This window comes from Quercus lobata, chromosome 11 (genome assembly GCF_001633185.2).
Source record: "Quercus lobata isolate SW786 chromosome 11, ValleyOak3.0 Primary Assembly, whole genome shotgun sequence".
Classification (NCBI taxonomy): Eukaryota; Viridiplantae; Streptophyta; class Magnoliopsida; order Fagales; family Fagaceae; genus Quercus; species Quercus lobata.
Window position 1 is genome coordinate 8692617 of NC_044914.1, and position 72089 is coordinate 8764705.

Here is a 72089-nt window from a genome sequence, read left to right on the forward strand (position 1 = left end):
TTTCTAAAAATATTAGTGATATTTTTAAAAATAATTATTTATAATGGATTATGTTCAAGTTACACTTACACCACTCAATAATTTTTTTTTTGGGAGAAAGGAATGAATCCACTTTTATTAAGATAATAATCAACTTTAAGTCGTAACATCAACATACACCAAATAGGAAATGTCTGGCGGAATAGATTCCATCCAAACGGACAAAGGGGAAGACTTTCTTGCTCTCCTAGCTAAAGCATGAGCTACTCCGTTGCTCTGCCGCCTCACGTGAGAGAAAGAACAGAATTGAAAACAACCCATTAATGACAAGCAGTCTTTAACAATGTGCCCAATACTGGACCTGTTTGGGCAGCCCCCTGTTAGAGCCTTTACAACAATCTCTAAATCTCCTTCAAAAATGACCCTATACAATCCCAATTCCTCCATGAAGATCATAGCCCTCCTAGCTGCCATCGCCTCAAGAATCTCCACCGTTTGAGGCATGAGGAGCTTCTTTGCTAAGGACGCCATCACCTATCCCAGTTCATTACGCACTACGACACCGATTCCTGCTGCTTCTTCCTCCGCAAAGTATGCCCTGTCGTGGTTTGCTTTGTACATATCGGGTTCCGGTGGTGACCATCGTTGTGGCTGTGGTTGTAATCTCATTGGCATGTTCTTGGGTTTTGCCTGAAATTCTTTTAAAATAGCTTCTGCTGCGTCAACTATCTTCTCAGGCGGTAAACATTGCTCCTTAAAGTGGCATTTATTTCTTCTGCACCAAACAAACCATGCAATCACTGTGAACAGTTCTATATCTTCCTCATACTGTTTTACAGCGGACACTAGATCACTGAAGGAGCCCAAATGCATCTGAGCTTGTCTTACTCTATTAAATCCACGACCCCAGCAACACTGAATTTGGTCACATTCCCATAGTGCATGCAAAGCGGTTTCTCTGTTCAAGCTGCAGCTGTTGCACACAGGAGAGTTTACCACATTGCGTCGATGGAGGTTCGCCAAGGTTGGTAAGGACTCGGTACAAGCTCGCCAACAGAAGTTTTTTTATTTTATTTGGGATCCTCATCTTCCAAATTCCTTTCCAAAAACTTCTCAAATTGCTGCTGTTTGACCCCGAAGCTTCTCCTCTGTTTTCTAGCTCTTCCAACAACTGATAGCCCGTCTTTACCAAGTAATTTTCGTCCCTAGTTCGTGGCCACACTAAGCAGTCCCTCATCACCGATTTACATAGTGGAATGGCTTTTATTTGCTGAGCCATAAAAGGTGCAACTTTGAAGTCAATCAGCTCCCCATTCCACTCCATTGTGGTCTGATTAATGAGTGAGGAAACGGTAGAATCATCCTCAGAGCTTGGTATGCGTGGTATAGCTCCATTCGGGAAGCATCTAGGAATCCATTTGTCATGGAACACCCGAATCTGCGTGCCATCTCCAACTCTCCACATCATTCCTTTTTCAATAATATGCCTAGCTTTAAGCAAGCTTTGCCAAGCAAAGGAGCCCGTGGAGCATTTTGCTTCAAAAACCGATCTTGAGGGGAAATACTTGGTGCTGAAAACCTTGTACAGTAGGGACTCCTTTTCAATAATTTTTTTTATTGGTTATAAATTTTAACAAATCTATTGTTGGATTAGATTTTCTTTTTATACTCTACATTCTTGCAGATTTTCAAGATAATTTAAGATGAATAACTATATATGTTATTTTCCATAAAAAAACCACATCATCAATCTATTTATAATAGTGTACACCTGTCATCTTTATTGTTTATTTTGAATTGAAGTTAGGAATCAAGAATTGACGTTATGGATGTTGATAATAAGTGGTGCAACATGCTCTTACAACAGCTAATAAAATATAAACAACACCTATGCCTAAAAACTCTTACTGTATTTTAACGATCTAGTGCATTTATAGTGGGGTGTACTTTCTGTACATGAGTGGGAAAGCTCATCATTTTATAACGCAAACGTTAAGAAAAACAACAAAAGTTGGATTACACGAGTAGCCGTTTTTACATGCACCCATTCAAAGGCACTCCGGATACTTCTCTTCCCATGCACACACATGCAAATATAAAGCAATACTAAATACGTACATAATTTTTTATTTATTTATTTTTTTTTTTAGGATAGTTGATTTGATAAGTTTTAATTGGTTCTGGTTTAGGCTCACTATTGTCATCATTTTTTTTTTTATCCACCACTAACAATTTGCCATATTAACAATTGTAAAATATTTAATGAAATTTTTTGGTTCCATAAACTTTCTCATGAATTAATAAAGACTTTGTCAACCACAAACCCCCCTTTAATCTATCCCTTGTAAACAGCCTTTCTTATTTACTATTCTAAGCTAGTACCTCCTCTCTCTCTCTCTCTCCAATGCCATCAAACTTCCACCATTCTTGCATCTTTCATGTTACCTCAAAAGAACCCATTATCAATTTGCAGCGCAGCCCACTCTAATGGGCGTGCACGCCGCCCCGATAATGCGTGCACGTCCTTACTACACGAAAGCACGTAATAATTTGCGATCATTGCTTGTTACCATTTTCATGTTTTTGCACGTCGTTATTCATGTTGTTTCTGGGGCTTCAGAATCAGAAACCCTCATCAAGTTCAAGGGGTTCCTTGAAAACAATGAAGCATTAACCAGTTGGAGGTCAGGCACAACCCCATGCTCTGGGAATGTACCAAATTGGGTTGGTGTTCATTGCTTGCAAGGAAAAGTTTGGGGCTTAAAACTAGAGAATATGGGACTAAAAGGTGTCATTAATGTGGAATCGCTCATGTCATTGCCATATTTGAGGACCTTAAGCTTCATGAATAATCACTTTGATGGTCCATTGCCGGATTTGAAGAAACTCCCTGCATTAAAGTCAGTGTATTTGTCACACAATAATTTTTCAGGAGCTATTCCAAGTGATGCATTTTTTAATATGCTGTGGTTGAAGAAATTGTATTTGGCGCACAATAAATTTACGGGTACTATTCCTATATCATTATCACCATTGCCAAAGCTTTTGGAATTGAGGCTTGAGTATAACCAATTTGAAGGCCAAATACCCGATCTTCGTCAAGGACAGTCTTTGCAATCTTTCAATGTATCATACAACAATTTGGAAGGTTTAATACCAGGATGTTTTGCCATGGTAGATTCGAGCTGCTTCTTGGGTGAGTCAAATTCTTAATTATGATCATATATGTTTTCATAACAATCTGTTTCTTAAATAGTTAAATTAATCGGGTTAATTATTCTTTAATTCACCAATAGTTTGAATTAAATTTAATTTACATGTGGTTTAAAAGTAATTTACTTACTCAATGTTACTTTTTTTTGTTGATATTTTTTTCAGTTCCAAATTGTTAAAAATTTACTTGTTTAAATTTTGTGCCTTGACAGGAAAGCCCAAAAAGCACAATAATAGCCTCTCATTGTAATATGGATACATTCAACTTATAACAAAAAAAGAAAATACCATTAAATTGGATGAGTCAAGTGCAATTTTTTTTTTGGGATAAATCTCTTAGGGTTTAAAATGTTATGACTAAAAGTGCAAGCGTACGCCAAAACCCTCTCTATTTTACAGTGATTTGCGAGTCCATTAAGTGCAACCATTTTTCTTAGATAGATTTTTGAGAAGAATTAAGTGCAACTTAAAACACATATTAGCAATTCAAAGTTGGCCAAAACTATAGGTAGAAAATTTTAATTTTACCTAAAAATAGTATCAGTCAGTCTTTTTAATTAGAATATGACTATTTTCAACAAATTCAAGGCACAAATTATTATTAACATGTGACTTTAGGCATTTGTTAAGAAAGCATCAATTGAGTCCCATTTGTATTGAATAGTAGCAAAATGACAAAAGTTATAATTTAAAATATGGACTTTTTTTTTGCAAGTGACTTGATTGTCTATAAAAGTAACTTGACTGCTATAAATTTTCCATTCTTAAGACATTCATTAACTGGATCTATTACCAATTTCAGTTGATCAAGCACATGATTCTCATATTTCTGAGTTTAAGTTATGCAAACTTAATTTTAATTTATCATTTCAAATTAAAGATAGTTTCCATTAGACTTAGCCGATATGAATCATATGATACATTAGTTTGGTAGCATGCACGACTCTACTTATGATAAAATTATCTTATGAAGCAGTTATGTGATGAAATCATCGTCTAACAACATGTGGAACCCACAAATACTGTGAGAGGTTAGTCTTATGAGTAGTCTATACTCTATAGCAGTGATTCTCTACCTTCCTAAGGTATAGATCTTGGATCGCTAGCTTTGTCTGAAGTTTATCATTATCCTCTGATCGAATACAACCAACCATATATACAAATGCACCCAAAGATACATACATACATACATATATATATATATATAGATATGTTATATCAAGAAATATTTTCACGTATATATTTATGGTACTTTGTTCAATATACCGAGCAGGCAACGAGGGTCTATGTGGAGGTCCTTTAAGAAAATGTGGCAAAACCTCGAAGGGGAGTATCATTGTGGTTGTCATAGTTGTGGGGCTGGCAATAGGCGCCATTGGTGCGGTGATCTTCATCCTTAGCTGCCGGAGCAAACCAGTTTCATCAGTAGAGGCTCCCTCATCAAAATCAGGTTCCGAAAAGAAAACAGGTATTAAAGAGTCAGAACAAGCTACGTATGGTTCACCAGATCCCTCTGGAAGCAGCAACAAGAAGTTTGAGAGTACACTGAAGCTGACCTTTGTCAGGGATGATAGGGAGATGTTTCATTTGCAAGACTTGCTTAGAGCCTCAGCTGAGATATTGGGAAGTGGATACTTTGGGTCTTCTTATAAGGCAGGTTTGGTGACTGGATCAGTGATGGTTGTGAAGAGGTTCAAGCAAATGAACAATGTTGGGAAAGAAGAGTTTCAAGAGCATATGAGAAAACTAGGGAGCTTCTCACACCCTAATCTGCTTCCTCTGGTTGCATACTACTATAGGAAGGAAGAGAAGCTCTTGGTATATGACTATGTTGCGAAGGGTAGCTTGGCTGATCATATTCATGGTACTTTCCTCTTTATTATACTTTAATTTTGTCACCCAACTCTCTTACTCACTTACTCCACTGCAACTTCTAGTTCAAAACTCATTCATACAAACATGGTCTTATTTCTTATTGGTTAAAAATAAGTTAGGGTAGTTGTAATGTCCTCATTTCGTTTAAAATACAACAATGTCCATTTTTGTAATGAGTATTTTACCTCATTCCTTATTATTTCCAATCAAATTAATGGATTTTTTTTTTTTTTAAATTATAAATTTTTTGTTCAAACCCACCTATTGATGACCTTAATTCTCTCCAATAACAAACATATTACATGTATAATGATGACCATTCACATCGTTTATGTGATGTGTATGTGACATGTTTGTTATTGAATGTATAATATGGTCATCGATCAACGTGTGGATTCAAAAAAAATTTTCAAAAAGAAAAAAGAAGAAGAAGAATTTTTCATTAATTTAATGAAAAATTCTAATGGAAAGGGTAAAGTGATCATTACCAAAATATAAGGAGGATATTGCAACACTTCTACACTACAGCAGTTAAGTGCAATAAATTATGTATCCTCGTACTAATTCAAAATAATAACCCCATGTATATGATTGAATTTGGTACCATTATCTTTTTTTTTTTTATAAATCCATTATGCATGAGGAATTCTGTGTCTTGCAACAACTCCTGAACTTGCCTAAATAATTTTCTGCCATTTACATTCTTTCAGGACATAAAGCTCTAGGCCAACTAAGCCTTGATTGGCCAACCCGGTTAAAGATTGTCAAAGGCATTGCCAAGGGCCTTCAGTATCTCTACACTGAGCTTCCCAGCCTAATCGTTCCCCATGGCCACCTAAAGTCCCCAAATGTTCTTCTCAATGAATACTGGGAGCCCCTTCTCACTGACTATGGTCTAGTCCCTGTGGTGAACCAAGAGCATGCCCAACAGCTCATGGTGGTTTACAAGTCTCCAGAGTACTCACAACTGGGAAGAATAACAAAGAAGACTGATGTATGGAGCTTTGGAATATTGATATTAGAGATTTTAACAGGGAAGATCCCTTCCAACTTTCTACAAAAGTGTAAGGGAAGTGAGGAGGAATTGGCAAGTTGGGTCAATTCAATTGTTCCTGAAGAATGGACAGAGGAAGTGTTTGACAAGGAGATGCGACCAATTTGGGGTAGTGAGGGAGAGATGCTGAAGCTTTTGAAGATTGGATTGGATTGTTGTGAAGGGGATGTGGAGAAGAGGTGTGATTGGAAGGAGGTTGTTGAAAGGATTGAAAAGCTGAGAGAGCAGGATGGTGATGATGATTTTTCCTACACTTCATGAATGAGGCAGACATTGATGAACCTTGAAGAGGATTGTTTGGTTGGTTCAACTTCTCCATGGATTGTTAAGTGCAAAAGTCCTTAGTCTCTCATGAAATATTGATTTCTTGGAAAGTTATATAGATTAGAAGGTGGAATGGTTTAGTGTAAAAATCCCTTACTATAGGGGGTGGAAGTTACTTGTGATAGGGTTTGTTAATGCACTTACAGCATGGTTTTGAAGTAGAATGGGAAGGCTGTCATTTTAAAAAAAAAAATTTTCTTTTAAATAATTCAATTATTACAACAAGTAGTGGTAGTGCAATTTGAACCCTGAATCTTGTCATATATGGGAGACTAGATAATATAGTTATGTGAATACTCTTCGCGGAAGGATTTTCCTTTTGTTTTGCTTGATTACTTAGTATAGGCTTAGCTTTCTCTCTCTCAGAGAATCTCCAAAGAGTTCGAATTTGGTAAGAGTGGGGTGTAAAACCCATAATTTATACCATCTAATAAGAGATTGCCACATTAGCTTTTTACTTAAAACTCAATATATCCTGCCACACATAATAACATTTCATTAAATTCACAGTTAAGTTGGATTTTCAAATGAGTATAAGAATTGATTAAGTGTATTTTTTAATATGTAATGTGATGATGTGGCATGTTGGGATTGTAGGGGTAAAACTAAGGTTTTACACCACATCCTTATTGAATTTAATCTCATCTTGAAATGCATAATTTATGAGTAATTTCAAACATGCTTGGACTTGAAGTGAATATCACACCCTCTTGATAAGGTATCACATTCATAACAACCAAAAAATAAAGTGGCCAGGTAACATTTAAGGTCATTTCCCCAATAATCTTTTGAGGAGGCTCAATATTGTTTTAATGTGGTTTTAAATAGGTAGACGTGTCAAATTTTCATTTGTTAAGCATAAAGTGGAGTAGGGAGAGTGGTACAGAAGATTTAGACTCTCAATTAATGCGCATTAGCTAATGACTCTTTAAATGGGAAAAAAAAAAAATTGGAACACATGACATTGCTCATGTTTCTTGTTTCTTGGGCAATATGTTTTGGGCTATATCATGAAGTTTTGATTAGATTTAACCCATACAACAACAAAAATTTCAAGTCAATCGACCTTTAGCATTATGTCAATTATTATTTGGAAAATTTTCATTTTAAATCTCATGATTTATGGGTGTAACCATAATTCCAAAAGTAACAAATCAAATGCTCAATCTATATTAAACATTAAACACATTAGTTTGAGATATATTTTATTAGTTTTTAAAGCCTATAGTGTTGTTTGTAGTCGCGTGTTTCAATCGTGGCCACAAGTTGAACAATTTTTTTTAGAGGGCCTATAGTTGCGTTTTTAAAAACATGGCTATAGCCTGCCTACAGTTGTGTTTTTGTAAAACGCGGCTTAAAGCATGTCTATATTCCAATCGGTTGGTATATTCTTGACCTATATTCTTGAGGAGAATTACATTTTTCCACCCTAAATGTTTATACCATATTTTGTCCGCCCTTGATTTGCGTGTCAGACCCTGGAAAATATAAAAATATTATTTTCTCTCTACGGGGCCATGAGAACATCTGGAATGATGTGGCGCAACTTGTTCGGGCACCGGAGCACCCGAAGTGCCCATTTCCTCCAAATGACCAAAACGCCCTTGGTTAGCCTTAGGTTTAATCAAAGGTCAAACAAGGTACAAACTTCCACAAAAAAACATTTTTCATAGATTTACACCAAACCCGAGCTTCTCGGAGATTTTTAACAACTTTGACCAAGTTTGACTCGAAGTCGACCCGAGGTGGGCCTTAAAACCCTAATTTTGATTCGGCTGTTAGAATGGGTTGAAACCAACGCTATTACAAAGATTATCAAATTCTTGTTCCAATGACTATTCATGGGTAGAAATTGGAGTTAGAATGGTTGAGATATCATGAAAACTAGGATGATGCACCGATCGACGCACCACAAACTTCAGAGAGCCATAACTTTTGATCCGACCGAAGGATTTTTAGGTTCCACAACTTTTAAAAATCAGGAAGCCAAGATCTTTCCAGAGATAGGGCCTTTGAGGCTGGCGGCCTTTGCCGTTGCCTCGAAATTCTCGCTTGGGGCTATAAATAGCCCCAAGGACGCCCTAGACCGAGGAGACCACATTATTCTGGATTTTGCTCTTTGCTTGGATGCTTTTTGCACGTTTTTTCTCTCTTCCAAAAACAAAAAAACACACAATAACACACATCAAAGCTTCTTGATTCTTCTCTCTTCACCAAAAACACAAGGTATTGTTCTTATATCCAATCTTCCTTTCCTTGGTTCTACACTTTGGATTTGGGGTTTAGGGGTGTGGATGTAGCTTTTTGGCTACCACCTACACGCCTAACCTTCTAAATCTTTTTCTAGCATTTTATTTTGCTTTTATGCCTTAATAACATGATTTATTACTTTCCTAGCGTGTTTCTTGCTTTCTTTGTGCTTCTAGCTTAGATTTTCTTGGTTGATATGTCTTATGCCATGTTCCATGTTTAGATCTATGTTTTCACATGTTTATATGTTTAGATCTACATGCTTAGGGTTTTATGCCATGCTTTCCTTTGTTTCGTTCCTCTTTTTGTTCTATGTTGATGTTAGGGTTATATGCTCACATGCTTGATATTGTGTCTATGGTTATGCCTTGCTTGGATCTATGTGTTTATGCGCTTTTCACCATGTTTTATGCTTAGATCCGCATCCGTACATGTCTATATGCTTGGATCCATGTCCTACCATGTCTTTGTGCTAAATTTCTACATGTTTGCATGCAAGTTTCTATGCCTATATGTCTAGATCGATGTTTTCACATGCATGTGTGCTTGGGTCTATGCTCTTTACATGCTTTATGCTAGCTTTCCATGGCATAATGGTTAGGACCCGATCTAGACCTTATGGTCTTTGTCATCGTCCATACATTGAGGCCCACATCAAAGGGTTTGGATCACCTTATTTTCATGTCTATGCTTGCTTGCTTTTATTGCTTTATGCCTATGTTAGCCTCTTTTGTTCTTGGCTTTACCATGTTTGATGCCCTCCGCAGGCTTGATCTTGTTTTGTTACATCTAACGCCAGTGAGGCCTTGTTTGGATGTAACCATTTGGGAGGCATCTTCGGATGCCGGGTTGCTCCTTGCGCGCCCTTCCCTTTTCCGCTCCGTGCAATGATATGCTTGTCATGCTTGTTTGTGCCACCTGTTGGCTTTATATGCATCTTTACACGCTTACTCACATGTTCATGCATAAGTCTTGCTTGATAGTGTGTCGTCCATGCTTCAACACAATGAAGTCATGGAAATTTGATCCAAACCTACATTTGTCCCCTGTGGACACCACCTTTTGTTTGTTTGCTTGCCTGTTTGCTTGCTTTCTTGCCTTGTTGGCTTTCCTATTTGTCTGCTTATCTTGTTGCTTGTCATGTCTCCTGCCACATGCTATGCTTTGTTCGTTTTCCTGCTTGTTTGATTTTACATTTTTTTGCTTGCTTTCCTACTATGCTTGCCATGTCTATCACGCTTATCTGCTTTATGCCTCTTTCATACACTTTTTGCACCTTTTTTTTCCATTGCTTGTCTGCTGGTTTCTTATCTTTGCCTTTGCATGTACACACATGAATCAAGGATGCATGGAGCTAGGGTACAATTTCCCAAGTGCAAGCAAAAGGGGTGCAGATGCAAGTATGTAGATATGAACCAAGCGGCTATGTTCAGTAGGGTTAGGAGTTTAGCCTTTCCCTTTGGTTATATACTCTTTTAAACCCTTTCCTTCCTCCTCCCTTTCTCTCTTAGATGGTTTGTATTTGGTATATCTAGGGCTGTCCATGGGTCGGTCTGGGTCGGGTTTGTGTCCAACCCACAACCGACCTGATCAGATCGGGTGGAGAAGTTCCAGACCCGCCGCCGACCATGAAAAGCCACCGGTTGAGTCGGATTAGGCTCGGGTGGATGGCGGTCGGCTTTGATTTCAACCAAAAATACAAAGATCAAACACAAACCCAAAGAATAAAACCAACGATTCAAAAGATCTACAACTACGAACCCAAATAACAGAGCCACAAACCCAAATAACAGATCCACAAACCCAAATAACAAAGAATAAAGAGATCTACAAACCCAAATAATAGAAAATAGGGAGTTCGTACTTGAGAGCTTGAACTTGAGAGAGAGATAATCATAGATTTGAATTGGTGAGGGGAGAGCGATGTTAGCGATGGAGGCGAGAGATCGAGTGACTGAAAGTAGAGAGATCGAGTGACTGAGAGATGGAGGCGGTGGTTCTGATCGGCGATGAGTAGAGATCAGCGAAGAGTCTGATCGGCGAACTGATGAAGAGTAGAGAGATCGTTAAAGGAGAGAGTGAGAGTAGAAGAACTGAGTGAGTGAGTGAGTTCTGAAATTCCTTTTAACCCATTTATAGTTCGGTCGGGTTAGGTGCTTCGGGTTTTGGAAGAAAAGACCTGCTGCCGATTGCTGGAGTAGTTGAATCGGGCGGTGGAAGGTTTGGGTCCGATCAGTTTGGCTGGGTGGGTCGGTTCTGTGGGTTGTTTGGACAGCCCTAGGTATATCATGTTTTGTACCATTCGTCCTTATCTCTAGAGTATGTCAACCCTTGTTTATTTTCCTGCACTTATATTTTGGGCCATGCTCTAGGGATGTAGGCATTTACTTTCCTGCTCTATGTGCTAGCATTGTGCATGTTGCATGTATATATATATATATATATACCTACTTTCCCCTTTCTAGTGTGATTGTCACGATTTGTGTCACTTAAGGCTAGTGATGCCTAATTTCCGCCGCGAAAGTAAGGTGACTTCTTGCTGGATTTTCGTAGTGGAAATCTGGCACTTTGCTCGAATGCCTTAGGAAAGCATATATTGGGACCACACCCGTTCAAAAGCCAAACCTCAAAGCCCCCTATGCATGCAAAGCCCTAAAAGCCAATGCCAAAATCATGTTTTTACTGCCAATCTCCGAAAATTAAGGTTTTATCAAAACAAAGAATTGTCCTTGGATAGGCATTGTGGGGTGCCTAATACCTTCCCCACACGTAGCCAAACTTCCAAACCTAAGAATCAAGATTTTTTTGCCATCCACATTAGTTTAGGAAAAACGCCATTTTTTCTTATCCTAGGATCGGTAATAAAATCAACTAGAAACAGGTGACCAATCATATCATAGAAAGCCTAATGATTGGTGGCAACTCCACTTACCTTCGGTAATCTCTTCAAATTCGGCCCAGATTCTTGCCATAACACTAAAGGTAGACCTACCTTCCTCCACAGAGAGAGAGAGAGAGAGCACTCGAAGCTCCGCGCGAAGAACACACATATACATCGAAAGGGGCCTCCACTGGGCCCTATGCGTGCGGGAGCTGTTGCTATGGCAGGTGGTCAAACGAAGGCACGGTGGTGGCGGTCTTTTCCACTTAGCCGGTTGAGGCCGGGCATTGAAACTAAATTATACCCCAATTTACTCTTTGTCCTCTGAATTATCAAAACACATGATTGACCATCCAAATCAAAAACTTTGTAACATTTAATTCCCCAACATATATTTTGTTTTTACAAAATTCAGCATTAAAAAACCAATTTATCTCTCTACCAACTATTTTGGCGAGGGTAAATTGATCTTTCAATACCTAATCCTATTATACTTAACATGAAAATAGACAACACAGAGAATATTGAAACATAGTTATAATTTTAGAAAGTCAATTTTACATTTCAATAGTTTAAAGGAAAAAGTATAAAAAGTGATAATTTATAATGGAAAAATGTAATTCCCCCTTATTATATCTATATTAACTATGCCTCTTGTCTTATAAAAAAAAGAAATAAACTATTAAGACGGAGCCTTAATAGTTGATGGAAGCAACTATCTTTTGGAATTTGGATCCATTCACACTCGGTGAGAATTTATTCATTAATATAGTGCAGCCAGGAGGGGCCTAAAGGGCCCGACCCCCCGGGCCTTATGAAAAAGTAACAATAGTAGTGTTTTAAATATAAGGTATAAGCCCAAATATATATATATATTTATTTATTTTGGCTCCTCTTCTAAGTAGAGTGGTTCTCTCCCCCTCTAAAATCATTTGTCCAACCTAGCCCAGTCCAACCCAAATTCATGTAAATTCTCATCCCAAAAAAAAAAAAAAATTTTTTTTTAATAATAATAATAATAATAAAAACCAATGGTGTTTTGTATCTTTGTTAATAGATAAAAGCATCTAAATGTATTAAAAAAACAATAATTTTATGTATTTGTATTGGTTAATAGTTTATTGATACTATATAGATGCTTATTTAGAGAATTTTATTTTATTTTATTTTTTATTTTTTATATTTATCATTTGGTCCACCTATCTTGAATCCGGGGTCCATAGACTTTTTTGTGATAACTTGATAATTCGATAGAATGGATAGTGCAACAAAAATTTGGTAAAGATTTATGATGAGTACGAATATAACGGTTGTCCATTAAGAGGACAACTGTTACGATTTGTAAAGCCTTCATTGCAAGAGGAACAACCATACAAAATGGTCCTTTATCAATAAAGAAGTTATCTTATATGCTGTGGGATTCACATATCAGTCTTACATAAGTTTTATACACCGGATATATACCAAAAATAAATTTCCTATCATTGACCCTTATCTATCAATACCAACAATAAATCGGTGGTTGAATTAGTTGTTCAATTTTTTTAAGCCACATGTGGCAGCGATCAGCTGCTAGCATTATTTTCTTTGGGGGCTGGGGTTGGTGATATCATATTAGAGCATGTGTAACAAAACTGGAGCCTTAGTGGCTAAATTTTTTAAGCCACAGACAGCCTAGCACAGGGAGCTCAATGGCTAAAATTTATGAATTTGCACATAAAATATTACTACTATGGTCATTATCAAGGGAGTGTACCAGAGGTTGTACCGGTTTGGCTAGCGATACGATATATTTCAGATATCGGTCAATACCGGTGTACCGTTTCAGATTTACCGCTATTTTTTATATTTATAAATAAATAAATAAATAAATATATATATATATATGTATGTATGTATGTGTGTGTATATATATATATATATATTATAATAAATATAAAAGTTTACCATAAAACATTTCCTCAATTTAGAATTAATTATTCATGGTTTTAGACTTTAGTATCAATTAAAAGAAAAAAAAAACACAATATAAAAAATAGAAAGCTTAAAAGTTACCATTGCATACTAAGAAAACAAATAATCCTAATAAGTTAATGCAAAGAATAACCCTCTCCTCGTGTAGGAGCTCTCTCTCTCGACTAAGTGCGAGATTTCTCCATCCCTTAGTCCGCTAAGGGTTTGCCTTTTCTTTTTTCTTTTCTGTGGGATAGGTTCTGTCGTATCATGGCTGATGAGGTGATAAATGGATTAGAGAATATGAGGCTGACAACGGAAGAAGAAGAAGTGATAACCATATCCGATGAGGGTCGAAAGGAGGAAATTGAGAGTTGTGCCCTCAGTCTGGTTGGTAAATTCCTCACATGCAAACCGTTCAATAAACGGGCTGCACAAAACACGTTAAGGCGGGCATGGAGTCTGGAAGAAGGGGTGCAAATCATTGAAGTAGGTTCTAACCTCTTCCAATTCAAGTTTAGCCATGAATTTGACTTGGACAGAGTGCTGAACGAGGGTCCTCGGTCTTTTGACAATCAAGTGCTCATGCTGCGAAGATGGCAGCTCGGCATGACTGCGGTGAACGTGAAGTTTGAGTCGGTGGCCCTTTGGATACAGATCTGGGGGGCGCCCTTTGACATGTCCTCATCCAAGGTTGCTGCCGAGATTGGGAGTAGATTGGGGGAGGTAGTCGGGGTGGAAAAACGAAAGGTGAGGGAAGGGCAGAACCGGTTTATGCGTGTTAAGGTTGTTGTCCCTTTATCAAAGCCATTGAGACGGGGTGGTTTCATAGGAGGTTCGGACGGGCAACGTTCTTGGGTCAGCTACAAATATGAGCATCTTCCCCTGTTTTGCCATTTTTGTGGACTCCTGGGCCACGACCTGAAACACTGTGCTGAGTACTACGCACGAAGCAAAAATGGGAGTGAAGTGTTATGCCAATATGGTGAATGGATGAAATCAGCAGGGAGTCGGGCTCGTTCGTCGGTGAGAATGGGATCCAACAAGCATAGCGGTGACAGGAATGAAGGCAGGGCTGGAGAGGTTAACTTGGAGCGGGCAGCGGCGGTGGAAGCAAAAAACCAGGCGAACCCTACTGTGGCTAACGGTTACGGGTTTGGAAAGGAAGTAAATTCTGGAAATTCTCCGGATTTTGTGGAGGTTGATGCCGTAACGGAAGGAATTATTATGGAAGGGTGTGGGCCAACAGTTTCGGTTACTGAAGCAGAGAAGTTAATTCCTAGCAAAGGGAGTTTGTCGAATGAGCTGGCACCGAATCAAGTGGACGGGGTGACTAATAGGTTTGATGATTCTCACGTGGATTCCAACATGCATAATGGGCTTCAAGTTTCAAAACCAAAGCCCACTTGGACTAGACTAGTTCGGATGGAGTGTGGGCCGAGCATGATTAAACAAGTAACTAGCAAACCGTTGTTGGGCAAGAGAGGAGTGCAGGAAGCTGACCTTGTAGCAGATATAGCAAATATTGAAAAGTGTGGGAAGTGTGGAAGACTGCAGGAAGAGGAAGAAAACAATGAAACGGCGGGGGTGCAGGAGCATCCTTGCCGAGCACAATGAAACTATTAAGCTGGAACTGCCAAGGGCTTGGGAACTCTTGGACAGTTCGCAGCCTTCACAAAATAGTGAGGGATCATGTTCCCAAAGTGTGTTTCTTAATGGAGACACGCCTAGACAGAGATGGTTTCGAGTATCATTATAGAGAATTACCTTTTCAGAATAAGTTTATTGTGAAGAAGCCCACTGGGGGAGGAGGCTTGGCTCTTATTTGGAAAGACGAGGTTAGACTGCAAGTTATTAATTTCACTGAGCACCGTATCCTAGCTAGAGTTGTTGAGGAGGATGGTTTTGCATGGATGCTTACCTGCTTCTATGGTTGGCCTGAAGCAAGTCAGAAACATAAATCATGGGATCTTCTCAAGCATTTACAGTCATTTGTTGATGGTCCGTGGTGTTGTATAGGGGATTTTAATGCTATTCTCAACTCCTTTGAAAAACAAAGTAGATTTCCCCCTCCGTTTAAACAAATGGATGATTTTCGTAGTACATTGGATGATTGTATATTGGCGGATTTGGGTTTTGTGGGCTATCCTTTCACTTGGAATAACAAAAGACCGGGGTTGGAAAACACTAAGGAGAGGTTGGATAGAGTGGTGGCTAATACGGGGTGGAGGGAAAAATTCCAAGAAAGCTTGGTCACTCATCTATTCTCTCATGCTTCTGATCATAGACCAGTTTTGCTACATGCTCGGTTTATACTAAGATATCGAGGTAGAAACACAAGAGCATTCCGGTTTGAAGAGGCTTGGTTGACCCAGGATGATTGTGAGATGGTCATTAGGGAGGCATGGAGGCTAGCAGGAAACATGGAACCGGGGTTGCTGGGAGTTAAGGAGAAAATCAGCAAGTGCAGTTCGGATTTGCAGGCTTGGGGTGATTCTAAAACCCACCCAGATGAGGTGGAAATTAAGAGAATCCAAAAAAGGGTTGAGGAGTTGAGCATGGCTGACCCAACAGTGGAGAATAGAGATGAGTTCCTGGCTGCAAGTAAAAGTCTTGATGACCTACTACTTAAACAGGAAATTTACTAGGCACAAAGGTCAAGGGTCTCTTGGTTGAAGTATGGAGACAGAAACACTAAGTATTTTCACTCCAAAGCCTCTCAAAGGCGGAGGAGAAATTTCATCTATGGGGTTAGAGATCAGAACAATGACTGGGTGGAGGAACCAGAGAGGGTTGTAGGTGTGGCAATTGAGTATTTTGAGAATATTTTCCGATCAGGTACATGCCAAAGAATGGAGGAATGTCTCAATGCAGTGCAACAAAAGGTGACCTCAGATATCCAAGAAGCCTTGTCCAGGGAATATAGTGCAGGGGAAGTGAAAGCGGCATTGTTCCAGATGGGACCAACAAAGGCGCCTGGACCAGATGGTATGAATGCTCTTTTTTACCAGAAATATTGGCATATAGTGGGTGATGATGTGACTGCAGCTGTTTTAGATTTCCTGAATTCTGGTTCTATGCTTCCTGATATTAATTTTACTCATATCATCCTTATCCCTAAAGTGAAATCTCCTGAAAGAATGTCTGATTTTAGGCCTATTAGCCTTTGTAACGTTATTTATAAAATTATTTCTAAAGTTATGGCTAACAGATTGAAACAGATTCTTCCTCAATTGATTGCTCCCTTTCAAAGTGCTTTTGTACCAGGCAGACTGATTACTGACAATGTCCTTGTTGCATATGAGACCTTGCATGCCATGCATTGTAGGAGAACAGGCAAGAAAGGTTCTTTAGCTATGAAGTTGGATATAAGCAAGGCGTATGATCGAGTTGAATGGGATTTTTTGAAGGGCATAATGACCAGGCTGGGTTTCCCCCATGCTTGGATTGACAGGGTGATGTGCTGTGTGTCTGCACCTTTTTTCTCAGTGTGTATCAATGGCAAAGCCTATGGAAGAATTTTACCATCCAGGGGTCTTCGCCAAGGTGACCCATTGTCGCCCTATTTATTTCTGTTGTGTGCAGAGGGGTTTTCAGCTTTGCTAGCCAGTTCAGAAGAGGAGGGGCGACTTACTGGAGTGGCAGTTTGTAGAAGTGCACCCCGGATTTCCCACCTCCTTTTTGCAGATGACTCTCTATTCTTCTGCCAAGCGTCTCAGGAGGAAGTGCAGTGTGTGACAGATATTCTCCAGCTTTACGCAGATTCTTCTGGCCAATGTATAAATTTTGAGAAATCATCTATTTATTTCAGTAATAATACAGATGGTGACCGGAGAGATTTCATAAAAAATATGTTGGGGGTCAAGGAGGTGAACATGTTCGAATCATATTTGGGGCTGCCTACTCTTATTGGTAGATCAAAGTATCAAGCCTTTTCTTTTTTGAAGGACAGAGTTTGGAAGAAGATGCAAGGTTGGAAAGGGAAGATGTTTTTGAGAGCAGGCAAAGAAGTTCTGATTAAAGCTGTAGCTCAGTCCATCCCCACATACACTAGGAGTGTTCCTTTTTTCGGCTAAACTTTGCAATGAGCTTAATGCTCTATGTGCAAGGTTTTGGTGGGGTCAAACCGGGGAGGATAGGAAAATTCACTGGAAAAATTGGGGGGCGCTAACTAGATCAAAAAAGGAAGGTGGAATGGGCCTCCGTGATTTGAAGGATTTTAACTTGGCTATGCTTGCCAAGCAAGGGTGGCGATTGATTCAAGATAAAGACTCCTTGCTTTACAAGTGTTTTAAGGCACGGTATTCCCCTTGATGCACCTTCTTAGAGGCTATGGATGTGCCTAATAGCTCCTATGTGTGGAAGAGTTTAATGGCAGCCCAACCAATTCTTAAAAAAGGTTGTTGTTGGAGAGTGGGAGATGGGGCTACAATTAAGGTTATGGCGGACAAATGGATTCCGAATCATGTCACAAATCGGGTGCTTCATCCACCGGTAGAGGAGGAATGGGAGTGGAGAGTTTCTGACCTTATAGATTGGAGGACGAACACTTGGGATCGTGTGATGGTAGAGGCTAATTTTCATAGCTTTGATGCAGAGGCTATTCTTCGTATTCCTTTAAGTCGTAGATATGTGCCTGATATGGTTTTTTGGTTGCATACCAAAGATGGGGACTACTCGGTCAAATCAGGATACCACATTGCAAGATTATTAGCCAAGCAGGATGCTGATTTGGGTGAAAGCTCAAGGGAGGTGATGGGTAGTTCTATATGGGTGAAGCTGTGGAAGCTTAAGATCCCGAATAAAATTAGAATTTTTGGCTGGAGAGCTTGCATGGACATACTGCCTACCCGGTCTAATCTAGGTCATCGTAAAATTCTAGCTGATGACAGATGTGGAGTGTGCCTACAGGCGAAGGAATGCAGGTATCATGTCTTGTGGGAGTGCGGGTTAGCCCAAGATATCTGGGCTGGTAGTTTGCGCTGACTGCAAAAAGGAGTGCCTGGCTTGGATGATATGGTGCAGCTGGCTGAGCATATGCAGAACCGTTTAGCGGATGAGGAGTTGGAATTTTTCTGGGTTCAATGCTGGTTTATTTGGAACCAACGTAATGCGATCGTACATGGAGGAGTTATTCAAGAACCTGGACGTCTAAATCAGAGAGCCAAAGATTTCTTAGACGAATTTCGGGCTGCCCAGCTTCGTTTATCTGTTCTGGGTACACATACTGTTGTGCAGAAATGGCATCCTCCATCTAGATCATCATACAAATTGAATTTCGACGCGGCTGTGTTCTCTGATACAAGCTCATCTGGATTTGGCGTTGTGATCCGTAACAACCTAGGGGAAGTTATGGCTGCTATGTCAGCCAAAGGACCGAGTGTGGTTGACAGCGAGGAGGCAGAGGTACTTGCTTGTCGGAGAGCGTTGGAGTTTGCTGTGGATACCGGATTTGAGGAGCTGATGATTGAAGGTGACAACTCCACGGTCATAAGGTGCTTATCTTCTATACGGGCTTTTCGTTCTAGGCTGGGAAATGTTTATGCAGACATCCACGTTTTGGCTGCTGGTTCCAGATGTAAGTCATTTTCTTGTGTTAAACGTGAAGCCAACTTAACTGCTCATTCATTAGCTAGATATGCTAGGTCTATTGATGGGGACATGTTTTGGATGGAGGAAACTCCACCTCCTGCTATTGACGCTGTGTATTTGGACTCTGTTTCTTTGAATGAATGAAATTCTATTGGTCTGGTTTCAAAAAAAATAAGTTAATGCAAGTAAGTTACCATTTTGCCCTAACAAAAATTCAAAAATTACAAAACTTAAAAAAAAAAAAAAAAACTTTTTTTTTGTATCGGTCGGTATTGCCCAAAATTGGCTAGTACGGTCGGTATTTTTTCCGGTACAAAACAGGAGGGTTATATGTACCGGTTTGCTTGCCGGTACGGTATATTCTGCCGGTACGGTACGGAATTGACTCCCTTGGCCATTATGCTCACTAGTATATTACTACCACTTGTTTTGGTCGGGAATTAAAATAGTACTTGAAAAGTCCCCAAAGCAATAATAGTGGAGGATATAAAAAATCATCAAATATGTAATCAGCTGCCAAGGACTTTCACTTTCAGTGTCCATGTACTTTTGCCAGCATTAAGAATTCTTGTACAAGTAATTCTAGCCTTCGGTTTAGCCAAAAAAAAAAAAAAAATTCTAGCCTTCTAGGATCAAATTATTTCATATTTTTTTTTTATTACAATTTTAATGTAATAGATTGAGAGTGATTAATCATTACTTATTATTTTTTTCATCAATCACATTCTGTTATATCATAGTTATAGTAATAAGTTGTGAAAAATTTTGTAGTTCCAAAAATACAAAAAAGTTTATAAGGACTATTCAAGAACTCTAACCTACCTTCCAAATACCCATATAAACTATTATTTCAAAAAATAGTTTATATCGGTATTTAGAAGCGTATTTGAAATAATTTATTTCAAATACCAATATATATGTATATATAAATGGATCAGATGAGGCCTGTGGTATATAGCTTGCTCTATCTCTTCTTTGTTCTTGATCATATCACCATCCTCCCCCATCATGGTAGCGATCAAAGTCCATGGAAACCCTCTCTCAACAGCTTCAATGCGAGTTCTCGCTACCGTCTATGAGAAAGAGATAGACCATGAGTTTGTTTTTGTAGACATGAGAGCTGGTGAACATAAGAAAGAACACTTCCTGTCCCTTAATGTAAGGAAACTAAAAACATTCATGCATCTCAAACATTTTTGGGATCAAGTACAAAAATCCAATCCTTCTATTCCCTATAAGCCCATTATTCATTATAATCATGAACGAAAACAAACAATGAAATAGGTTCAATTATTTTGTTGTTATTATAGTCATTTTGAATCTGAGATTTTCTTGTCTATGCAGCCATTTGGTCAAGTTCCAGCTCTTGAAGATGGAGATCTCAAGCTCTTTGGTATGTCTATATGCAATTGGTAGACATTAGTTATAGTTTTGCTCTTGTTTGGACCGAGGAGAAAGACATTAATATATCTCAATCAATTTCCCTTTTCTCCCTCGTAAAATTGAAACTTTCATTAGCAGTATTAGTTTTTTGGGACAAGTGTTAGTTTATCACTCTCCTCTCTTTCTGTTCAAGCATAATGGATGCATTTAATTAGTATGATCTGTTCAAGCATGCTTTGACCTTTTGTATTCAGAATCAAGGGCAATTAATAAATACATTGCCTGTGAGTATGCTGACAAGGGAACCCAGCTGATATACCAAGACTCTAAGAAGATGGCAATTACATCTGTCTGGATGGAAGTGGAGGCCCAACAGTACGACCCAGCAGCTTCAAAGCTAGGCTGGGAATTGGCAATGAAGCCACTACTTGGCATGAGTACAGACACTGCAGTTGTGGAGGAAAATGAAGCTAAGCTAGCTAAAGTTCTTGATGTCTATGAGAGTCGATTGGCTCAGTCAAAATACTTGGGAGGTGATTGCTTCACCCTGGCGGATTTGCACCATTTGCCCACTTTGCATTACTTGTTTGGGACACAAGTTAAAAAACTCTTGGATTCACACCCCCTTGTGAGTGCTTGGATAGCAGACATCACAGCAAGGCCAGCTTGGTTGAAGGTCCTTGCCTTGCAAAGCCAACAGTAAGGAATGGACTGCTATCGACTACTCTCTGGTCATTTGTCTCCAATAATATGTGTGCTTTGACTTTATGTATTTTGATTTTAACGTTCATAGTCGGCCATTTCCAATGTGGAGGCTTGTATGTTTCTAGAGTTTGGTTTCACAGGTTGTCGTTGTTGTGTTTTCAATCTTCAAGTTGGAGGCATCAAGTTTATGCACTATTTAATAATCCATAGACATGCTCCTCAGGTTCATGTCCCACATTACTCAAACTGAGTTTAATCCTCTCTCTCTCTCTCTCTCCATACAGATCAGATAGATGTAGCTAGGGACTATGCACTATTGATTTGCAAACATAATGTTCAATAGTGCGTGCAAATTCATAATTCACACAAGTCAAGGACTCTTAAGATTTATTCCTACTCCATGTGATTCATCCCAGCCAATAAGGCAATAACAATAATACAAAGTAACAGATAAAAGAAGGTAAAATATGACATGAATAACAGAAAAATTGGTACTTTTATTAAATGCAAGTTAGAATCTCGATGAATTGAAGTGTCAAACAATGCAAGTTTATTTTAATCACCAGGCTAGAGGCTAATCATAAAGTTTTTTTGAGGTCTTATCCATAAGAATAATGAACTTGGTACGGGGACTTAGTAAACAAATTGGGTTGATTATATTCAGATTCAGTCTAATCAAGTTCAGGTTAAAATGACTTTGTGCCGATAACGTAAACGGTTTGTAATGTCTATGAACTTTACTTAGTCTTTTGAGTATCATATCAACTTGGTATGACTTGTATTTCTTTTTTACATGCAATAAAAAAAAAAATACAAAATAAAAAAAGAAATTCAATATTATTGTCTTTGTCATCCTTTTAATACAAATACAAAGAAGAAATGAACAAAAGCACATAAAAATAAAAGTTAAATAATATATAAAATTTTAATTTTATATAGTTTGAACGTTACTTTAAAACAAAATTAGAAAACCAAAAAAAAAAAAAAAAAAAAAATCAATAATGTGACCCATGGGTTAACTCAACCCACCAATTCAATGGGTTAGGAATGTGTCGTTTTCCACTTGGTTAAAGGTTGTTCCCTTGCTTTCACTCACTAATTTAAAATAATGCATAAAATTTGATAGGGGTATTTTTGACAAAGAAATTGAGACTTGTAAACAAATGACTAAGAAAGCTGACGACACCTACGGGGCCGTTAGCTTCACAGAAACTGATGGAGGCTCTAGAATGACGACAATGGGGGTGATGCGCCCTTAGGAATCCATAGAGCTTTCGAAAGATGATTCCACCATAAAAGCCGATGGACGCGTCTCCTTCACAAAACGACACGGTGATTTGTTTACGAATGGGGAAAACTTATACGGCAAAAACCCCACCGGATGATTTTAAGGTCACTACTCCCGAGAATTCACTATTATCACAATAAGCGGTTATAAGTAAAGGAATCCTAGTACCTTATACCAACCTACAGTTGAACCCTTATCCCAATATCCAATTGGACTTGTTTTGTAGTGACAATCTCTCATTTTCAATGCACGACTCCCAGTATGTGACTAACCAATAGATGCGCAGATCCCAGTACCCTACTTAATCACCAACTTGAGAAAAATGTTGGCTACAAAGTTCTTCAGTTCATCACACGATGAAGATCAAGAAACTCCTTGGTCACAAAACCCTAAGGTGTAAAACACAGTAGCTTTTTTAAGAGAAAGATGAATTAGGGCAAATTCTGTCTCCGGTCACAATTTGCATGAACACAACTTTGCTTTACACTTGTGCAACCTTTGACAGTCCTTAAAATAATCCTTATATATGTTTATGGTTGTGAGAAAAAAAGCCTAAACACATACTCATGGATTGGAGTGAAATCAGTTCTGAAAAACTGAATTTCATAAACCTCGACAGATAGGGTATCTATCGAGCTAGCTGTTGAGTTTCGGGCTTCAACAGTTTTTTAAACCTCAATAGATGCTAGCTATTGAGCTTTAAAATTCAACACTTTCTCACTTGTTTCTTAGACAGACTTGCATGACTTTAACACTTGAAATTAGACCTTGTTCCTTGAAGTATTAAACACATCCTAGATCTACCCAATTACAAGTAAAGTGCGTTTTGTCAAAATATTAGCCAATTTTAAATTGACATATGTTCCTAACATCAAATCACATATATCCTAACAATCTCCCCCTTTGGCAATCTGTGACAAAACCACAACAAACAAATGAACATATGAGAGAAGTCATAAATCACTCAACTCATATTCACTTGTTGAATACAATAAAATCTATCCTAACACAAACTCTTGAAAACTTTTGCAAGAAGAGAGTTTATGGCAAGTAGATTTTGATAACCTGTATTTCTGAAGCACTTTAAACAAAACTCATCAAAGCATCTTAGTGTGAAACAGAAATATAAGATTGCATACATTATATAAGAAGCATGTGCATAAAGAGAGAAAAGAAACAACACATGTAAAGATAGGTGAAAGAAAGTAATAACAACCTCAATATATATATATATCAATATAAGTACAAGGTGTGCTATCACTAAGTGGTCACAAGACCAATGTACAAGAGATAATGTATCTAAAATAAAAGGAAAAGAAAATATACAAAAATCCTTACTACATCCCTCATATACACACTCCCCCTATCACAAAATCTCCTATACTAACTCCCCCCCTATAAGTATGACTATTCTCATCTCAAAACTACTTCCCCTTTTTGTCACGAGTGACAAAGGGTAAGTACATTAAGTAGACATCTCATCATCACTAGGCGAGCTAGCACCATCATCCTCATTAGCATCCTCACTGCCGGAGCCATCGTCACTCTCATCCTCAGAGGTCGATGGAGATGGAGAGGAAGCAACAGTGAAACCACCCATGATAGCCTGTCGTCGCGTGATATGACCGACATGAGTGTTCATCGGACACAACTCATCACTGAGAGTGTCAAGGCAAGTGTCCATGCGTATAAGCTATGCCATGATGGCCTCAAGTGTCACTTCACCTGCAGACGACGAAGGAGCGGAGGTGGATGGAGCGGTAGAAGCTGGCGGAGTTGCTGTTTGTGTCTGGGGTTGCCTTAGTCTAAGTTGAGCTATACTCTATCTAACGGTAGCAGCGTCTATGGCACCTATCACAGAAAAATGAGGAGACACGGGAAAGGAGATCGAAAAATGGTGAAGTATCTGCGTGATAGCCGAAGGAAAAATGAGTTTATCACGAGTTTTTGTATCCCTATAGACATCTATAAGGGATAGAATAAAGTGAGAAGGAAAGTCGATAGAGATATCCTCTAAGAGGGACAACAAAAATCGAGCACGAGGCTTTGTAATGGAGTTATAGTGAGACAAAGGATGAAGAATGAATGTCATCACCATGTTAAGGAACCTCGGACCTTTTGCAAAGCCCAAGCAAGGGGTGTTTTGACGGTCACCCCAAGAAGAAGGTGCCTTACAGAAGCAAGACAAGAGTTCATCTTTAGACACTGTCCTCAGACGCTCACAACCAAGGTAGTCAGGATGCGCTACGCTAGGAACGTGTAGTACCTCAGAGACAATCTCCAGAGTAACTACGATGCACGTACCTCGAACACGAGAGAAGAAATGAGGTACTGAAGTATCAATTCCGTGCATGTTGGAGTAAAACTCCTGTATTGATTCCGTGGACACATATACCACCTCCTGACCAAGAGCATCACCAAAAGGAACATAAGGACAATTATGCCATTCCTCACTCTCATCATGGGTCTTATTGCAAAGACAAGACTAAAGTTTCCAAGTGGTCTTACCATCGTGCCAAGAGACTATCCCATTGGTGCTAACACAATGACTAGAAGCAGAGCCCACATCACCAGATCAAAAACCGACATTTCTCAAATACCAAGGGATAATGTTGAAGAAGAGGGTGGAGATACTGAGGAAGAGATTGATAGATTCACCTCAGCACCAGAAATTTCTGCTCAACCATCCTCCCAAGCACAAGTATGAGGACCCGATCGTCTTGATTGCCTCATGGCAAGGGTAGAGCAGATGTATGACATGCTCGAATCCCATGTGCAGCATATCTTCGATCAGTTTGCTTACATCCAAGGACAAATTACTGCATTATCTTCACAAATTAAGGTCATGTCGATGGAGCACGGATTCGATTCAGGGTCTGACCAGTTCTAGCCTTTTTGGCCATTTCGGTCAAAAAATGGGGAGAAAATTTTGAGGGGGAGACTGCACAGTTTAAGGGGGAGCAAAACACATCATACATATTGGTTTATTTTTGGTGGTTTAGCAGTCTATGTTTGTTTTAAACTTTATTAGCTTTTAAAACTCTTGGTTATTTACATTACTTTCTTTTAAAGCTTTAAGTACTTTGGCTTAATTTCAATTTAATATTCAGTACTTTGTTTATATCATTGCTTTGTAGCATTTTTTTAGTACTTTTAGATGTTGATTAAACTATCTTGAGTACTACACACTTGTACCCTTGTTGGATCTCGTATCCTTGATGCAAATACTTCTTGTATTTCGCATTGGTTGTGTGTTGGACATGCAATGGATTCTTTGTGTTGCTCTTAATTGCATTGCGTGTCCGGATGATCATTTACTAGCTAAATGATCATTGTAGTCATTCTTTAATGACTGACCCTATTTGATCAAGATATGCTTAATCTTTATATAGTGTTTATTACCTTGATTGGCACTTTTCTTGCTTATAAACGTACCGTGTATTCAACTTGTCATAAGCTTAATGAAAGTTCTGTTTGTGTGCGAGTGTTTTAGGTTATAGGCATATACATGCAAGTGCTTCATAGCTTCTAGATTAGGTGTGAGTGAGTTTGACCACTGTTCCCAAACTCACGTTTAAGTCTAGAGTCTGTTTTAGGGGTTTTGTCAAGGAATAGCCAAATGGGGAGATTGTAAAGTTGTGATTTACAACTATTTTGTGTTGGCTTTTATTCCGTGCCAAATTTGATTGTAATTTTGTTCAATCTTATATACCTTGTATTTTATGTGGGATTTCTTTGTAAGGGTTGTGTGTGAAAGAGAGTGTGAAGACTCAAGGCAAAGTGAAGAACAAGAAGTTTTTGCGGGTAGCTCGCGAGAAGCCTTCCCGCGAAGTGAAGCATGTGTCTTGCACATGACTGGAATGTGAAGAGTCATGACAGATGATGATAGCTAGTTTTCACAAGTGTCTCATGGGTAAGGCCTTCCCACGAGATACTCGCGAAACATTCTATTTTGCAAATTTGTCATATCTGATACACCAGGTCTCTACACACACTATATATGCCCACATTACCCACATTCTGAGAGGAGTGCTTTTCAGAGAGAAAACCCTAGCCACAACTTTTGAGAGTGAGAGATTGTTATACCCACAATTCTTTACACCATCCATTGTGGTTTTCCTTAACTCTTACCTCTCCATTTCCAAATTCTTGAGAGGTTGATAGCCTAAACACTTACCGTATTCATTTTGAGTGTCAAGTGAGGTTTTGGCGCTGCTAGGAAGTATTGGAAGAAGCCAAGCTTTGGCGGATGTAATTGGGCGTATTGCGGGATCTGGAAAGCTAGACAAGACACGGTTTCGAGAAGTTTTGTTGGAGTAGGAGCTTGGAGGGTCTTTTACTATTCGTGTATCCCAACTTATTATCTAGTGGATCGATTTACTGCTTGGAGGGTGGCGGAGAGGTTTTACGTTGAGCACTTCAGTTTCCTCTTCAATAACACATCAGCGTGTTATCTTGTGTTTGCATTCTTCTTCCTTACTCTTTTATCTTTCATTTTACTACTGTGTTTTGTTGAATATGGCTTAGAATAGTTTTATTGTTTGTTTGCTCGCATTTACTCTATTTCGCACTTAGTTTAAGTTATAGTAACTTTTAATTTGGGGGTCTAAACAGCTCTTGTATTTTAACACATAATCGAGCTTTCAACGTTAACAATGTGTGGAGGAGAAATGGGACAATATTATGGTGGTAACAATTGGGACTGGGAGGATGGGCCTATTAAAACCAACTGGGTTGAATAACCTAGAGTTGAGCAATCTAGGGATAACCATAGGGTTTAACAATTACCTTGAGTTGAACCATAGATTAAGGTAACTTGAAATGAGATATCTAGAAATAAGGCACCCTATAGACCACTGACAGTTTTTAGACCTCTTAAATAATTGATTAAACCTAGGTAATTAGCCAAGTTGTTACTTAGTCCAATTAAACAAGTCTAGGTTATCACAATAATAAAGATCAAATCATGCAAAGCAGCGGAAAATAAATAACACAAGATATGATCATCCAGGAAACCAAACCGGTAAAAACCTGGGGAGGATTTGACCTAGCTATCCTCAAGGTAAACTTGAATCCACTATCTTGAAAGAACCGAAGTTCATACAATAAGACTTACAAACCCCCACGCTCGACTTCTTATTGCAACCAATCAGTAGAATTTACTGACACGACCACGTGCAAACTCCGAATCCACAGACTCCTTCTTTCTTGGATTCCCACCAGCTACAAGCACACCCGCTTGTGTAGTCTTTAAGTTTTAATGACAGCAATTGAATTGATCATCAAGGTGTAGAAAATATCTCCTCCTTGAAAACCCTAAATTTGTGTAAAGGAAAGCTCCTCTAGATCTCATAAGAGATTTACACAAACCGCAAATATGAGCAACACTAAAACATGGCTAAGGTTTGCCTTTTATAATTAGGACAAATAAGAAACCCTAAAAACGTTTTAAAACAAATAGGGCTGAGTTGGACGAATCTGTAGAAAAGCAATCTGCCCGAGCTTCGATCGGTCGAGCCTAAGCTTCGATCGATCGAGCCAGGCCGAAAGCCACAGTGCTTCCAGCTTTAAACTCGATTCCAACTTTACATTGACATACAACTTTGAGCTAGCTTTAAACACTTCTAAACACATTGTTTTGATCATGGTTTGCCAACATTACACATTAGAGTTCTAAATACATAAAATCCTAAACTTTAGAACCTAACAACCACCACATTTGTAATATGGCTATGAAAGCAGAAGAAAAGACCATGAAAACAAAAGATATAGCTTTGAAAACAAAAATGGCCACAATTTTTATATATATATATATATATATATCAGGGACGGACCCAGGATTTTAACCTAGTGAGGGTTGGAGTATAAAGAAAAAAAAGAAAAAAAAAACTCTAAATAGACATCCATATAGTATTAAAAAATTATAAATACAAAAAATCGTTGTTTCTAAATACATTAATATGCAATCATCTACCAACAAAGACAAAAAAAAGAAGTTTTTTTTAATACTAGGCTGACTAGGATTTTTTTTTTTGAAGTTAGAGCATTCACAGTGGTGGTGCTAAAAATTATAGCTTTTAGTACCTCAAAAGCTATTTTATCCATTTTACTAGCTTATTTTACAATACACCCAATATTAAATGTTATATTTTTTTATCACTTCATTTAAAATAATATAAACAACTCATTGAAATAATAAGAAAGAGAGAGAATTTGAGTTTTTTAATTGAAGGAAGAGAAATAATCTTAATAAAATATTATATTTTATTTTTAACAACTTGTTACAGTCAATTGGTATTTATATCAGTTTACTGTAGTTGTAAAAAATTTAGTTTTAGCTTCTCCAATAACACATGATTTTTTGTTCTTTGGTGGTAAAATAGTTTTTTTTGCTAAAATACAATCACCATTGTGAATATATATATATATATATATATATTTATATAAGTTTTTGGGTTGGATAGTTGCTATTTGGATTAAGCTTTCTGGACTGATTGGAGAGAAGGGGGACCTAACTACAAAAATGAAATATAGAATGACTAAAAAAAAATTGGACCCAGGTGGGCCTAGGGGGGTCCGGGCCTCCACCTGGGTCCATCCTTGATATGCGCGTGTGTGTGTGTATAAAATGTGAAAAATAGCCAAGATGATGCAGAGGTGCTTGGTATGTTGAAGGTAAAGGTCGTAAGAAAATATATCATTGTAAGCATTATTATCATTTTAATATTTTTAGATTAAATGATTAAATTCATTATTTTCTAAAAGTTTAAAATTTTAGAAAATAATGAATTTAATCATTTAATTTAACACTCTCCCTTCATATGTTGGGCCCCCACTCAATGGCAGCTTAGGTGGTTACATGTGAAAGGGGAGCGTTAGATTAAATGATTAAATTTACTATTTCTTAAAAGTTTAAGCTTTTGAAACAATCGTTAATTTAATCCCATGTGTTCATCTTATCTCACATTTAAATTTTCACATTTTAGGCTCCCACTTATTGGAGGTTTTCGTGGCCCATATGCAAAAGGGGAGTGTTAAATTAAACAAATCAGTACACAACAATGGAACTCTAAACACTTAGCTTGGGATCCAAAAAAGAAAAAAGACTTTTCTATTTTTTTATCACTTCATTTAAAATAATATAAAAAACTCATTGAAATAATAAGAAAGAGAGAGAATATGAGTTTTTTAATTGAAGGAAGAGATATATCTTAATAAAATATTGTATTTTATTTTTAACAACTTGCTACAATCAACTGGTATTTATACTAGTTTACTGTAGTTATAAAAAATTTAGCTTTAGTTTCTCTAATAACACATGATTTTTTGTTCTTTGGTGGTAAAATTGTTTTTTTGCTAAAATACAATCACCATTGTAAATATTTTTATTGTTTTTTTTAATAAAGTTTTTGAGTTGGATAGTTGCTTTTTGGATTAAGTTAGCTAGATTGATTGGGGGAGAAGGGGGGGGGGGGGGGGCAACTAAAAAAATAAAATATAGAATGACAAAAAAAAAATTGGATGCAGGGGGGGCTCGGCCCCCCTTGATATATATATATATATATATATATATATATATATAATGTGAGAAGTAGCCAAGATGATGTTGAGGTGCTTGGTATGTCGAAGGTAGAGGTCGTAAGAAAATAGATCATTGTAAGCATTATTATCATTTTTATATTTTTAGATTAAATGATTAAATTTATTATTTTTTTAAAAGTTTAAAATTTTAGAAAATAATGCATTTAATAATTTAATTTAATCTCGGCCCTTGCCCCCCACTCAATGGCAGTTCAGGTGGGTAGATGTGAAGGGGGAGTGTTAGAATAAATTATTAAATTTACTATTTCTTAAAAGTTTAAGCTTTTGAAATAATCGTTAATTTTTTTTTTATACAAGATATAATTTCTACTCTAACCTAATCTAAGTGTATAGGTGTGTGAAGCTCCCTCCTAGAGACTTGAACCTTGGCCCTTGCCCCCCACACCCTACAAGCACTTATATTTGTGGAGTGACCACCGCACCAAGGGTGCGTGGTGGTGAAATAATCGTTAATTTAATCCCATGGGATCATCTTATCTCACATTTAAATTTTCACGTTTTAGACTCCCACTTATTGGAGGTTTACGTGGCCCATATGCAAAAGGGGAGTGTTAGATTAAACAAATCAATACACAACAATGGAACTCTTAACACTTAGCTTAGCTTGGGATCCAAAGAATGCTTACCAATCCTTTAATTTGGATGACGTGTATAGTCTTGTTGAGAAATATTATCAAAAAGAATATTGAAAACAGAGTGGAGCCACGCTAACTCTTCTCTGTGATTGTTTCTATTTTTATTGATTAGGGTTGCCAAAGTGTTACAGTCACTCCAGAAATAGATACAAGACAAAGAAACTCTACTTACAAAAATAGAAGAGTTTTTCTAATTGTTCTTGCTAAAAAAAAAAAAAAAAAAGCTTTTCTAATTATTCTTGCTTAACAGATATGTCAATGTAGATCACTCTTTTCTATTTTTTTTTTTTTAATAAGGAAATAAGTCCTCAATAATTATATATATATTTAACTTTCTTGATGGACCTATAGTTGCGTTTCAAAAATGTGGCTATAGGTAGTCTGTTTAAAAAAAAAAAAAAAAAAAAATCCAAATGAACCTAAAGCCGCGCTTCTAAACACTTAGAAATGTGGCTATAAACTTAACCTATAGCCGCGTTTATTAAACACGGGTATAGGTCCTCTTTTATTAAAAAAAAAAAAAATTATTCGGCTAGACCAATGGCCACGCTTTTTGAATGCTGCAATAGGCCCTATCCAAAAAAATTGGCTACAAACACTTAGAAACGCAGCTATAGACTTAGCCTATAGCCATGTTTTAAAAATGCGGCTATAGGTCAGTAGTTTAAGCTGCGTTTCTTAAAAACGAGGCTATAGGTTAGCTATAGCCGCTTTTTTTTTTTTTTTGTAAACATAGCTAAAAAAAACGCGGCTATAGCACGTGTTTTTTATATTGTCTTCTAACACTTTTTTTTTTTTTTTTATCATAGTCACTGATAGTTTGCCTATTGATGAGAATTACGCAATTCCTAGTTGGTTTTTGTTGAATTTAGGTAAGTTACTTTTGCTATTCCTTATGCTAATTACATGGACTCTAAACTGCTTTTCTTCATTTCCTTATTTCCTTATCATTATCTTTCTTTTTTTTTTTTTGGGGGGGGGGGGGGGGGGGGGGTGATATGAGTTTGTGGTTAAAGTTTACTCATTACCTAAAAAAAATGGAATACTCCTTGCTTTTCTTTGATTACAGCAGTACATAGAGCTTTGTTTGAAAAAAAAAACAAACAAATTGTGCAAGTTGGATAAGTATCAAATTGTGTTATGTACTCTACTATTAGCCAAAAAAGATGAACGTATTAATTTTATTGCAATCTTAACCAATGAAAAAAATAATAATATTAAACTTGACAAATTGTGCAATTTGGATAAGATTGTAATATAATTAAGGGCAAAACTTAGGTATCGTACTTATGTGTTGTTTCTTAGGTTCTCCTCTTAAAATTAAGCCATGTGGCTACTTAACTAAAAATACACTTTCATCCAATGAGAAAAAAGCCACATGATTGAATTTTAAAAAGAGAACCTAAGGAATAGCATCTAAAGTACTCTACCTAAGTTTTGTCCTATAATTAATAAGTTCAAAGATCATGTAGATAATGCAGTTGTATTAATTCTTACTCTCTCCCTTTTTTTTTGTCTCTTTTTTTAGGGTGAGATATCAACAATTTTGTTGAATTGCATAGCGGGCACATTGGATTGGTTGTTAAAGACTTTTTTTTTTTGGTTAAAAAAAAAAAAAAAATCCTATACCTGCCTATATTTATCGATTTGTGTAATTCTTTTTTGAAAAAAACACTATTTTGGTCTCTACGTTTTTGGGTCATAGTCAATTTGGTCCATACATTTTGATAAAAGTCAATTTGGTACTTGTCATTTTCAAGTTGCAGTCAATATAGTCAATTCCATTAGCTTACTAATGAAAAACGCATATATGGTTAACAGTGTACATTGCTGGCACACTTAAAACTTATGTGGCATATAGAATAACATTAAAAAATGCCGCTTCAGCAATTTAATAATAATAAAAAAAGTCACATAAAAAAAGAAACAACAACAAAAAATGCCACATCACAATAGTGTTTTTGCCTAAAATATTTTTTTATTGGCATTATAAAATGCCAAATCAGCGTTGAATAATTAATTTTAAAGAAAAAAATAAAACAAATTTAAAGCAAAAAAAGACAAATTCATATCTGGAACAATCTTCGACATGAACAAGAACATGAATCTAGAAAAATACAACCTAAATCAAATCAACCTCCACAAACACCAGTCATCCTTAATCCTCCACGCCGCCAAAGAAAAAAAAAAAAACCTTCATTTTCTATTCATCTAAAGCCACCACAGTGCATCACAAATAAACCCAAAATCCATCCATTCGCCAAATCAAAATACTCCAAAATCACATTGCTACATTCCAAAGTTCTAAAAATTCCAAGCATGGCTCAAAGCAATCTGCAAGCCCCAAAATTTACAAAAGTTAAAAAAAAAAAAAAAAAAAGTTTAGCAGACGAAAAAGCAACTACAGTCTACCAGAGAATTTTATGACCATGATGTGGCATTAACCCAAATCAACAGAGCGCCAGGGACACAAAAAAAGACTCGGGTTCGTTGAGGTTGATTTGGGTTTTATTTTTGCTTTGATTTTTCTGGGTTCAATGTTTATGTTCATGTTCAAGATCAGTGTGTTCCATATATGAATTAATTTTTTTTTAAAATGATCAAATTAATTTTTGTTATTCGGATGCTGCAGTGGAATTTTTTAATGTCAATAAAAGATATTTTATTATTATTCAAGAGTGCCAACAATACACATAGCTTTCCACATAGGAGTTTTCCGTTAGTGAGTTAACGGTAGAGATCAAATTAATTGTAAGTTAAAAATAACAAGAACCAAGTTGATTGCTACCAAATTGATTGTGACCCTAAAATATAAAGACTAAAATGATATTTTCGCCATCTTTTTTGGATTCAATTTACTTTTTGGTTTTTTGGAATACTAATGTACATAATCACATCTCTTCCATATGAATTAATTATCCCTAGCAATTGCTGTTCCTTTCGCAACAACTTCTTTTCATTTCTTTTTTTTCAAGAAAATACATTTTTAAAATTAAATGATATTATTGCTCACATGAGATCCTTTCCCATAAAAAATCTTAAAACTATTTATTTATTTTTGTTTTTAATATTTTAGGCATTTGAAAATTTTGTAATGGATGTGTACTTAATGACTACATTTTAGGACTAAGTGGCTACCTTTTAGGATTGAAATTTTTTTTGATCTTGTTAAAAAAAAATTAATTGACAATTGTCAGCCTTTCCCATATTGTTTATTTATTTATTTTTGTTTTTTTAGGCATTTGAAACTTTTGTTATATGGATGTGTACTTATTGGCTACATTTTAGGACTAAAAAAAAAGTTGATAACATGATAGGTTTTCCTATAAAATACAACTAGCCTGAAAGCACACACGCGAGGCTCTTCTATTTATTTATTTATTTTTTTAAAAATTTTGTAAAGGTTAATAATTTTCATTCATAATTCAGGAAACTACATTTTCCAATCATAAAAAAGCTTAGGTGTGTGTGATAAGTGTTATGCATTTGTAGTTGAAATAAGTTTTTCTTATATGAGAGTTTTGCATTTGTGAGTGTGTGTGCTAAGTGTAATGCGCTTGTGGGTGCAATAAGTTTTTCGTATACGAGTGTTTTGCGTTTGTGAGTGTTTTTATACAGAGGCTAATTATTATTATTATTTGTTTGTCTGGTGAGCAAGAGCATTAGGGCAATAAGAGAAAAGCAAAAAGGTATTAAAAAAAAAAAAAACCCCTCCTTCTCAACGGAAAATAGTAAACTTTACAACTTGAACTATAGACTACAGGAGTCCTCTGGAAATTTCATATACCATACACCGCGATGAAATCATATACTTTTCGCGTTAAAAAATAAACTTCATTAAGTACTCTTATACATACAAGAGGTGAAGGGTAACCTAAGAAAATATTACTAACAACTAAATATAACTAACTAATTAACTAATTCTAAATAATTACAAAATGACATGTAGAAAATACAAAAGCCACATATGGAAAAGGTGTAGAGAAAAATACAAATACACAATACAAATCACATATTATACCACTAGCCTATTCATCGAAAAATAATAATACCACTAGGAAAGTGTCTTATTTTGTAGGCATTTTAAGTAGAGTTTGAGATATTTTTTTATTGGGTTGTCTTTAAGTTTTTTCCCTGTTAAATGTAAGGTTTAGGAGTATTTTTGAATCATACAAAAGTTCAGTTCAAAGAAGAAAATCCTCTTATATATAGTATAAATATAATAAAAGTTAGCCTAAAAGTCGTGATTAGACCAAGTGACTCTCTTGCTTTTAAGGAAAAATACTAATTAATTAGGAAAGTTCACTTTAGTTTAAACTTAAAGTCTATTAGCTAAAGTTTCAAGATATTTTCAGAATTCTACTCCAACTATATTGTTCAATTTAAGTAAAACTCAATCACGTAATTTCTCTCTCCCTTGTGTGTGTTTTTATTTCTAAGATAAAAAATTAAGTAAAACTCTAGTAGATTTTTTTTTTGAAACAAAAACTCTAGTAGATAAGTTTCAAGAAATTTAAAACTCTAATCCAACTACTATTCTGTTTCAAAAAACTTTCAACAATTTTTAAATTTAAAAGTCTAGATAAGTTTCAAGAAATTTAAAATTCTATTCCAACTATTGTTTAATTTAGGTAAAACTCTATCATCAAAGTTTCTAAAAATTTAATACTCCAACTATTATTTTATGAGAAATATCATGTTGGCAACATTTTCATAACAATCATAGGTGACAAGTTGTTATTGGTTTTAATTTAGGCTCACTATCAAAATTATGTTTTGCCAACCAGTAACAACCAGTAATAACATACCGCTAAAATTTGTTGTGAAAGTTTTATGGAGTAGAACTTCTATTATAAAAAATTTAGAATAATGTTATAACCACAAATTATTTTACAATATTTTTACAAATTATTAATGTGATCAATTCTTATTGGTTCTCATTTGGACCTACTATTAACATAATCTTTTCTCTTACCAAATAGTCACTCACCACATCAGGTTTTTTTTTTTTAAAAAAAAAAAAAAAAACCACCACATTAGTTGTTTGTAAAATAATTAGTAACTCTAGCATTTTCCAAATAGAATTTCTAATTATATATATATATATATATATATTTATATATATATGCACACACACGCACCATTTATAAGAACAAAAACATTCAGACTTTAAACCCTACTTCGCTTAAAGCCAAGAACCAACCATGGAGATCGAGTGCTCTTTGAACATGTACGAACCCAACACACAAAGAGTCTCCAGCACCACCACACTCACCATCTGCATATTCATCACACAACGATACCAACTCAAAATCCAGCCCTCCCAAGACGTCAAAATAGTGCTTGAAGACGCTATTTCCCCACGGCTTTGCTTTCACCTCAAAGTCCCACTCTCTGTTGTTACTGCTGGGCTGCCTCATCTGCGCCAAAACTACGTGTTAAAGGAGTTGTATAAACTCAACTTCGACCCTACTGTGAGTCAGTACTTGAAAGAAAGAATCGAATCTTGGGTTCTTGGGGAACTTGAGAAAAATGGATGCAAGTTTAATGAAGGGTGTGAGGTTGTGGCTGAGCTCAAGGTTTTCAAGGCCGAGTCAGTTGGTAAAGAAGAGTTTGATCGGATTTCTTGCCAAATTCTTGGCCCGGAAGGTCCTAATTTGTTGCATTGGGATCCATCATATTGGTGATTCATTGCTGGTTTTGTACAAAACCATGATGATTTCAATGTGATGCATAATTAACCTGTGCTTACAGGGGGGTAATTGTAATATCTGTTTCTGTTTCTGTATTGTATATGTCCATGGGCTGTATTTCTTTTGCTGCATATTTTGTTTTCTGCAGTACAGGTCTTTGTTCCCCTGTATTTGTGCTTAAAGGGTTGTCATGTGTTTGTACATGTATTTCCCTTTTATCAAATTAAATTTCTATCTCTTATCTCCAAAAAAAAAAAAAAAATGTGATGTATTTTCTTTCTTTTTCACTTTTGTTTTTATTTTTATTTCTATTCTTTTTTGAATATTGTGGTACAATGAATCTTCCTTAGAGATTTAAAGAGATCAATTTTCTTTATGAATATATAGCGTGGATATTTAAAATGATTCTCAAAAAAAGAAAAAAGAAAAAAGAAAAAATTGCTTCGTGTGATGTGTAATATGTAATACATCACAAAGATCGAAGGTTTCAAGTGTTGTGAAGATCACTTAGATTTTATTAGGGTTGTTTTGTTGCATCGATCACCGGTACCATTTGTCGTGGTTATGTCTCCAAGATTTTAATGAATTGTTGATATTGTAGATGAAAAACATGGTGTGGGTACTGTAACCAGACTAGAGTGGTTTTGCAATATTCTGGGCTATGAGGGTTCTTAGTTCAATTGGAGTAACAGATTTGAGGGTGCTAATCTAGTGCTGGAATATTTTCAATGGCATCATTAACCACAACTAGCCATGGCAACATCAGACCATATGTTCGAGTGTATATTAAAGGTGGCATGGCTACCAAAGTTGTGTAAATGCTTTCAATTTGAGGAAGCATGGACTTTGCGAGATTGGAGTCCAAATAGTTATGGGTTTCATCAACAATTACAGGCTAAAAGAGATCTATTGCATTAATTAGAAGGGATTTGAACATGCTATAATTGTAACAGAAGAATTAATTTTGAGACTAGCCACTAGCGTTCTCGCGAAAATTGTTTGATGAACAAGGATAGGAATACCAAGTATTTTCATGCTAAAGTAGAGCAGAGGATGTAGTTGAAAATTTGAGATTGAGGGGATTAAAAACTTCTAATGAAGTGTTGCAAATTGAAGCAAACAAGATCGAGGATGTGATTGTAGGGTACTTTATGGAAATATTCAATTCTTCTACGCTGGTCACTAATCTTTTGAGTCCATTGGTTACTTAATGAATATGGAATATGGATGTCTCTTATGAATTTCACGATGTGGTCACCAACATAATGGATGAGTGCATGATATTAGATAGTCGTCACTGTTGATATTATTGTATTTTTTTTCACCCTCTTTTTTTTTTTTCTTTTTTTTTTTTTTTGTGAAAAATGTTTTTAACGAAACTTGGAAAAATCTTAAAATTGTATTTTGAATCCAAAAGCCAAAATCCATAGTAATCACATGAATTGTGACAATTAATCCTGATTGAAAGATAAATCAACCAAATCCATGAACTAAAAGCCAAAATTATGAGAAAACTTTGACTATAAGGATTAAAGAAGCCTGAAAAGTCTTATAAAAAAAAAAGAAAAAGAAAAGCCTGAAAAGACACCAAAATACTAAATTATGGCTTACTAGAGTCAAATACACATTTTAGAACATTTTGACCATGGTTGACCGGGTTTAACCTTGGTTGACCGAAGTTTGACCCAGATTTAACCAAAAATCTAATTTTCCTATCGAAATAAATCAAACTTTATATATAAGATAATAAAAATCCCTTTAAAACAACTGCTCATGAGTCAAAATTGGATTTAAAATGAGTAAGATGTCGTAAAATCATTGAAAAACGTTCATGTAAGTAAGTAGTTTGCTTGTTTTCAATACTCTTATGCTTATGAAGCTTTATTATTATTATTATTTTGGTTTTTTTGAGAAGATGAAGCTTTATTAGATTCTTAGCAAATTCATAATCGTTAATCCTTCAATTTAGTCCTTTCTGAATTGCAGTCTTCTGTTGCTCATCAATATAGTCTCCGGTAGTATATATATTGTAGTTTGGTAGATTCCCAATATATAATTGACTTAGTAGCATTCGTATCGATATATTAAAAATACTCTTAATTGAGGCAGTATTGAATTATATCCTTTTGAACACGTAGTCAAATCATGAGACTAAGATCTTAACAAAGGTCATTAAGAAAAGTCATTGATACATTGGCAGCAGTTAATACACTCATAATCATCATATCGATATGTGAAAATTAAAATTATCTCAAATAACTTCGTTTGTTTACAGTCTAGCCCCACACACACACACACACAATTTCATTACAATTTATTGTTGTTGCACTTGTTTATGAAATCAATTTTTACAAGCAAAGATCTAAAACTGAAAAGTAATAGTTATAAAATGTACAAATGGCCAGAGAAAGAGGGAAGGAGATTGTGAATCCCATTAGCCATGAAAGTGGGGCAGGGTTTGGGTTTGAGAACAATTGAGATCCAACCCTAATTTGATATCGAAGGTAGGGAAAAATATATTATGCATCGGATGTATGAGTCCTCATTTTCCACAACAATGAAACATAATTTAGGTTAAAAACCAATTGAGATCCAACCCTAATTCGCTGTCCAAGGTAGGGAAAAATATATCATGCATCCGATGCATGATATACCTTCTTCCAAGGTAGGACTAGGTTAGGCCAATAAAGTTTGCCAATTATGTTCGTTGAAAAAAAAAAAAGAAAAGAAAAAAACTAACCTATATTCTATTTGGCTAATAAATGCTCCCCCCCCCCCCCCCCCCCCACCTGTTTTTAAAGCTTGACTAATGTCCTTCTAACCATATATATTGATAACACGTATATTTACAAGCTTGTTTTATTGACCTAGATATATTGATAACACGTATATTTACAAGCTTGTTTTATTGACCTAGATGTCCTTTCAAAGTGTCTTAAAACAATCTGTGAATTGAAGTCTACTAAATATAACTGTGAATTCCCTAGCATATATATTTGAGTTCCACATGCATATATCTTTGAGTGACACATTAATTTAGTATGCTTCCAATTTTATTTATTTTTTAATAGTCAACTAGTGGGGGAGGGGGACCCTAATTCTCCTAATAAAGAAGAGCAAACAATATCATTGAGCTACAAAATTCTTCGCGTGTGCTAATGTGCTTCGAAGTTAGAGAGTATACAAGACCAATAATACATGCTACAAATATACTGACATGCATGCAAGACTTTCCAAAAATAAGGGATCTGGTCAAGAAAACCTCTTCTAACCATGCTGTCAAGGTCCTGGAATATTTATGCTCTTATCTAGCTAGAGGTGCATGTACTGAAAAGGACATAATTATCCTTTACCCTTTTGATTAAGATTGCATCACAAGAAGTGAATATGGTGAGCATGATGTATTGATTGTGTATAATAAGTTAATACTTATTAGCTAAGTTTGGAAGGCTGTCGAGGGTAAATTAATAAAACTGAAAACTGCCAACCAAAGATGGACTGGGTCTCCAATGGTACCGAAATACACACGGGAAGACCCCAGTCTTTCAGTTGAAATGCATTATCTTAATATAGAGAAATAGGAAAAGGTTAAGGCAGGGTTGGTTATAATTGTTTTTATTAAGGAACATAGTGATCACACCAGAAAAAACTAACTCTCTTTGTTTCTTTCTATAGAGGGAGATAGAGATGATGAATCTCTCTTCAGAAGATTGAAAGAGAAATAACAGAAAAAGAAAAGAAAAGAAAAAACTAAGGTCTGTATTAGTTTCAGAGAATCCCTTTGTTTCTGTCATCAAAATATTGCTACATTCGATCAGTGCCAGGGTGTTACAAGATATTGTTCTGGTTTCCTCTCTTTTGGGTTTTAGCTAGCTAGCTAGCAAGTTTTGATTTTGTTTGGGAGTTTTTCTTCTTCTCTTTTACAAGTTAAAGAGGGAGAGAAATGGCAAGGGGGAGTGCAGATAATAAGAAGGAAGAGTTGGTGGCAGTGGCAATAGACAAAGACAAAGGGAGTCATTATGCTCTGAAATGGACGATTGATCATCTTCTCACCAGGGGACAAGTTCTCACTCTTATCCATGTTAATCAAAGACCATCTTCATTGCCCACCCAAAGTAAATATCCTTCTCTCATTCAAGAATAATGATATTATATATATATATATATATATATAGGTATTATTGTAGAATATTACTTGACAAAAACATATTGTTTTGAAAATTAAGAAAAAAATTAAATAAAATTTACAGTTTAAGTTGTCTTGAAAGTGGTGATGTCACTTTGTTATATGGCATACTAGCTAGTGTGAATCCATGAAAGGCTTATAATATATATATATACACACACATATAGGTATTATTGTAGAAGATTACTCGACAAAAACATATTCTTTTGAAAATTAAGAAAATAATTAAATAAAATTTACAGTTTAAATTATCTTGAAAGTGGTGATGTCACTTGTTATATTGCATACTAGCTAATGTGAATCCATGAAAGGCTTACAATGGACTGCATTTCTGCAACACATTGTTCTCAGGCTCTCATTCTCATTAGGAGGTTTAGGGACATTGTATTATTACACAGTGATGCTATAGTCACAATAATATTCATAACTGTTAACAAAACATTATTTTTACTCAGATCTATCACTTAAACCACTTTTATTATGCACCAATTACAATAGGTCATGTAAACAATTGTGAAAAATGTTATGTGCTTAGACTTATTGTTTTGCATAAAAGTTAACAATTGGTAATATGAAGTTAATTTCTTGAATCCATAAAATGATGTGGCAAAAGAAAATTGTTAAATAATAGATGGAAAAAAAAAAATTGTACTAGTCCTGAATACTTAAAAAAAAAAAAAAAAAAAATGAAAAGTGGAATCTTAGATGAGTTTGTGGATTCCATGTAAACGCCTACTTTTTAGCACATTGGTAAATATTTTTTATGAATTTGCAGATGTATATGCTATCTAATATCAGCAGTGTCAAGTTTTTCACATTTAGCATGTATATTCTCATCTTGACTATTGTTAATACAATCCAATGTCATGGACTATTTCATTTGAATATTCATCTTTTGGGTGCAGTTGGGAACCATGAAGTGAGCGAAGAAGTTGTAAGAGCATACAAAGAACAACTTGAGAATCAAGCTAAGGAGTTGTTCCTTCCATATCGTTGCTTTTGCACAAGAAAGGATGTGGGTTCTGCCTCTTACATTTCACATATTGCTTTCCTTGAACAACACAATTACTTATAGCTAATCAAGAAAAATTAACATATTTGATCACCCAAAAAAGAAGAACAAGAAAAGAGTTAAGAAATGGCCAAATCCAAGCTCAGCTAATATTCAAAATATCATCCATTGTCCTTTGTTTCCATACTAGATAGTATTTTTTCTTTCAACTAATTATTGATGTTTGCAACAGATAAAATGCAACGAAGTCATATTAGAGGACTTGGATATAACAAAAGCATTAATTGACTACGTTTCTGCTAATTCAGTTGAGATTTTGGTCCTTGGCGCAGCATCAAGGGGTGGTCTAGTAAGGTATGTACCCTTTCTCCAACTTGGCCAACCATGCTCTGGGTTATATACATTTCCAGTTTGGAAGTTCTGATGGTTTGAAAAAATTTACAATGGGTGGTATGAATCTTAATGACCTAACTAAAATGAAACTACATCTGAATTTTATGCATAAAATCATGATGGCACTCATCCTAGTGGTTCTGAAATGAGGAGTCCTTGAACCAACATGATGATGCATTTCAACAAGGGACACTCCCGTTTGGTACAGATTATTATTATTATTTTGTTTTTTTGAAAATGAGATTGTTTGAAAGAATTGTTCCTAAAAAATTAAGGACATAACCATTGCACAAAACTCCCATTTCTGTAGGTTTAGAAGAGGTGATTGGTAAGTAACCTTATCCCCTATTTTTTGGAGAATTTGATTGTCAAACATGAATTTGTGATTTTTAGTTTTTTGGTGAAAGGCATTGTACCTAGGAAAAAGTGAAGTTTAAAAATGATGTAATTTTAAAAAGTGCGGTTTGAAAAAGCTGTAGCTAATGGGCAATGGCTGACAGCTGGTGGGTCAATATTAGAGTTTCCAAGTACAGTGCTGTTTGACATAATTTGCAGGCTAACGATTCATCCAACTTCACTGATGTGTTACAGCTACTTAATGAAACAATGCCACATGTGACATTTTTCAATAGCATCCTAATTTTATTAGTCATTTCTCACAGAAGATTCAAAACTACAGACATTCCAAGTAGTGTGTCAAAAGTAGCACCAGATTTCTGCACAGTGTATGTCATTGCCAAAGGAAAGATATCACATGTTCGAGCCGCTACTGGTCAACCACCTCCAAAGATACCACCCCTTAACCCAATGCAGCATCAAGCAAGCAATATTTCTGATTCAGGTGGAGCAAATTTCACGCGTAACCAACAATCAAGAGGTCTGCTTCTGTAACCCTAGCTGCATTTTGTTTCCAGCTGTATCTGATTTTTGTCATTACTAAAACAATTTTTACCTGATCCTGCAACAGAGAGGGCAGCATTACCACCCCGTATCTCACAATCACATGATCAGGAAATCAAGTAAGTAATGATGCATTAACCATCTAGAGGAGAAGAGTTATAGATTTTTATGGCTAGACCAATATGGGAAACAGTCTATCCATAATATTTTAATCCAAATTTCTAAAAGTTTATCTCTATTTCCTCCCAAAAAATCTATTCTGGATTCTTTTACTATAATTGTTGTATTGTTCTATTTTGGTCCTTCTACCTCTTATGCTTCTTAACTTTTCATAAGTCACTGCTACGACATTGATTTAAGTGCATATTTTTAAGTGCATGTTTCCACATTCTTACCTTGACACATACTTTACATGGTTTTTCATTCTCTGCTCATGTGCATCACTACTGCCCGTACCACAACTACTGATTCAAAAACAGAATGTTGTATTCCTCATAGCTAAAGCATTGCTTTTTAGTTTTGAGTCTTGTGAGTTGTGACGGATATAACATGTTATATATTAGAATGTAATTAACTCCTTGGAAACTGGATATGCTTGTGTGCCCTGATGTAGGCACTAAGGGGAAATTGCTGGACAGAGTTGACTTAGGCATTGCCAAGGTTAAAGCTTTAACCATAATAGGAACAAAATCAACATACCAACCTAACACTTTCCTAAGTAGAAATTGCTGAAGTGATGATGATTGCTACGTGTATGCCACACCTATGTCAACTGAAAGTTTGGTTTACCATAAAAAAGGACTGAACTGATAATGTCTGGAACAGGTCACCATTCAACAGAAATAATAGAGCTTCTTTGACCAAAGCATTTGAGCTCTCCATTCCAGATTCTGACATATCATATGTGAGCACTGGAAGGCCAAGCACAGATCGCATGTTTCCTTTGTTTGACAATATAGAATCCGGATTGAACCCTCGACTTTCAACCAGCTCAGATTTTGACGACAACAACTTTGGATCCTTATTTGCAGGAAACAAGTCAATTGATATGACCTCTTCGAAGGTTGACTTTTCATCAAAAAACTTGGTAAGGACAATAAGTCTGGGAGAAAGGCATGGTTATTAATTAATTATATGGATCAAAGCATCCAGTAAATTATATATTAAACTTAAGTGTCACTTTTCACAATAGAAACTGCAAAAAGTTTACAAGTTTTCCTATATGCATCAACATTTGAGTGGCTACGTTCATGATCCACTACATAAACATATATTTTTATCTGCCTATGTACAATAATATACATTTGAGTGGACGCAGGATAGATAATTAATACAAAATTGCTCTAAAACTTACAGGATGATGTAGAAGCTGAGATGAGGAGGCTAAGGCTAGAGCTCAAGCAAACAATGGACATGTACAGTACGGCCTGCAAAGAAGCACTAACAGCAAAGCAGAAGGTATTAGTTGCTAAAATAGAATTGGGGCCAACTCTAAAAGTACTAGTTTGGTATTTACACCAATCTTGAAGAATTGAAATAATGAAGCTTTCTCAAATTTTCATTGTTTTGATTGATTTCCTATCAACTCCATAAAAATTCTTAATAAGATTTCCTGTCACTCAATTCACAATTGCAGCACATTTAATGTTACTAGACGATGGTCCATACTATATGGGTATCAAAAAGAGGTTTGAGACCCATTGTATAATGAGAGACCAATTAGTTATTGACTTGTATATGCGCGTAAATAAGTATCAAAGAGCAGATGGACCCAACTACGTAATGTGCCTCAAAATGTGATTTAAATATTTATTTAAACTAATATAGCAGTCTCTCTGTGTGTGTGACCATAAGGTCAAAGAAATGTATATACAAGGTAATTTGCATAGAGAAACAGTTTGAAATGGAGCAAATTTTCTAAGAAACATGTACACAGAGTTATATACATTGATTATGATAATAAAAAAAAACTTTTTAAAAAAAGTTGATTTTGAGCAGCAACTATGCCAGCATAAAGTCTGATTATATTTCATCACACAGGCAAGGGAACTTCACCTCTGGAAAATGGAAGAAGAACAAAGATTAGAAGCGGCACGACTGGCCGAGGAAACTGCTTTGGCAGTTGCAGAGATGGAAAAAGCTAAGTGTAAGGCAGCACTTGAGGCAGCTGAAGCAGCTAAGAAGTTTGCAGAACTGGAAGCACAAAAAAGAATGTGTGTAGAAATGAAAGCCTTCAAAGAAGATCAGGAGAGAAAAAAGACAGGAGCTGTTTTGGCAGCAAATGATCTCAGGTACAGAAGATACACGATTGAGGAGATTGAAGAAGCGACAGAAAACTTCTCGGATTCTCGCAAGATTGGTGAAGGAGGTTACGGACCAGTATACAAGTGTGTACTGGATCACACACCAGTGGCAATAAAAGTTCTACGTCCAGATGCAGCTCAAGGACAGTCACAGTTTCAGCAAGAGGTGTGGAAAACTGCTTCAATCATCTTTTTTTTGGTGGGGGGTGGGGTTGTTAAATCAATCTTATGATCATTCAAACTGGTTTCTTCCAAAACTCCACATTCAGTACTTTAAAAAAGAAGAGCATTGAAGTTCAGTAATTAGTGGAGGGGAAAAACTAATTTAACCATAACCATCTAAAATCCCTTTGAGGATAGCAATTGAGCCTTTTCATCATTAATAAAAAGAAGACTATTTATTTTGGGATTAAAATAACTAGATAGAAAAGAAACAAATTATGGGGCTACATCCTTTGAGATAAGGCTATGAAATTGTGCAGTATTTGTGATGTGCTACTTAGTTCACAATAATTAAATGGTTATTCAGTTGATACAACCTCTACTTCTATCTGTAAGCATATATCTAAAAAAAAAAAAAAAAAAAAATCTAAATCAATCGAGTACCTCTAAAAATTCTATGATTACTAATTCTGCAAAAATTTACTAAACACCTATTGATGTTTTTATTTTTAAGCTATGTTTTGGCACCTGTTATGCAGGTTGAAGTACTGAGCTGCATTCGGCATCCAAACATGGTTCTCCTCCTTGGAGCTTGCCCAGAGTATGGCTGCCTTATCTATGAGCACATGGCTAATGGGAGCTTAGAAGACCGTCTCTTTCGGCGGGGTGGCACTCCTGTTCTTTCTTGGCAATTAAGATTCCGAATTGCTGCAGAGATTGGCACTGGCCTCCTTTTCCTTCACCAAACTAAGCCTGAACCTCTTGTACACCGTGATCTAAAGCCAGGCAACATTTTGCTTGATCGTAACTATGTCAGCAAGATTAGCGATGTTGGCTTGGCCAGGCTTGTTCCTCCATCAGTAGCCAACACTGTAACTCAGTATCGCATGACATCAACAGCCGGAACTTTTTGTTACATTGATCCAGAGTATCAGCAAACAGGCATGCTGGGAATAAAGTCTGATGTATACTCACTTGGAGTTTTGCTTCTACAAATGATAACAGCCAAGCCACCAATGGGTTTAACTCATCATGTTGAACGGGCTATTGAGAATGGAACTTTTGCTGAGATGCTTGACCCAGCTGTACCTGACTGGCCAGTTGAAGAGGCACTGATGTTCGCCAAGCTAGCTCTTCAATGTGCAGAAATGAGGCGAAAAGATAGACCGGATCTTGGGAAGGTTGTGTTACCCCTGCTTAACAGACTAAGAGCACTTGCTGAAGAGGAAATGGTCTGCTTCTCAATGAACAATAGTGCAGCAAACTCACCAAGAAAAAGTCAAGCTTCCTCAATACAAGTAAGTCGAAATTCTAAACAGACAACAGTTTTATAGAACACAAGTCATATTACCTTACTTCACAAATTTCTAAATAAATTTTTTCTTCCTTTCAGCATGTGATTAATGTGTCTCAACTAGCACAAGCTGGATTTGATAGCACAAAGAGCCGACCGAGCACATCATCCTTCATAGGAGCAAGATAGCGTACAGATTGAGTTTTTATTTTATTTTATTTCTTTTTTTAATTGAAAACCAAATGAAGTTTTGCTTGAAAGGTAAGTTGGCAACTGAATTTGATCAAATATGTCAGGAGAAAGGAACCAAGACAAGAAGCCAAATTTGGTTTGTCAGCATAGAAGGAAAATTTCCCAGTCAGTGTTGTTAAGATTGCTATTGTTTTCTGCTTCTTTGATGAACATCAAGAAAAATGTAATTATACAGTATTTCCATAAAATAAAATAAAAAAGCTTAAGCCCTTTTTTGTTTTGCTTTCTTAGAGAAGATAATTCCTGATTTGATAGAGAGATTCAAAATTTATAAAAGCTTTAAAAATGACTAAATCATAAAGATGATTTACTAGCATTGTTACATAAAATTGCTAAAAGCAAAGAAATAAAGAGAAATTAGATAGTAGGAATTTTAAGTGTAACCTCTAAAGGTACCTGTACAATGATACACAAAACAGATGATCAATGACAATATGCTTCCTTCCTTGAGCGAAGGAAATCTAAGGTCCGGAATACATACAAAGAGATGACTCTATACAATGATATAATTAGACTCCCGAATCTCACTGTGCTGCTGATAATTTCTTAAAGCTCAGAAAAGAAAATAGAAAGTTTAACACCAGAGACACAATGAGATTTTAATTATAATTTAGTATTATATATTTTTGCAAGTCAACTGTATTGTTATGTTTTAGGTCCTAGTATTTTATTAGGCTATTAGTATTTTAATATTTGGAAGCAAAGATATTTTTGTTCATATGCCAATTAGAACTAGAGTTTAGTCTTTCTATATAAGCAAACTATTGTATTCTTTTTGAAGATGATTTTGATGAATGAGAAGTTTCTTTCAGTTTCTTTGGTCTAGTGCCAACTTCAGCTGACCCTAGTGCTAATTCATTGTGGTTTTCCTCACTTAGTGCTGACTCCAAGCAAGTCAAGGTGCTGACTCCTAAGTTTCAAAGAGAGACGAACATTGGAGCTTTCCATATATACATATAGGCAATAGTCTCTAGTCTCTACAGGGTGTTTTAGGACCACCAGTCACCAATTTTGTGAGGGGAAAAAAAATTATATAGAATATGTTTTTCCATTTTCCAGTATTCTTCTATTATAACATGATACTCATTTAGGAATTCTGAATAAGATAATCAGCTTTAAAAAAACAAATTTCTTGAAATTAACATCTCCCAAAGTATACATCTTTCTAGACAAGATATCAAATCTATTCAGGGCAAACACATGAAGTACAAAGGAAGACGAATCTCAAGCCAATCTAGTCATATACAAAGTGACAACTGCAGGTTTTAAAACCAAAGCCAATGTATCAAAGAACTGATATATAACAACAACAACCAATCCTTAGTCCCTAATTTTGGGGTCAATTATGAATCATCAACATACTAATCATGGTCAGCATCAAAGAACTGATGTAGACTCCATTATCATTAAGAATCCTTTTTTTCTATACTAACTAGTCAAAATTTTTCTGTACACAAGCAGCCCACCACTTGTCAGTAATTCCAGAAGATTTGATCCCTCCGATGTTGTTTCTTGAGATACACTGCAATTAGCTGCCTGTAGTTCCATTTCCCTGGGCTTTTAAACTCCAAAAACGCCTCTGAGCTTGACTGAAATTCCCCTTTACCCAAAACCTCAAACACAAATGGATCTGTTAATACTACTGGAGAATCATCCAAGTCCATTTTGTTCAAAGCAAAGTCCAAATTTCTTCCAAGTCTTTTATCCAAGTATGCATCAACAAAACAACCACAAGTCACAAGATCAGGGACAATTTTTTCATGTTTCATGTGCTCAAGGCTAAGATGTAGATCCCAAAGCAAAGACATTCTTGAAAAGGCCAGAGCTCTGATATTAAATGTTGTAAGATCAGGATGGAATCCAGCTTCAACCATTCTCACAAATTCTCTCTGCAAGCTTTTCATTTTAAAATTGGCAGCATAGGATAGCAGCAGCAGGTTCCATAAAAGATTCCCCACATTTTTCCGACCAAGACCCACATCCCTAAGGAACTCACCCAATTTGTAAAACTTTCTTTTCTTAATATATGCAAGTGATATTGCCCTGATTCCTTCTTTTTCTAATAGAAGTCTAGACTTTTTAAAGCGGCCATAAGCATTCTCCATCTCTGTTAGAGAACCAAAGATGCTATAATATCTTACAAAAGCGTTACCGGTGGAAGAATCTACAACATATCCCCTAGAAACCATTTCCTTCAAAGTTTTCTCCATCAATTCAAGCTGCCCTCCTTTTCCAAAGCAAGAGATAGCCAGTGAGTAAGCTTCAGGTAACAAATTAAAATCCCTTGAACTTACCTGATCCAATATTTTGGATACTTCATCAAAATACCTCATCTTCCCATATGCATCAAATAACTCTGAAATTATTTGAATATTTGGCACAAAAGAACTATTTATTATTTCATCCCAAACTGCCTGTGCTTGGGGAAGAAGGCCATTATCTGCATAGCATAACATCAGAGATGACAATGTAGAGCTGTTAGGCAAAAAACCTTCAGATTTCATCTCAAGTACAAGCTTCTGAGCTAGATGAGGCATTCTTTTTCTACTCAAGGCTCGTACCAATGCAGTGCAATCTATATATCCATTTTTGTGATCGAAACCTCGTTCCTGCTTCCACTGCTGGATTATCTGTTTGAAGCAGACCCAAAGGACAGGAAGTTAGATGACATCTGTCTTAAGAATTCTATACAATTGCAACTCTATCTAATTATACAAAGGCATAACACATATTTTCAAACAAGGGAACTCAAAAGAAATCAATGTTCGAATAGTTTATTACATTTTCATGAACAATTATAGTCATTGCAAAGGAAATGCATGTTTAGATAAGCTGATAAAAAAGAAAATTGTACAATCATATATGGCAGTTGTCAGAAGATGTCAAATACATTAAGGATTTTCTGTTTATAGAGGTTTGAGCTTGGTAAAAAATTGGAACAAGAGATTGTTGGGTTAATACATGATATGTTACATGTCACTAGTTTCTTACACAGCTGATAGCCCTTTTTTTTTTTCAGAATGTAGAACATCAAACGATTAGACAAAAAGGGGTTTTGTGTCTGCATGAATATACTATGAGAAACATAGAATTTTTCCCCCCAAGGAAAATGTCAATAGGAGCAACAGATTGAGCTAAAGATTCCCACCATAATCATTTCTAGCATGATTACTAAATTTACACTACATAACTCTAATGTAAATGCAGTTAAAATAGCTTTAGCAATAAGTAGGAAAAAAAATAAGTTTACTTCATGAACTTTCATTTTTTGATAATTCAATTCATGAACTTTCATACTAGAATATAAAAACAAAAAATTGGTTTGGTTTGGGAGCACCTCGGTCAAATTTGGGTTGCTAGCATTGCAGAGAGCCACCATCAATGATAATGTGGGATTCAACAAATCTTAAAAAGAAATTTTTAAACAGGATGCACCATTTTTATTAAAAAAAACATGGAAACCCCTTACAAAGGATATATACATTAATACTCTTTTTTTTGCTAATATATATATGTATTACATACTAAAGTGGCATTTACATGTACCAAATTATAGATAAACATGGATACAAGCTAGTTTGTAAAGCATAACCATTTATAAAGCATAACCAACCAAAGCACTTTTTGTCAGTTGAAAACTGAAACCCACGTGCGCATTACAGTGTTCTAGTCATATAATCTTGCTTTGGCAGATTTCACTGTTATACCCAACAGTTCCTTCTCCTGTTTGTGGATCATACTAATAATTCAAACTATTATTTGGAAAGTTAAAAGACATTTTAATAAATCTCAAGAATTTTACAACAACCAACAAAAGCATCGAAGTTGTAGTAGAGATGAGAATTTAGTGGCATTATTTCATTTTAATAATGCATATATACCATACCTTGTTGTGTGGTAGAGATGGATATTGTGAATGTGTATTTTGGTGGCAGAAAGGCGTGAAACGAGTGGCTTTCATGGTCCTTCGTCTAAGGCAAGGAGAAGCTGAGAGAAGAGAGTGATGATAATGAATTTCCATTTCCGCCACATATTCAGAGAGAGATAAGAGAGAGATTAATATTGGGCACTTTGTGTGGCCTTTTAAAACAACGTTAAATCAAAGCCCAAATCAAAAGCCCGTTTCCCATTTATGCCAAAAATTTTTTTTTTTTTTTTTTTTTTTTTCCACCCCATTTCTTACATTGGATTCTTCACTTCTCAAAATTTTTAGTGTGTTGAATAAAATATTTGATGGTTGAATAAGAGATTTAGAATTCAATTCCTGCCTATACAAAAAATCAATTGGTGTCTTGATCTGATGATAAAGAGCAAAAATCATAGAAAATCACCACTATCTTACTCTTTGGGCGTACTATTTTTCTCTTTCTTTGTTTATGAAATATTTCCGAAAGCCAATAATAATGCCGTGATAAATGGAACTTGAGGCCTTTATATTTACAACACATATTTCAAGTCTATTTAGTCCACTACCCAGGTGTTCATAAATGGAAGTTTATTAAATACTTAAAATCACTAGAAATCAATTATACTACAACAATAACAAAGACTTAATCCCAAAATTTTTGAGGCTCTGTGGATCTAATACTTATGTCACATGAGACCTTGACCCCTTTAACTTAGGCAAAAAAAAAAAGGGAATAAATTAGGAACTTTTATATAGCAACTTCTTACAAATAGGGATGACAGTGGAGCTCTATATTAATAAGGTAGAGATGAAAAATAAAAGGGAGAGGTAGTTGTGAAAGTGCTAAAAGCACCAAAAAAAAAACAAAAAAACAAAAAACCCAAGTATTTCACCAACAGTAATAATATATAAATAAATATATATATATATATATATATAACTATAAATTGCATATGTATATAAAAATATTAAGTTATATATATAAATAATTTAAAATATATATATATTAAATAATAAAAAAATCTACACATTCATGCCAAGGTGAAGTAAAACATGATAAAGTGAATAAAACCTGTTCCCATCTCATTGCCTCTTTTAGTCTTTTAGATGGAGAAATTCATACGGAATAGAATGAGTCAAAATAGATTAAGCAGGTGGAAAATTTTCATCATTCCAACTTGCAAATACTCAAAAAAAAAAAAAAAAAAAAACCTTCTACTTTCTCAATATGCTATGATGCAGGCCACGAGTAACAACCATTTTTTTTTGTTACTTGGCTGTGTTTGTTTTGGATGAAAATCATTTTCGGAAATGCTTTTCCGTAAATGTGGGTGTTTGGTTGCACATGGAAAATAGCATTTTCGGAAATGCTTTTTAGTTGACCGTGTGTTGGGGTGTAAAATGATTTCTGTTTTTATTTTACCTTCAAATATCATTTTCCGGAAAACAGAGAGAGAGCTGAGTGAGAGTGAGATAGAGGAAGAAGAGAGAGGGAGAGAGCACACCCCTCCGACTAGCCAAGCTCCGGCCAGAGAGATCGCACCCAGAGAGAGATCGAACCCAGAGCCCAGAGCCCAGAGCCCTTCAACTTCGACTTCGAATCGTACCCTTTGACTTCGTCGTTCGACTTCGACTTCGAATCGCACCCTTCGACTTTGCCGGCGAACCCAGAGCCCAGATCACACATTCGACTTCGCCAAGATCGCACCCCAGGATCACACCAAGACGGCATCGATCGCATTGAGATCGCAATTGAGAAATGGTTGGATTTTGATGAATTTGACCGGATTTGATGAATTTTTTTGGTTGGGTTTTGTTTCTGTGTTTAGCTATTGAGAAATGGTATTATATATTTGTTTGGAAGCTGAGAAAATGTGAGGAACAAGAAGAAAATGTGTTTTCTATATTATTTTTCAGCAACACAACCAAACACTAGAAAATATTTTCCAAAGCATTTTTTGGAATACAACCAAACACCTGAAAATATTTTCCTTTTCTGAAAATATTTATTTTTTGGAAAATATTTTACATAAACCAAACACAGCCAGGGAAGGAGGATCCCTTGGGCCTTTTGGGTTATGAATTGGTAAAGTTGAAGCTATTTGGACTGTTAGACATTGGGCCAGGCTCGCTTGTATAATAAACCTCAATTAGGACTAGTCTAAGAACACTCTATAGTCTACACGAACACGATAATGTTATTATCCAAGCAAGGCCCAATGGCCCGGGCATTGACCAAACCATGATATCACAGGTCGATATCGAGGAGGCATTTGAATTAGTTTCTTGCACAAATTATATATTTTTATTTACTAAAAAGCTGTATATACTAATAGAAGTGAATAATTCTATCAAGAAACTGCGAGGCTTGTGAGTTGTGAGGCTTTAAAAAGGTGTATAAATGTAAACAATCTAAAAAATTAAAAGAAAGTAACTAATCCAAACTTGTCAGGACTAATTTCACAAAGCCCTTGGGGAGTGAAGTGTAAATGTTTTATATAATTCAAGCTATTACTAAAGAGATCTTGGAGGATCAGATTATTTATTTATATATATATATATATATATTTATATAAATGGTATGAGATATCTATAAGAATTTGACACAAACAGCGTCCAATCCAGCTCTCACCATTTGGGCTTCTAACATGATTGAGGATTAGCCTCAAATCTCAAGTAAAAAGGTCATGTTAATGGGTGTTCTTAGGGCAATTATTAATAAACTATATTAAAAATTTGACATAACTTTTATGAAAAATGTAAAAAACTGTCAACACAATTCATTGCTTTATCATTTTTTCATAAAATATTTCTAAAAATAGTTCATCAACCAATGTCTTTAGGACATTTGTTAACATTTCTAAAATAAAAACAAAAGAAACAAGAAACACATTAAACATTTCTTTTTGATGGAGGTTCCATAATAGGACAGGCCTATCAAATTAATAATTCCATGTGGCTGAGAATCACTAAGTTGGGGAAAGTTTCAACTCATATAGCGTTCGTTTGTATTGGAATTATAAATGAAAATTATTTCACTATTTAGTTTATTTTTGTTATTATTCATGAACTCTACTGTACTTTTTGGCACTATTTATGAGCTTTATTGTACTATTTCAATTAACTTTTACCTTTATTTATAATACTTTTAGCAATAATTTTTTAATTTCAACAAAATAAACTATATCTAAAATACTTCCTATGTCGGTCTCATAACCAATGATCACTGTATCTAAAAGTAGAATCATCGAATTAATAGTACACATGCAATTTCGAACCACTTTTCAAGTTGACATGGTCAGCACATGCAGAATACGTGGCATATTTCAGAAATGGTTACGTTTGCTGTGTGACAGACGGAAATTTAAATTTAGGTACGAAAAATTTACGGATACGAGAAAGATTTCTTTTTTTTTAAAGGAAGATACGAGAAAGATATTTGATCTCAGCATATAATTATTATATAGATATCTAATTATAGAGACATAAAAAAAAAAATTAAAACTATAGAAAATAAAAATAAGTGATTTCATTTAGGTAAAGTAAGGGCTCGAAAGTGATATCTCAACTTCATTATTTCAATAAATATAAATTTAGATATATAAGATATATAATCACCTTTTTTTTGAGAAGAATGTAAGCAAAATATTATTAAGAACCAACACCAAACAAAACAAACTCAAGGTAAATCCAATTGGAATACATCTTCCATATTTTTGGGTAGAGTTTCTACTTATACATCAGTGTCAGTAGATAAAACTGCATTTTTAGCTAAACTATGAGCTAACCTATTTCCCTCTTGCTGAACATGCTGGAACATATAGCTCCTCAACGTTCCTCCAAGTCACTTGGTTTCATCAATAATGCCCTAATAATATTATATATTATATAAACTATAAATTATAAATTATATAGCAATGAATTTCTTATATAAAAAAATATATATTACACTATTCTCACATAAAAGTGAGTGAGTGTGCAGCCAACTCGCTAATCTGCTAAAACTGACCTAATCCAATCAAACTTACTGGATTTGGTCAGTTTTTAGAGGTTGGAAGTTAGGTTATATTGTCAAAATATTTTTTACGGTGGGTCGGGTTCGAAATGGATTAACATATTCACAAATTTGCCTAACCTAATCCGACGAACCTACATTTAATATATAATTAAAAAATATATATTATATGATTTTATCGTTTACTCTTTTGTTTATTAATTAAGTTGGGATAGAACTATATATTATCTTACTAACTATATAATAATAAAACTAGTTTATGTTTATTTTGTTTCTCAACTGAGTTGAGATAAAACTATTTGATATCTTACTAACTAATGAGTATCTTTTGGTTTAATTATTTGTGTTGGTTAGATGCACTGCCAATATGAATGGTGGAATTTTCACTCTTTCCCACATAGAAGTATTACTCACATGGTTTTAAAAACTAGAACAATAAAAAAATCAAAAAAGTGACCGATTCTTGATTTTTATTGAATCAATTTAGGGTCACTCCCCAATCGAACCGATCAGTCCAATTTTTAAAACAGTGGTTAGTCACCTCATTTCGAGATCACCACAAACAAACAAAAAAGAAAAAGAGTGGGGGGGTATAAAAATTTCACAACCCATCAACTTTATTGACAAATTTAAGCATGACAAAGGCATGTTCATCTTTACTATTATCATGACAATAATATATGCCTTTGTCGAAGTGCTCAAATTTCAACTCATTTGGCTGTTTTTGAGACTATCGGTACTCGTTTTGATGGGGCCCCTTCATAACTCCATTGTCATTGATAAAATAAAGCCATGACAAGGGAGGAAAGCTACAATTTTGAAAATTCAAACTGAGGTAACCTGTCTGATTGGTTAAGAAATTCCCATCAGTATTGCTTGAAGTTTTAAGGACCATCAATTAAAGTGGCATTTTCTTTCACTATAGACTGGACTGTGTGTCTTTATTTGGTCCTGGTGGTAGGGAAAGCCATGGGTCACTTAAAATGACTAACAAAGATATCTCATTTCAAAGAGTGATGTGGTCCACAGTTTGGAAACCAATAAAGAGAAAGTGGAAGAACATATATAAAAAGAAAGTAGGCATTCTTGTGGAATACTATTTTTTTTTTTAGTATAAAATCTACTTCCCATTATAACATTTTAAATTAATGTTGATATATCATTTTTCTAACTTGATGGATCAATAAAGAAAGGCTATTCAACCAGGATATTTCCTAACTTACCAAATTCCATGTGGTTTTAGAGTGATATAGATGTGTATTCCACTATAAGAAAGTAGATTCTAGGGTGAGTACAAATCCTATCAGATTTTTCAAGCATATCACATCTCTAACTAAGTGTTCTTTCCTGTGAACAACTTTATTTTATAATCTTCAGTGGTTTTTTTGAGGCATAAAAGATCTATTCTTCCCTCATTTCAACTCAACTTTATTAAGTTTTAATGCCAATTAAATATATATTAACTCTACTAATCCTCACCAACTAATTGAGATCAAATATGGTTTTAGTTAGCTCAACTGGTAAAGTTTTTGATGGTTGAATAAGAAATTGGAGGTTCAATTTTTGCCAAAAACCAATTGGTATCTTGATCTGATGATAAAAAACTACCATTAAGAACGAAAGTCATAGATTAAATAACTCAAAAAAAATTTGAGATCAACTACATTTATTTAATTTGTTTCTTCCATAAATCTTATAAAAATATTATAGTCTATTGTCCCTTATTATCATATATTTCTTCATCACTCCTATCTGTGTTCTTTTAGATCCGTACATCTATTATAAAAGCTGCACCCACTGGTGGTATTAGAAATGAAAATATTAAAGAAACATTAATGTGTAGTTTTTCACAACTTTCTCTCACCATCCTGCAAGAATATTCTCAGACCCCTGAACTGTCTCAAGTACACTATGCTTTACTAAAACCACAAATTAAGCATCAAACTATTGTAACAATTTTATAACAAAAAATGAATAAGAGACATAAAATAACTAAGTGCTACCCCCCTGGACTCCAAATGGAAGGGTTTGGACCACCATGGAATTGTTCTTGCTCTCCCATGATCCTTGTAGGTCCAAAAACAATTCTTTTTACCTTCTTTTCCCCTGGAATTTATCACTAATTTGATTATCAAAATCTTTCCAACTGTCCAGAAGAATCCATGCATTATTGATCAGAATGTTGAATTTATTGTAGTGAAAAGTCAAAAAAGAAAAAAAAAGGAAAAAGAAAAAAAGAATTTGTCTCTCATAGCCACGTAACAAATTATATCCTGATTTTTTAAAAAAAAATTTTTTTTTGCCAATTTAAATCCTGGATTTTATAAATCATAAGTCATGACAATATAACTTCTTTTTAAATCTATTAAAAAATACTAACATAGCAACTTATATGATGAGGAAAATTTTTATTAGCACCCATACACAAACAACTTTATTTTAATCACTCTACATATATTCTCTCTCTCTCTCTCAGAGATTTTCCTCATTTCATGGAGGAAAAAAAATTATGCATGACAAAAGTTCTGTTTGAGTGTAATAGAAGGCATTAGGAAAAAAAAAATATCCCTGCAAATTGGTTACTCTATTAGTGATTTTCAATAAATATGGATAAAAATTAAAAGATCTAGATAATTGTCATGACTTATAAAATCTAAGTTCTAAATGGACAAATTAAAATGTCAGGGTTTAATTTGTCACAAATGGCAAACTTTGATATATATATATATATACACATATATATTTTTTCTCCATTTGGTTCATAAAGGCTTACAATTATATACATTAACAAATAAGTTGTTGCCATGTACTGAAGGTGTTGATTATCAAGCAATCATTAAAAAAACAAAAAAGATGAGAAAAGGTAAAGCAGCTCTGGTCTCCATTTGAAGGACAAAAACAAAATACATGTTCTTTGAAAAAGAGAAAATTAATTGACAGAAAAGTAGAAATCTTGCAGAGTGGTGCCTTTTAGCACAGTAAGCAGCCAAAAGAGAATTAAAAGAAATGACCTGTGTTTTGGTTCCTTAGTGGAAAGCAGCCTCCCCATGATTTACTTTCTTCTAAAATAATGTGCATTGAGAGGATGTGTAGTGACTGGTGAGTCTAAGCTAAAATATCCCACCACACCTAAAAAGACTAAGAGCTTTTATCATTTTGCTCCCAACTCCATGAACAATGTTTTAAAGTCTCTCTTGACTCGAGTGATGCTACCACAGAAGAAAAGAAAGCTAGCTAGCGACCCACCTAGCACTAAGTTTTTGCGACCAATTGCATTTGGGACATGATTAGGACCGCTAATGTGGACTTCAAGATATTGAAAAATATTAATGAAATAGTTGTTTAAGGAATTCGGATAGCTTTATAGTTTTTAAAGTGACTTTACCATCATGTAGTTAAAATCTTCTTAATATATTTTGAAATGAGTGGATGAATGATATCACATCGTAGATAATATTAAATAAATATCAGAATGTTGATAATCAATGTTTTTTTTCGAATGTTGATTCAAATAGAGAGATAAGATTTTATTAAGAACTTATAGTGGACTTATCTTAAGAACTATTTGGTTTAGTTATTTTTCCATGGAATGTACATTTTTTAAAATATCATATTTTTCAAGGTACCATTATACTTGTACTCTTATTAAAGAAATTTATTTTTGTACACAATAAATAAAATAAATTAGTAGTAAAAATAAGCTTATCTAGAAGCACATTGATGCTATGTTTATTTTTTAAAAAAAATTGAAAATGCAGTGTTTTGGAAAACTTACTCATTTCCTTATGTTCGGTTATGATCCTAAAAATGAACCAAATATATATATAATATGGTTTAGGACGAACAAAAAATTATGGATAATTCTTTTTATTCCAAATAATTAATTACATGAACAAAAACTTTCATTCATGAAAGCAGGGATGGACCTACACTATGCAAGAGGGGGGCCATTGCCCCCCCCCCCAACCCAAAATAAAAAATAAAAACTAGTATAAAAAAATTAAGATTTGCCCTTATATATATATATATATATTTGTCTCTCCTCCTCTAAAATATTTAGATATTGACCTACAAGAAAATAAATAAATAAAAAAAATTCATGCCCCTTTAACTACAAAACCAAAAAATGAAAAAAAAAAAAAAAATATGGACTAAACAAAAATCGCACACAAAATAAGAAACACTTATTTTGTATGTTATACTTTGTTGATGTGTTTTATAATATGAAATGTTTAAGAAATACTTATTTTGTAGGTAGTATTTTGTTGAATATGAAATAGATATTAGTTTTTATTTTCATAATTTTTTCTTTTGGTTTTAAGCTTTGCCCCCCTCAGGTATGAATCTTGGTTCCATCCCTGCATGAAAGTAACCTTTGGATTTTTTTTTTTTTTTTTGGGGTGGGGTGGGGCGGGGGGTGTTTGGAAGCCTCAAATAGGGAAGCAGACCACAAATATGAAATCGGTGTAAAAAAATTGAGTGAGAAAGTGGTGGATTTGAGCAAAAGGGGCATATGAAAAAAAGAAAAAAAAAAGAAAGAAAAGAAATCAACGGTCAATTAATGACGATCAACAACCAGTCAATAATAGTCAATGACGATTAACATATGAGGAGAGACAAAGGTCACCTTCAGAAGTTTTTATAATTTTGTGATCTGAAGTTTATTAACTTTATTTATGACCATTTTATTTTATAAACTGTTTATGACAGTTTATTGAATATGTAACATTTCGGAAAACATCTAAATGTGGGAAAAAAAATTCTTTATTATATTAGTTTGTTTCCATTTATTAATGTTTTTTCATGGTACCAAATAACAAAAATGCAAAAAATATTTTCCAATGGAGCGTAAGATTGTACTTTTATACTAAAGATTCATACTAAAATTAAATGGACTTTTGAGAAAATGACAAATTTGATCATGGATCAAGTTGTTACCCTTCAATTTGATAATGACATTCATCGACCACAAAGAATCTTTTTGCCATCATTTAAAAAAAAGAAAAAAAAAATTGTAACTTGTTTTCTTGTGCATTTTTTTAAAACTTCACTTTTTTAAAGTACAACTACATTTTAATTAATTAATTAACATTCAATAATAATCAACAATCGACAAAAAGTTCCATACAAATGCACGCCTAGTTCCCTAGGTTCAACTTATTATAGTCTATAGTTATAATTGATTGAGAAAGACTAGATAGGGTGTCTTCAAGTTGATGGCATACCGATACTAATTAATAATCTATCAAAAGGTCTATAGGGCACAACAAAACTCAATATTTTCACAAGAAGTTTGTTGTGAGTTGTGGTGGGTCTTATTGTAATTTTTTTTCCCTTATTTTATTTTAGTTTTAGCACTGATAAGTTAACACCTAAACTTGTTATCAAAATGCTGTGGCATTGTTATAAAAAAACAAAAAAAATTGTGGGATTTGTTGTACCCTAAAAGGGCTCAGTCTAATACAACTTGAAATGAATATGTTGGACCTTAAATGAAAAATCTAATCGAGAGAAGAACAAATACAAGAATCTAGCTTTTTTAGCATCCCACTGATTTCAAATAGAGGTCCATATATTGTAGGCCAGTATTGAAATAGTTGGAATTATTCCTTAAGACCAATACCCTCGAGCAAAGCTAGAGAAAGTTTTAACTCGATTAGTAGTGGGTATCACCAAGGTTTTCAGACCCGGATCGTTTATTGAACCGTAAAAATGAGAGGTTCAAGGTTTTTGAAGTCAAACTGTGATGACGTCATAATTAATTTAATAATTAATTAAAGCCTAAATAAAGATATTAAATTTATAAAACTAGGAAAATTGACAATATATCTATATATGTGAGGGAAATTTAATGATTTTCAAGTATATATTTAATAATTAAATAAGAAAGTTAATAAAATAAAATAATAACCATGAAAATATTAAAATTTATGATTAATTTTTGAAGTAAAGTTAAATATCTTTGAAAGATTTTAATTATAATTTTTTTTATTCCTTGTAAGAGATGGATAATTTAATTAAGTAGAATAAAATTGTGTTAAGTTGTTGTAGTTGTTGTAGTTGTTGTTGTTGTTGTTTTTTTTTTTTTTTTTTTTTTTTTTTTTTTTTAAATTGCTAAGGGGTTGGACCGCACGGTTCTCACCGGTTCGTGCAGTCCAACCTCGGTTTTAGGAGTTCACAGAATTAACAAAATCTGGTTCTTTAGGCTTGAAAAACCGGTTTTCATCTTGGTTCTTGATTTTCACGGTTCGACCTCCCGGTTCAGTCTAGTTCTGAAAACCTTGGGTATCACAACTAAGTTAATGGGGTTTTCTTGACATTTATATATGAAAGCGAAATGATTGTTAGAAAGCTATGGTCATTTGGACCATGCAGAGGTAAGTAGGTAACATGTTCCCCAAGGGAAAGAGATTGCTATCAATTCTATTCAACAAATATTAAAGGACCTCAAAATTCTACTAGTCTTTTCTCCATGAAAGATGCTAAACACATCTCTGCACTCAAAAAGCTCATCATCATCATGTGGTCCTAATGATTGTGGTACCCCTCTTAATCACTGTTGGTGTGATATTTTTGTATATCAATGGATGAGAGCTATATACTTTGTGATACAGTTTGGGCATGAGAGAGAGAGAGAGAGAGAGAGAGAGTTGTGGTTATGGAACATCCATTTGGATTGAGTAGTAGTCAGGGGCGGAGCTAGAATTTTTTGTTTGGAGGGGCCAAATTTTGGTATTAATACATTAGTTTCGAATCAAGATAAATTATCGTACACATGAGTAAACATACATACACAAATATAAACATTAATATTTTGATACTAAAGTAGGTCATAATTTATAAATATATTGTATATAAAATTAACAACTTTCAAATATATATTCGTAAGATAAATTTTTAGGGAAACTTATTATCTTTTAAACTCTAATAAGTATAAAAAAGCTATTTAGTTTGATATTAAACATGTATAAAAAACGAATTAGAGAAAACAAAAACTACCTTATCTCTATAACTGTTAGATCAATTAACAAATTCTATTGATTTTTAAGAGCATTATTGGACTAACTCAAACATTTGGGGAGGGGGGGGCAACTTCTATTTTTGTAGCTAAATATTTAAAGTTTTAATACTTATATATAATATAATTTTTTTTAAAAAAAATTTTTGGGGGGGGCCATGGCCCCTCCAAGCCATGCTATAGCTCCGCCCCTGGTAGTAGGATCCCAAAGTGTTCTATCAAGAACTCGCACAAAAAAAATTCTCAGTATTAAATTTGTTAAGAAATGGTATCAAAGCCAATAATTCGAGAATGCAAATGGACCAAAACCTATGGTAAAAAGTATGTATGGTTCTTTTTACTTATTAAGTGTGCATGTTATGTGAGTTCCAGTTAGTTCAACTAGTAAAGTCTCTGATGGTTGAATAAGATATTTGGAATTCAATTCCCACCTACATTAAAAACTAACTGGTGTCTTGGTTTAATAATAAAGAGCTATCATCAGGAGCGAAAGTCATAGACCAGTTAAACATAGTTTTACTATTTACCAATAATAAAGTTATGATCATTTAGTCTTTAATTGAATCTTTTAATAGAAAATATTCAGTTTTTCCAATTCCCTCTCCAATTTTGATACTATACAATGTAAACAAACTATAACATACTTCATCTTCAACAATTACAATAATCTAACCTTATGAATACATTATGGCTTCCTCTTTAAGTTTAATAGAATTACAAGAACGTAACCCTGTTTATACAATCTGTGAATAAAGAATAATTCACTCTAACAAAAGAGACGTCAAATACTAACAAACTAACAATTATTACAAACTAACCAATAGCTAATAGACACGTGGAATCTTTTCTAATAGATTTTATTATGAACTATATCAGCTATTCTTATACTTTTAGTCTTGTACTATACGTTGTTGTATAATGATTTGAGTTTGAATCTCAAGTAACTTTGTTTGGTGTATAACTTTGAATGCAAGCTCCGAATCCATGGACTCCTTCTTTCTTGGATTCACCACCAAATACAAGCATATCCGCTTGTGTTTTCTTTAAGTTTCAATGGCAGCAACTGAATTGATCATCAAGGTGTAGATAAATCTTCTCCTTGAAAACCCTAAGTTTGTGTAAAGGAAAACTCCTCTAGATCTCACAAGAGATTTACACAAACCGCAATATGAGCAATACTAAAACGTAGCTAGGGTTTGCCTTTTATACTTAGAACAAATAAGAAACCCTAAAAACGTTTTAAAACACCTAGGGCTGAGTTGGAAAATTCTGCAGAAAAAATATTCTGCCCAAGCTTCGATCGATCGAGCCAGGCTGAAAGGCACAATGATTTCCTGCTTTAACTCGATTCCAACTTTACATAAAAGCACAATTTTGAGCTAGACTAAAACACTTCTAAACACATTGTTTTGATCATGGTTTGCCAACAATACAAATTAGAGTTCTAAATACATAAAATCCTAAGTCTTTAGAACTTAACAAACTCCCCCTTTGGCAATCCGTGACAAAACACAACTAGAAACTCAAAGTTTACAAAATAAAAAGCCCTTTACAAAATAATGCTCATAAAACAAATTCAATCCTAACTACTATCCATCAGTTGCAAGTGTAGATAGCAGCTCAATTGAATCAACCTGTATATTTCCTGAAATACTAAACAAAATGCATAACCGCATGTGTGGAAATAATACAAGTAAACAAAATAACTTCTTGATTTCAAACAATACACAATAAAGACATATATCAATGAATAACTCATAAATATAAATCAATAAACAGTTTGAAATAAGAAACATATAAAGTACCAACAAAAAAAATACTCCCCCTAACATGAATATCCCATAAAAAACATGGCAAGAGCTAAAAAGGTAAAGTACAAAGTGAAGCACCTAAATACAATCTAAACTCCACAAGCTCCAACCAAAATAAATACTCCCCCTGAAAGCAAAAACTCTATAAAGTACTCCCCCTTTTTGTGACGGAATGCCAAAAGGCAAACAAAAATCCATCATCAAAAGGGAGATGGTCTAAACTGCGCCAACTCCGCACGCAAGGCACGAATCTTATCGAGCATGTCCACCAAAATCTGTCCATGAGCCGCCTGAACGGTTACGACATGATCTAACGTATGACGAATGTCTGAATCATTCGAAGAAGTCGGTAGAGGAACATCATCATCAGCAACAGCACCCGATGTCTCAGCAGCATCAACACCTGTAGAAGAGGGAGGAGGGGGAACACCACTAGATGACGCACCTCTAGGACGTGAAGGAGCAACTCTCAAGTGAGCAGCCCTCTGTCTAAGAAATGTGGCACCTATGGGAGCAACAACATGCACAGACTCACCAGACGGGAAACCATCTAGACCTAAAAAGAGCAAAATCCTATGAATGAAAATAGGATGAATAAGCACATGCCCTACGACAGAACTCCTATGAATCTCGTTCAAAGAATGAAGGAACAAGTGAGGAAAACTGATAGACGCTCCAGAAACAAAGGCATACAAAAACACACGTCGCTCTAAAGGGATGGTGTGGAAGTGAGAAATAGGCCACAACGAATGACATGCTATCCTAAAGAAAAGATAGGCAGACTCAGTAAGCTCAGCAGACGTGATCCGAGGATCAGAACCCCACTAGATAGATGACCCAGTGATGTATGATATGACAACATTTAATGAGGGTGACTCATCATAGGGATAGACAGGCTCCCGAACAACCGGAACCCCAAGAGCCTCAACCACTACCCTAGGGGTAATGGTGAACTCAACACCTCGTATCCAACTCCTAATAAGGGTGTTGGAATCATAGACGTGGCAAAAGAGGTTCGAGAAGAACTCTCTAATCAGGGCGGTCGGGGGTAGATGATCTATCTCTAAGAGAGGCAACCAACCTCTAGACTCAAAGTTAGCCCTAATGGCCGGATCAAGCTCATCTAACACAATAGCTCGCTCAGCCCATATCTTACACTTACAGTTCAAGGTATCAAAGGTCTTTCTGCACTTATCATTCCTAAACACCTCACTCCTAGAGGGAAACTCAGAGGAAGTGGAAGGGGTCCTATGGGCTCTAGTTTTCCTAAGCATGGTGCTAAGATAAGGACCAAACACAGAGCAAAAGAACAAAACACAAAAAAAAACAAAACCAAGGGCAGACCGCAAGTTAGCACAAAAAAAATATAGAATAAAAATCTATATGATGCATGAACAATTTAAATGGTATGATGCATGTTCTAATGCAGTGCAATTAAGTCCAAAAAGTTCAAATTTACAAAATTGGCTTGAACATAGAGGTATTAACACAAAAACCCCAAAATTTGGAAAACCACTTGATCAATTTGAAAGATATTGACGAATTGATCATTAGACATGATAGAGTTCAAAAATTAATGACCAAATACATCAATTTAACAAGCCAATTTTATCAATTTAACCCAAATTGAACAAAAACCCCAATTCGGAACAATTTCAAACCCTAGAATTTTCAATTTTTCAAAAACCACAAAGTTGATCAAATTAAACTACAAGAATCATGATAATAACATCCTAGAACAAAAACCCATTGATCAATTTCACCAAAAAAGGTTTGAATCATCAAAAACCCCAATAAATGAAAAGTGCCGAAAATACCCAATACAATGCATGAAAAATGCATGAAAACGTGAAATAAAATGCAAAAGGAAGGGAAAAAAGGACTTACCAGCTTTGGAAGACAAAAACCTTGCAAAAATTCCGGAAGAAAAAGACAAAAAATCTTTGGTGGAGCCTTAGCCAAGTCGGAGAGAGAGGGAAGGTTGAAAAACTTTTGAAAAAGTCACTTTGAAAAAGACAATCTGACCTTTTTAAAAGAACATGTTTCCCAAGTTTCGATCGATCGAAAAACAGCCTCGATCGATCGAAACAGACAGAGACTCTATCAAAATATTTTGAAAAGAGTTCGATCGATCGAAAATCAGGTTCGATTGAACGAAATAGACAGAGGCTCTCTCCTACATTTTAAAAAAATTTCGATTGATCGAAAAACAGAATGAATCGATCGAAATGGGTAGAGGCTCACTAAATTTGAGGAAAAACACAGTTTTTTGAAAAAACATTTAGAATCAACTCAAAGCATTGAAATTTAAGAACAAAATGCATGAGTATGTGATGATATGATTTTCAAAACAAGAATTTTAAGCCTAAATTCCAAAAAATAAAATTTTCTTGCATTCTCCACAAATTTTCAAGTAACAAATTAATTTTGCACAAAATTCAAAATATTTGCAAAACTTGGTTGGTCAAACCATAAACACACACAATAACATGTACAAAGTTTAGCAAAGAGTAACTCGTGTAGTGTGTGCAACTAGCAAAAACTTGAGATACATGTGAGGTGATATGTAAATAGCAATCAATCACAAAGTCTGCAAAATTCATCACAAAGAATTCAAAAGAGAATATCATTTAAAGAGTTACATCATATAACTCCCACATCTCCACATCTCCTAAATCATAAGCTTGCAATCATGTAAATTTCTTGTATCTATGCCTCATAATATACATATCAATTTTAAGTCATGAGTTTGGCATCAAGCCTAATAGTACACACCAATGTTAAGCATTAAGTAATTTAAACTGAGACTTCACCTTATGTTCTTTTTGTGCATGTACTACATTTTCTCGAGCACAAAATCTTATGATATGCACTAAGGTGTTCATGATTGGCTAGTGAACAGTGGTGAGATGGTTATTTATACCTTTCTCTAAAAGTTCAAGTCCAACATTCAAAAAATATGTGACTTCAAGATTAAGACAGTGAAATCAAAAACCATAAACATCTTTCCCACACAACATGCACTTCAAAACTTCAACTAGTAAAGTGCAATAAGTAAGCTCATCAAAACTAAATAAGGTACAAAAGACATGTTATGTGAAAATAAATTGACCAACCTTGTTCTCAAAAACCAAGAAGAACAGTACAAAACAAAATTTGCTTCCTTTATATATATATATATATATATATATATATTAAAAAAAACACCTAGAATGAAATGCATGAATGTTATGCAATGCAAATCCTAGAAAACAAAAAAAAGCAAAAACAAAACTAAAGAACAATGGTTACAAAGGGTAGAGCAATGAAGCACAAGGACCATGTCAGAAAAACTCAGTTAGTTCGAGTTTTTTGCATCCAAAACCTTTTAGATGCACCATGAGCATTGGAGTTCTTATTCACATGGGAATGATCACCAACTCCAAGATTGGAATAAAGGTTTAAAGCCTTTACCAATTCACCAATAAGTGTCATAGGATCTTATACTTGAGGCACAGGTACTTTTAGCTTGTTTGCTCTCTTTGCAGCTTGTAGCAGTTTGGACGAATGTGTCCAGACTTTCCACAAAAGTGACAAATCCATGTAGGCTTATCATGTGTCTTGTCCTTAGATAGGGTAGACTTCTTAGACTTAGATTCTTTTAGATCAACCCTAATCTTCCTAGATGGTGAAACTTCTATGGGTTTGACATCCTCACTCATAGGGGGTTTAACAGTTTCACTCACTATCTCACTCACAGAAGGTTCAGAAGAAGAAGATGAAGGAACAAACTTTGTGGAATGGGGAGCAGATACAGAGATGCTTTCAACATAACCTAATTCAGTTTTGTTAGAAGAAGACTTTTGAACACTCAACATTTGATCAAGTTTAGAACTAGCAGATTTAGCAACAGATAAATCAAGTTCCAAAGATTTAACTTTATCAAGCAAAAGCATATTCTCAGTTTTTACATTTTTCAAAAGTTCATTAGCATTAAACAGTTTAACAAGCAAATTCTTCTTTTCAAGTTCAAGAGATTCAATTTTCTTTAGGCCAAGTTCAACATTCATAGCATCCTTTGCAGCAACTTTGCAAAGTTTATTATAGGTCTCTTAAAGATCTGCATCTTCAGAGAGTTCTCCATCAGAAGGATTCTCCATCAGAAGGGTTCTCTTCAACAGATATGCTCTCATCGACTACAACAGTAGCGGTGAAAGCAATGAAGTTTCCATCCTCATCACAATCAGACTCATTATCAGAAACTTTACTATCACTAAGGGTTACAGCCATAGCCTTACCCTTAGACTTCAAATAGGTAGGACATTCAGATTTCATGTGTCCATACCCTTGACATCCAAAACACTGAGAGCCCAAAGAATTATTGGAAGATTGACCAATACAAATTAGAGTTCTAAATACATAAAATTCTAAGTCTTTAGAATCTAACAATAATTTTTGAGACAAATTTCTTAAAAATAAAATAAAATCTTATGATCATAATATTTAATAAAAGTAGTATTGTATATATATGTTTTAAACAGTAAGGGCAAAAATTAATATAAATAAGGTTAATCAAAGGAGAAGATGATATATGGATGACTTACTACAGTCAAGGATAATTTTCGAGCCGCCAGTATAATTAAGGTTAATACTTCAAAATACGGACAACATGAACATGCAAATTAATATTCTACATGTTTATCATTATCTTTTCCCTTAGTATCAAATTTAGACGCAATTGTAGTTGTTATGTTAATCCAAGTGAATTTCCATCCAGTATCTTTTGGTTCCAATTTGAATTATTTAGTTTTTTTTAGCATCATTTTTTTTTTGTTGCACTTATAAGTATTTTTATGTCAAATTAGTGTAGAACATTAGCCTTGATTCCCCTTAATTTGCAATTTATAATTAGTCATAGTTAACATAATCATCTTCAAATCATTATTACAATCATTGTGTCTTGGATAAAGTTCTCATTGTTGAGGGAAAAATTTATCAGATATCAGGTGCATATATCTCCCTCTTACATGGGGTGGACTCTAGTGAGAGGGGAAATACATATACCCGATGCATGTGATACCTCTCATCGTTGAGACATTATTGAGCCTAGAACTCTTAAAGAAGAGTCGAAATGCACCCTTGCAACCATCTCAAGGCAAGAGTAAGGCATAGACTCGAGGCTACCCCAAAGCATAATTGTCACATCGAATAAATAAATTGGAGACGACAGTAAGAGATGCCAAGCAAAAAAAGAAGTATAGAAATATTAAGGGTACAGGTAATGAAGCTCCAAACCCAGAAGAGAGCCAATTCAAAGATCCTTTAACAGACCAATGCCACACGTAATGTGTTGGCAAATAAGTTGAAGCGAGGACCCCAAAATATGTTAAATGGACTGCCTAAAGTTGACATTAAGATCAACCTTCAAAGAGACATTAAGAAAAAAATTTAAAGTTATATTACTTCAGCTTTACAATTTGAGAGGTGGACAATGGCTAAAGTTCGGCTAGCCAAAGAGCAAACTCTACTTTTACACACGAGGGGGCAAGAATGACCTCTTGGTTATCCTAAGATCCTCAGGTGGAAATCCATTATTGAAATTAAAGGAGAATATTGACGTAGAGAATTGTTGAGATTAACAAAAGAGCAGAGATTAGAGAAAATAACAAAATGATTACACAGTTCAGTCTGATAATTCATATATGTTCACCAATGAATCACTTAGCAATTACATCTTTACTGACAAAGTATGATGTACAATGAACCTTAAATAGGAAATTTAGATTTACAATATAATCGGATCTCTTGGGCCATTACACATAATACATAATAAATTAATAAGCTTGTGAAGATCCTTCGAATGATTCTTTGAGTTTGGATTATAAGCTTGTGAAGATCCTAGTTGGAAATCCATTATTCGATATCCCTAAAATTCAAATCTACATGAAAAGTAAAGCAAGATATGCCTAGTTGGAATAAGTCAAAGTCCACACTCAAAGAGCAGTGGATCGATTCATTGTTTTGCTCGGATTTGGGTCGAACCAGTTCAAGCCAAGTTTGGTTAGCTCGAAAGGAGGACATTGTTGACATGGTAGAGTCTGTTGATGCGGCAAATGATGTAGCATTAATGTGGCAAGGCATTAACGTGCAAGTGAATTGATAGACGTGCTAATATCACTATTGACATGGAGACGGTTGGTTTGACTTGATCAGGATGTGACATGTGGTGTCATGACTATTGTGTTATCTAGAGCCTAGTTTGTGTTTGATCCTAATTATAATCCGATTTGATATAAAAGTGTTTTGACTCTTTTGGTCCATTTGTGAATCCTTTGTGTAGGATATAAATACTATTGCTTTAGACAAGCATTTGACATGTTGTTTTAAAGAGAAAAACTGTATTGCTGCACTTTGTATAATTTCTTTAAAAATATTGAAATCATTGTAACTTTACGAACGTAGACAAATTACCGAACCACATAATTTCTTGTATCATGTGATTTCTTTTGGTGTATGTTATTTTCTTTATATTTTTTGCATTTTACGAATTTGAAAATTCATGTATATTCTAACAATGACATCATGGATGGCTGAACCAACGCATGGCACACATGGAGGTGCGTGATTTGAGCCTTGATCAATGTGTGTGATGCATGCAAACTAGAATAATTCTAGGATCACAATATTTATCATGTGATTTTTCACGATTATCCTATATATCAGATTATGATTGTCTATCACTTTAATATGAATTTACTGTTTACAATATAATGAATTAAAAAATTGTGCCTAAAAATTTGTGTCCTAAATTTTTTTCTGACAAACTGGTAGTGCATGGAAGGATTTCTAGGCCACGTGTGAGGGTGCATGGGGCTTGTGTGAAATCGAGGAAGATGATGATGTTCTTTTCTTCAAGAAAGTGACAAAGTATGACCAGATGCATGTATGTCAGAGCCAAATCTGATGACTCGCCACAAGATGCATGTAGATCAGAGCCATGACGTCGACAACGTGCAGCGATGATTTGTTGTCACTTTTGGCCACCATGTATGGTGGCTTTGTTTTGCTGTTGGCAAATAAATAATGGTTTTGTGGATTCATATTTCATATCTCAGCTAATTTATATATTTATGATCCCATCATGTCCTTCATCTCATCTCATTGGCGGCTCTACGTGCAGTTTAGGATTATATATAAATTTTAAAAATTTATAATTTTATTATCTTTAAAAAATATTTGTGACCACCCTAAAATTTTTTAGGTCCAATATAATTAATTTTTGGACAAAATTTGGTAACAAACTTGATTTTAAACTAAAACTATAACTCTACTAAATATTTTTTTATTGAATGTGAATTGTGAAAAATTCACCATTGGATTATATTTTCTTCTTATATCCTCCATACTTGTAAAATTTCAAGAAAATCAAAGATCAATAGTTATGTCATCAATCAAATCTTTAAATTTTGAGTTTTTGTAGTCTAAAATTACATAAAAATTTAAGTTTATAGATCAAATAATAAATAACATCCGATTGACATAAAACTTGACATGTATTTTAAGAACATAAAGAACATGCAATTCAACAGTTAAATTTTCAAAATATATAGCCACATTAAATTTTTTAAGTGAGAGTTGTAATCTTAGGTTACAACTAAGTTTGTAGCCAAACTTTATTTTTAAATTTTGGTCCATTTAACAATATACTAGGTCCTTACAAAAAAAAAAAAAAATCCCAATAAAATTTTTATCTAACTAAATTTTTGAAAGAAATGTAATTGCAACATTAATAATGAGATTATCATGCAAATATTTTAAAATAAGAAAATTCCTATAAAAAATTTGTCAAACTGTGTGTGTGTGTGTTTTGATCAATATATGAAGTTCCATTTTTATTAAATTTTGGTCAATAATGACCACCCTGAAAAATATTCCTAGAGCCATCACTGTCTCATCGCATTGGTTTTGTTAATTTTGAGTGGACTTAATATCATGGTTTTTGTTGCATGGTAATAACATATCTCCAAATTATTAGCTTGAAACAAAATATCTTTAATTCTAAGTTTGTTTTTTATGTTCTAAAATTGTATGGCTCTGAAAATTCTTTGATGATGTTGGTGTACATTGATATATTATTACCAACTATTTTGTACATTGTTAGTTTTAGTTAATTCAATTAATAAAGTCTATTTTTTTATAAAAATAAAATAAAACTATTTTATACGCTGATAATTTTAACGTCATATTATAAAGTGCTTTCAATCATGTCTGTAAACCAAGCTCATTTCACGTTGAAATGATTATTACTATATTTATGAACTTTTTTTTATGGTACTAATTAATACTTTGGATCATGTTGCATCCCGTGACCAAATTGCTAATTTGTTTATCAATGCCATGACTTTGGCACCACATAACTTCTTGTTTATT

At 34.8% G+C, this 72089-nt stretch overlaps 5 protein-coding genes across 5 annotated transcripts; 3 read left to right on the forward strand and 2 right to left on the reverse strand.

Moving 5' to 3' along the window:
• Nucleotides 1–135: 135 nt before the first annotated feature.
• LOC115966347 lies at nucleotides 136–510 on the reverse strand. The gene has a single exon (XM_031085595.1). It carries the CDS (start codon nucleotides 508–510, stop codon nucleotides 136–138), a length of 375 nt encoding a protein of 124 aa, XP_030941455.1.
• Nucleotides 511–2389: 1879 nt separating this feature from the next.
• On the forward strand, nucleotides 2390–6680 carry LOC115967892 (pollen receptor-like kinase 2). The gene is given in 4 exon segments (XM_031087039.1): nucleotides 2390–3175; nucleotides 4466–5056; nucleotides 5778–6379; nucleotides 6382–6680. Coding segments are annotated over 4 exon segments (1929 nt in total). The 5' UTR covers nucleotides 2390–2466; the 3' UTR covers nucleotides 6409–6680.
• A 13387-nt stretch (nucleotides 6681–20067) lies between these two features.
• Nucleotides 20068–21446, forward strand: LOC115967894 (glutathione S-transferase PARB-like). Its single transcript, XM_031087040.1, has 3 exons — nucleotides 20068–20279; nucleotides 20466–20514; nucleotides 20759–21446. The coding sequence occupies exons 1-3, from the start codon at nucleotides 20130–20132 to the stop codon at nucleotides 21205–21207; spliced, it is 648 nt and encodes a 215-aa protein (XP_030942900.1). The 5' UTR covers nucleotides 20068–20129; the 3' UTR covers nucleotides 21208–21446.
• Nucleotides 21447–40370: 18924 nt separating this feature from the next.
• On the forward strand, nucleotides 40371–47560 carry LOC115966348 (U-box domain-containing protein 35-like). Its single transcript, XM_031085596.1, has 10 exons — nucleotides 40371–40542; nucleotides 41555–41628; nucleotides 41858–41979; nucleotides 42681–42895; nucleotides 42986–43037; nucleotides 43744–44005; nucleotides 44275–44376; nucleotides 44959–45387; nucleotides 45923–46681; nucleotides 46777–47560. Exons 1-10 carry the CDS (start codon nucleotides 40371–40373, stop codon nucleotides 46864–46866), a joined length of 2277 nt encoding a protein of 758 aa, XP_030941456.1. The 3' UTR covers nucleotides 46867–47560.
• Nucleotides 47561–48043: 483 nt separating this feature from the next.
• On the reverse strand, nucleotides 48044–50978 carry LOC115968448 (pentatricopeptide repeat-containing protein At3g42630). Its single transcript, XM_031087847.1, has 2 exons — nucleotides 50816–50978; nucleotides 48044–49559 (listed from the first exon to the last, which is right to left on the reverse strand). Exons 1-2 carry the CDS (start codon nucleotides 50948–50950, stop codon nucleotides 48402–48404), a joined length of 1293 nt encoding a protein of 430 aa, XP_030943707.1. The 5' UTR covers nucleotides 50951–50978; the 3' UTR covers nucleotides 48044–48401.
• Between the last annotated feature and the right edge of the window lie 21111 nt (nucleotides 50979–72089).

Excerpts from the sequence above, each read along its gene's own strand:
- LOC115966347 (XM_031085595.1), bottom strand. The coding sequence starts at position 510 with ATGGCGTCCTTAGCAAAGAAGCTCCTCATGCCTCAAACGGTGGAGATT.
- LOC115967894 (XM_031087040.1), top strand. The coding sequence starts at position 20,130 with ATGGTAGCGATCAAAGTCCATGGAAACCCTCTCTCAACAGCTTCAATG. Across the intron at positions 20,280-20,465 it reads AACACTTCCTGTCCCTTAAT|CCATTTGGTCAAGTTCCAGC; the intron begins GTAAGGAAACTA and ends TTGTCTATGCAG. Across the intron at positions 20,515-20,758 it reads TGGAGATCTCAAGCTCTTTG|AATCAAGGGCAATTAATAAA; the intron begins GTATGTCTATAT and ends TTTTGTATTCAG.
- LOC115966348 (XM_031085596.1), top strand. The coding sequence starts at position 40,371 with ATGGCAAGGGGGAGTGCAGATAATAAGAAGGAAGAGTTGGTGGCAGTG. Across the intron at positions 41,629-41,857 it reads GCTTTTGCACAAGAAAGGAT|ATAAAATGCAACGAAGTCAT; the intron begins GTGGGTTCTGCC and ends TGTTTGCAACAG. Across the intron at positions 45,388-45,922 it reads AGTCACAGTTTCAGCAAGAG|GTTGAAGTACTGAGCTGCAT; the intron begins GTGTGGAAAACT and ends CCTGTTATGCAG.
- LOC115968448 (XM_031087847.1), bottom strand. The coding sequence starts at position 50,950 with ATGGAAATTCATTATCATCACTCTCTTCTCTCAGCTTCTCCTTGCCTT. Across the intron at positions 49,560-50,815 it reads CATCTCTACCACACAACAAG|ATAATCCAGCAGTGGAAGCA; the intron begins GTATGGTATATA and ends TGCTTCAAACAG.